Raw genomic sequence first — 72,089 nt, 5'->3', positions numbered from 1 at the left:
TGATGCATAAATATCTCAAACTCGATAACTTTCTGTGTGCCATAAATATTTGAAGCCTTCTTTGTATTTTGCAACTTTTCTTAGAAACTTTGCTTAGGGTTGAGCATCTTCCTCGCAAGGTCTTTTGCATTCTTAAAACTTTAGTCCAAGGAGCCCTCTTAAAATCTGTAATCGACCGAATAATAGCTTGTGCAACTCCTTGTTCATTTTCTGCAAATAAAGAAATAAAGAGAGGAAACAAATATGAAATAAAAATGTAAGAGGGAAGTGAACAATAATATAAATGAAACGTCCATCAAGTTCCATTGGTATTTAAACCATCCCTGGTTGTAAAAAGCAAAGAAGGCTCCAATTGTTTCCTTTGGAGAAACTGGAGGCAATGGTCAAGCAGATCTCTGTAATGAACAAGCTCAAGATATAGCTCTCCAGGTAATGTTTCTTGCTTTTTTTTTTGTGGCCAATGGAACCTAAATAAAACTTCAAGCCTTTTCTTACTAACCTTTTTTCTCATTTTCCTTTTCGGGAATTCGTATACTGACAGGTAATACCTGAGCATCTATCAGTTGAGGAAGTTTTACGAATGAAAAGAGGGATTCCGATTGATAGAAACTTTCAATAGAGGCAAGATTGGCATTGATGAGCTAAGGGCCGGGTTGCATAAGGTTGGTCATTGTAATCCTGATGTAGATCTTCAAATACTTATGGAAGCTGTAAGTTCTACCCAAAGTTTTCCATTATGGTTGTTTTGTCATTTGTATTTGGTGGTGCACCGTGCACGCTTGAAAGTGTGTCACCATTAGTTTATTGATGCTAGCAGCTTCTTAGTGTCTGCAAGTAGTTTTCACTTCGTACAACTGTTCACCCTTTTATGGAGCCAATATTCTTCTTAGATCTAGTTTTATAAAATCTAGTGGGTCAACATGATGTATCTAATGTTTGAACTTGCTCTTGAACATCCATTGATATTCATTGTCATGTCTCATTTTAGAATAATATGTACATTGCAAAGATTATCTAAACTTTTGCCAATTTTGCAAGAAGCTAAAAGTTCATTATTTTAATGTTTTCATCATATGGTGATGTAGACAAAGATGGATATTGACGCCGGACAGGATAGCGATTATCCTGTAGGCTGGTTCCAACAGATGATTCACAAGAGAAATTTCACCCAAAACCAGAGAAAACAAGTCTCTAGGGTTTAATGAAATATTATAAAATCAAATAATGCAAAAATTAGTCTACAAGTCGGACTGTTATAGCCAAAAATCATGTTTATCCGAATTTTACCAAAAATAGCAAAATCCCAAAAATCACTTTAAATTGAAATTCAAAATAAAATAAACAATCTGCAAAAAAAATCCGACTCAAATCAAATTTAAATTGACTTCCTAACTGACAAGTGAAATATTACCATAAATAGTAAAAAATAAATAAAACTAGTGATTCGGAGGGGAAACGGCAGAATTTGAGGCTCCATGTGGACAGCGTGCGAGTCGAAAGGGGCTTTTCGAATTGGGGTCTTATGCGCGATTCCGACACCCATAGCCAAAGTTATGGCCAAACGACTGAAACGCACTCAAAACAGCCCCAATGAGGAACATATCACAATCAACTCTCGCCTTTGCATTGATCTGCTAACTCATGGTATCTCAGCGCCATCAAGGTGCAATATGACAGCTCAGCATCATCTGTCTCGGATCCCCCCATCAGCCACCCCGGGATGGAAAGAACTCGTCCTCGAGTTCGGAGTAGTGTCATCAGAATCCACAAAACAATGACTTAGGTGCTTCACATTAAAGACATCAGAAGTCTTCAAGTGACTGGGAAGGCGCAACCTGTAAGCATTATCATTGATCTTCTGCATGACCTCACAAGGTCCAATCTTTCGATCCTTAAGCTTATTATACTCACCAACAAGAAAACGATCACGAGTTAATACAGCCAAAACAAAATCACCAACATCAAAAAGTACCCGACGACGATGATTATCAACCCGAGTCTTGTACTTTGTATTACTCTCATGAATGGTCTGTTTCACCTGCTCATGGATACCTCGAAAATACTTCACCATCTCATCTGCTTTTGGACTGGAACGTCCTATACGTGGAATAGGGGCTAAGTCCAGCACCCCGGATGGGTTCTGACCATAGACAATCTAAAATGGACTGAAACATGTGGTTCTATTTTTTGATCTGTTGTAGGCAAATTCTGCTTGAGGCAATGCCAAATCTCACTACTTCGGCTTCGTTCCTTCCAAACACCTCAAAAGGTTACCCAAACTCCGGTTTACCACCTCGGTCTGGCCATCCGTCTGGGGGTGGTAGGAGCTACTAAAATTCAATTGCGTTCCCAATTTCGCCCACAAGCTCTTCCAGAAATTACTGATGAACTTTGTATCACGATCTGAAGTGATGGATCAAGGAACACCATGTAAACGCACAATCTCCCTGAAATAAAGATGGCCAATCCGGACCGCATCCATAGTCTTTATACAAGCAACAAAATGGGCCATCTTAGAAAACCTGTCAACCACAACAAAGATAGAATCGAAAGTCCTTTGGGTGCGGGGTAAGCCCAATACAAAATCCATGCTGACATCGAACCAAGGAGCTTCAGGAACAGGTAAGGGAGTGTATAAGCCCGCATTAGTGAGAAATTCCTTAGATCGTTGGCACACATAATGGTCCACATAATGAGCCACGTCACTAGTCAACTTAGGCCAATAAAAGTCATAAGAGATAAGGGCCAAGGTCTTATCTCGACCAAAGTGTCCCTCATTATGAAGTTCACTTATAATTTGTTGCCTGAATGAACAATCTGGAATGCACAACTGTAATCCACAAACCAGATACCCATTATGCAAAACAAAATCATGACGGTGACCCTCAGTTACCTCCTGAAATATCCTTCCAAAGGAAGGATCAGCTGCATATATATCTGTGAACATCTCAAAGCCTGCAACTTTGGTACTCATGGTGGTGATAAGTAAGGTATGACGGCTCAGGGCATCTACGACGCGATTCAAACTCCCTGCTTGGTGCCTCAGCATAAAAGTGAATTCTTGTAGGTATGCCACCCACTTGGCATGACGTCTACTCAGCTTGTGTTGGCCATTGATGTACTTCAAGGCCTCATGATCAGTAAACAGACTAAACTCCTTCTGTACTAGGTATTGACACCAATGATTCAGGGACTGAACTATGGCATAAAACTCCAAATCATAAGTGGAATAATTTTTCTTTGATCCAGATAGCTTCTCACTAAAAAAAGTAACCGAACGACATGCCTGACTCAGAACACCACCAATGCTAATGCCAGATGCATCACAATTTACCTCGAACACTTTGCCAAAATCAAGAAGTGCCAAAACTGGTGCCTCGGTCATCTTCTGCTTGACCAGTTGAAAACTGGCTTCTACCTCCTCAGACCATTGGAAATCACGCCCCTTGAGGCACTCTGTGATAGCGGCAATCAAAGTACTGAAATTTCTAATGAACCGGCGGTAAAAAGATGCCAATCATTGAAACTTCAGATGTCATGTAAGGTCCTTGGTCCGGGCCACTCCAAGACTGCATCTATCTTTGACTGATCTGCATGAACACCATCAATAGACACAACATAACCAAGAAAAGTCACAGAAGTAGTGAAGAAAGAACACTTCTTTTGATTGACAAACAAGCACTCCTTTTTCAGCATCTCAAAAATAGCACGGAGGTCATCGAAGTGTGAAGCCCATGTCGGACTATAAATGAGGATATCATCGAAGTAAACTATAATGAATTTCCCCATAAAAGGCTACAAGACCTTATGCATAAATCTCATGAATGTACTGGGTGCATTGGATAACCCAAAAGGCATGATCATCCACTTATACAACCCTTGTGGCATTTTAAACGCCGTCTTTCACTCATCTCCAGTCCTTATTCTGATTTGGTGGTATCGCTTTTAAGGTCAATTTTTTAGAATACCTTAGAACCGGATAGATGATCTAACATATCATCTAGATGGGAAATTGGAAATCGGTACTTCAGTGTAATTATGTTGATTGCTCGGCTGTCAATACACATACGCCAATAACCATCTTTCTTTGGCACTAGCAGGGCAGGAACTGCATATGGGATCATACTCTCTCGAATATAGCCCCTCTCCAACAACTCTTCAGCCTATCGCTACAACTCTTCAGCCTCCTTGGGACTAAGGCGATATGCTGGTCGATTTGGAAAACTTAACCCAGGAACAAGGTCAATTTGATGTTGAATATCCCTCATAGGCGGTAGCCCAGGAGGAGGATCCTCTGGCATCAAGTTAGAGAATTCTGCTAGCAGTCGCTATACCTCTACTGGTAAATCTGCATCCACATCTACTGCACTATTCTCGTAAGGTAGTAAGGCATAGACCACGCCTCCATGCTCAATCTCATCTAAAAACCTGGACATAGAAAGTAGGTTAGTATTATTGGTTACCGGGGTAGGAGTGAGTTCTTCCCGTCGGGGTGCCAACACAATCTTTTTTCCCTTGATGCTAAGGGAATATGTATTCTTCCGTCCGTCATGAATGATACTTCGATCATAATGCCAAGGTCGACCCAACAATATATGACACGCATCCATAGACACAACATCACACCAGGCATTATCAAAATATTTTCTACCAATTGAAAAAGACACGAGGCATCACCTATCAATTGTTACCTCACTGTCTTTATTTAGCCATGACAACTTGTATGGCTTAGGATGACGGTCTGTCTTCAATTGTAATTTCTAGACAACCTCCTCGGACACTACATTCTCACAATTACCGCTGTCAATGATCATTTTTGCAAACTTTATCTGTAACTGTGCAGGTCGTATGGAAAATATTGGTTCTCAACCAATCATCCTTTGAATCACCCTTGGGAGTCAGTAGACTCTTGCGAACGCCTAAAGTCTCATGACCATCTCCATACAGCATATCATCAATCTCATCGTCGTCATATATGGGCTCGCCAATCTCCTCAGTCTCGTCTTCCGCGTTTTCCTCAATCAACAAATTTTTGCCCTTTTGACTAGCAGGCTTCCTGCAATCAGTCGCCCTATGCCCTTGTTCACCACAATGAAAACATTTAATAGTAGGGTTAGAATTACCCTACGGTGGCTGCTGAGCAGAACGGGAATCCTGAGGGTGAACTAGCTGACTGTTGTGATCGCTCCTGATCATTGGTCTCCTGTTTTGCTGTTTTTCAACAGCAAGTACACGCTGGTAAGCTTCTGAAACACTCCACAATGAATGAAGGTTGAGGGCATTTTGGAAGGGCTGGCGTAAACCCCCCAAATATCGCGCCACCATCTGTTCCTCCGTCTCAGATAAATCGTTTCGGGCGACCAATGGTAAAACTCCTCCGTGTAATCATCGACTGATCGTGCGCCCTGCCTCAACGTATGAAGTTGCTGAAACAAGGTTTACGTATAGCCGAAGGGAATAAAGTGGCCCTTCATCTTCTTCTTCATATTCTCCCAATCAGTGATCTTGGCCTTGCCCTGCCTGTCTCGTGAACGTCGTAACTGCTCCCACCACGCAGATGCTCTACCCTTGAGTTTGATGGCGATCAGTTTCACTTTCACACGATCGGAGACTTCTCTATAATAAAAATAAGATCAACTTCATTAATCCAATCCACGAATCCCTTGGCCTGTAACGTACCAGAAAACTCGAGGAGATCGACCCGAAAACCTTGGTCTCCATGATACTCCTCCCGACCACGGTGCTCCCGGAATAGAGCACGATTGTTATATGGGTTTTAGAAAGTGGAATTAGTATCGTGATCAGAGGCCTCACAATCCTCAAAATCCTGCACCGCCAGGCGCTGGGTTAATTCTGCGACTTGCCTCTGCAAATCCGCAATCATCGCATCCTGAACGCTGTGATCACGATGTTGGGCTTCCTCATTCGAAACCTGCTCACGACGGCCACGACCACGACCTTCAGCCATTGACACTGGTGAAATTTTCCAGGAAGATGTTGAAGCTCTGATGCCAACTGACGCCGGACAGGATAGCGATTATCCTGTAGGCTGGTTCCAACAGATGATTTACAAGAGAAATTTCACTCAAAACCAGAGAAAACAAGTGTCTAGATTTTAACGAAATATTATAAAATCAAACAATGCAAAAATCAATCCACAAGCCGGACTGTTATAGCCAAAAATCATGTTTATCCGAATTTTACAAAAAATAGAAAAATCCTAAAATCACTCTAAATTGAAATTCGAAATAAAATAAACAATATGCAAAAAATCCGGCCCAAATCGAATTTAAATTTACTTCCTAATTGACAAGCGAAATATTACCATAAATAGTAAAAGAATAAATAAAACTAGTGATTCAGAGGGGAAAATGGTAGAATTTGAGGTAAAAAAAAGGCATGTTCCATGTGGACAGCGTGCGCGTCGAAAGGGACTTTTCGAATTGAGGTCTTATGCGCGATTCTGACACCCGTAGCCAAAGTTATGGCCAAAAGATTGAAACGCACTCAAAACGGCCCCAATGAGGAACATATCACAATCAACTCCCACCTTTGCGTTGATCTGCCAACTCATGGTATCTCAGCACCATCAAGGTACAATATGACAGTTCAGTATCATCTATCTCGGATCCCCCTGCATCAGATATCTGGACTACGGAGAGTTTGTTTCTATTTCTGTTGACTTGAGGAATATGGGCAATCATGAGCACCTTAAAAAGGCATTTGAGTACTTTTTCTCTAACAAAATCTCTCATTCAATACTTCTTATATCAAAATAAAAGAAAATTTGTGTTTTGTTATTCTCTAACAAAACCTCATTCAATACTACTTATATCAAATTATTTATAATCAAGCTTAAATTTAATAACATGATATATTTCGTCTGCAAAATTCATAGTTCAGTAGACTCGTTTAAAATATTCAGAAAAAAAAATAAAACATATTTAAACCGAGTTTGCGGGTTGCAAATTGCTCTGTCAATTTGTAAAAATAGTTATGTAGGTAGTACGAAATGACCATCCAGCTCAGTTGGTAGAGCACAAGGTTCTTAACCTTGAGGTCGTGGGATCGAGTCCCACGGAGGGCATTTCATAATTCGGAGGTCTCTTACGGAAGCTGCTCTCAACCTGGTGTTGGGGGTAGCCTACTATCTTACCTCCCCTTTACCCCATACATATGGGAAAAAGGGACATCCATTTAGTTATGTAGGTAGTACAAATTTAGCTTTACCGTGTAAGCTTAATCTATATATTTGTACTAAAATAGGATTTGTTTTCCCTTTTTATTAAAAAAATAAATATAAACATATTTTAAGAAAATTGTTTATCTCGTCTTCAATTAAAAAGTTTACTACTAATAATTCTCAAACTCTTAAAATTATAGAATTTAGAAATAATTCTTCAGCTTCAGTTTTTTTCCTACTAAAAAGTTTCTGAAAGTTTAGAAAGAGATGTTTTAAAATTTCCTCTTTGATTAATAATTTGGTTTTTCCATATTTCATTAATCAAATTATATAATTTTAACTCTAATTCAGGGTTATAATTTTTCTTTTATACTCCTGACGGAGTTTCTTCTCTTTTATTGTCCGACTGTTGTAGTTTGAACAGTTATTCTACCTTTTTAATAATTTTAGCATAGCTTGCTTGATACATTGAGTTTGGATCTTATGATAACTGAAGCTGTTTTGTTGAAGGTGTCATGGAGAATTGTTGTACATCTCGCTTTGGATAAGAAATATAATATCATTGGTTAGGATAATACATTGTCGAAGGTTGTACTGACACTAATTCTTGATTATAATATTATTGTCTAGTAATCGTTTTGTTGGGTTTTTCTTGACATTTCTCTATTCACCTACTATTTCTAGAGTTTTTTTTTTTTTTGCTTTTATCGATTTGGCTTGCTAAGGAAATCATCAATAATATTATTAATTCCCTTAACATATAAAACTTTAAAATTAAAAGTACATAATTCATTATACCATCTTATTCTTATACTCCAACTTTTTTATTGGTAAAAATTGCTTAACTACTTGATTATGAGTTTTTATTATGAATTTCAAAGATGATAAATAAATAAGAAACTTTTGTATTTCATTTTTTATGGATAATAATTTTTTTCAATAATTAAATAATAAATTTCGTTTGGTTTAAATTTACATGATATATATCTACATATTAATTCTTGACCAGCCATTATTTTGACTTTTAAAACACCCCCAATGTTTTTCTAAGACATCTTTTCACTACACCAAAAATGTTATGTAGCGGCGTTTTGAGAGAAAACACTGCTAACTTTAAATATATAGCGACGTTTACAATCCAAACGCCACAAAATGGTAACTTTCACGGCGTTTGTATACAAAACATCGCAACAGAGTAGTACTTTAGTGGCGTTTATATAATAACGCCGCAATTGGGTTCATCTATAGTGGTGTTTCTTCAACAAATGCTATAATAGAGTAGTACTTTAGCGGTGTTTTTATACAAACGCCATAATAGGTTCATCCATAGTGGTGTTTCTTAACAAACGCCATGAAAAAAATAGTACTTTAGTGGCTTTTATATAAACACCGCAATAGGGTTCATCTATAGTGGCATTTGTTCAACAAACGCCACAACAGAATAGTACTTTAGCGGCATTTTTATACAAACGCCGCAATAAGATTAATCTATAGTGGCGTTTTTTCAGAAAATGTCGATAACACGCGTAGTTTAGTGGCGTTTATATAAAAAATGCCGTGATACCTCGATATATAGTGGCATTTGTGTACAAAAACGCTGTTATATTATAAACCCTCCCAACACGGGTTTTAAGAACTCACACACTACAAAGCTTTCTCTTTGTCTCTTCCATTTTAGGGTTTTTGAATGGAAGAAGAGGCTGTCAACTTCAAATATCCTACAAAAATAGCGGAAGTAGCTCAGATTTTCAAAAATTTCAAACCCCCTCTCCCTCTAAGGTAAAGCTTGCTCATTTCCCACCATTTTCTTGCTCATTTCCCTCTTCTTTCTGATCGTGAAAATACCCTAGAACCTAAAGTTTCGATCTTTGTTAGTTGGAACTTCTTTCCTTCTCCTTCTTCTTTAACTAAGTTCGGGATTCAACTCTGTTTCTGTTTGAAGTGAGGGATTTTCGACTTAATATCAACTCTCTCTCTTGTCCCCCTTTTAAACTCAAGTTATCTCTTTTGGGTTTCAATGCATGAATTTGTTAAGGGAAGACTATTTTCTAAGATCATAACTGTAAGGTAGAAGTTGTTCAATCAAGTCATAGTTAAGTTAAGTGTTTATTGTCGATGATGGTTTGGAATATTATTGAAAGCGAAATAAAAGAGAACACAAAGATTCTAGTTATTCCTTTAACGTTGATGATAATGGATAAGTTTAGTCAACTACTAGTCTAGGGGTCTTGGTTATCTGTTTGTTGATTCAGTCATGCTTGTATGTCGATACCTAATGTGCAAGTGCATTTGCTATTGCACATCTACATTCTGCTGTTAAATCTAACATAGTAAAATCATGTCTTAACATCTCTGGTGTTATCGACTCCATGTATATCAAGCAGTGTTTATGCTTAAATTTTGATTCTACATGTTACTTTCTAAAGGGTTTCATAAATTGTAAAATTGTTGGAAAATTAAAGTTTGTTCATACAGAAGAAATGTGCTTTAGCTATAAGTTTATTATAGTTGGTGCACTTCATGGATTCCATTGTCTTTGTAATGGGTTTTATTCTCCAAGAAATAGATGTTAATTAATCCGAGAAATGTCCAGACAACTGGTGCTATTGCCTTTTCTATATGATCTGCCTAACTTCCTCTACTATTTCCTTTAACAAATCATGAAGCCCCTTTTTTATTTTTTATATACACTGTGTGTGTGGTGTGCATTTGCATGAGTGTGTGTGTACATATACTTATTTACTGTTTTGATGAGATTAGTTTAAGGAAATTATCAGGTGAAATTTTTGCATTTGCACTAAATGTTTAAGCCTTCGTTTACTTGCTCTTACATTTCATTCATGTAGATGCTGCTAAAAAGTTCAAGGCCATTCACGCTTGGTGGCAAGATATGACAGAACAAAACTACAAGAGTTCTATAAGACCTGCTGCTTCTGCTTTGAATTGTTCACCAACTCAGAACACAAGCTCTGATATTTTAAGAGGCTAGTGTTGCTGTCAACAATAAGTACGAGTTAAATATCAATTGGCTTTAAATTTTCTCAGTATTATTTAGTTGATTTTTATTCTTAGGCTATTTAATTTTGATATTCGTTGATTGTTTCCACATTCTTGTTTTTGCAAGTTCTCATGGGAATTCTGTTCACTACTGCTGGAAAATTTTTGATTCTACATGTGACTTTCTAAAAGGGTTTCATAAATTGTAAAATTGTTGGAAACTTTAAGAGGACTATTCCTATTTCATGAATTGAAAATTCTAGGAATTGAAGTTGAATTAGTTTCCATTGCCCTCAAAACTGTGGTACTGTACTACTGTTGTTATGTTTTCCTTTCAATTTTAAGTTGCTGTTTTGGCATGTGAAGAGTTATGCTGCTCTCATGTAATAGATTGATTCTACATGTGACTTTCTAAAGGGTTTCATAAAATTATTCGCTCTGTCATTTTTAGTGGGTAATTGGAGTGGTTTTGGTTAGGTTTGTAGAGCGACAGGAAGAGGGGTTTGGGCTAAACAGCATAAAGCAAAAAGGAGGTTATAAACACCGGAGGAAGAGGGAGGTGGATGATTTAATAATGAATTTTTAATTACATTTGGTCGCCTTATTGGCCTACACATTTCATTTTCTTCCATTTTTTTAAAAACCCTGTGGCTGGCAACGTTTCGTTCTGCATTTTTATACACTCCCAGATGAGATTCTCTATTTCGTACCCTTTATACAACAAAAGAACGGGCATCAAAATGAAATCCCATCTCCATCTTGCTTCGTCTTTCTACTTTCCAATACAATGCCTAAATTAATTTTCTTGTTTATGTTTGGATGTTGATAAGTGTCATCCCTTTTATTTATCTTAGGATTGTAGGTTATGTAAGTGTAAGGTTGTAGGAATTATAGAAATGAGATGTCAATCCCTTAAGTTAAGAGATTCTGTAATTATTCTATGTTTTTCAATCCCTTATTTTAAGGGATTACTTCTCCTATGAATAGTATCTTTCCTAACTTAGAGTTTCCTAGTTTAGAGGAATAATTTGTATATAAATATGTAATATGTTCCACTGAATGAAGATATGAATAAAATAACAGAGACTTACTATGTTTTCTACATGGTATCAGGTTAGAGCGATCAATTCGATTTCCACTTCTCTTTAAATCAATTCCTATTCAACTCTATTTTTTATGGCTAATCCGAATCCATCGGCATCCAAAATCACTTCCCAGACCAGCCCCTCTCAATCTGATTTTCAGATTTCAGATTTTCAGATCATCAGAGGAAAAATCGCCTCTGGTGTGAACATTGTAAGAAACCAGGCCATATGATAGATCAATGTTGGAAGCTGCATGAAAAAACAACCGATTGGTAGCCCACACGGTCCAGGTTTCGAAAAGAGGCCCATATTGCCTCTCAAGATGATTCCTCAAGTAGTTTTAGCAAGAAACAGATAGAGGAGCTACAGCATATTTTGAGCAGTATGACAGCCAACCCTGCCAATGTGATTTATACTGTTACTGATGAAAATAATTCATATGCTTCTTTCGTACAATGGATAATAGACTCGGGTGCATCAGATCATATGACAAGAAATATTGATCTCTTGGAGGAATATAGTGAAAGCAGCTTACCAGCTTCTATCAAAATAGCAGATGGCTCTCTCACTACATTCAAAGGGAGTGGTTCTGTTACATTAAACAAAAATCTACTACTTCATAATGTCCTATATGTTCCTAGAATTGTATGCAATCTGCTGTCAGTCAGCAAATTAATTAAAGATTTTGGTTGTAATGTTCTGTTTGGTACTGGTGGTTGCATTTTTCAGGCACAGGGCTCGAAGAGGGTGATTGGCAGTGCTAGGCTGGGCAAAGGATTGTACACCCTTGGAGGTAAAGCATCTCAAAATCATGCCTTATCCAGTGCTCTTAGGAAACCAATTTTATCTTCTGATCTCAATACCAATAAAATTATGTTATGGCATTCTAGATTAGGTCATCCTATTTTTTCTACCTTTCCAAAATGTTATCGAACTTATTTATAAATAAAGATCCATATTTATTTTCCTGTGAAATTTTTCAAATAGCTAAACACACCAGAAAACCATATATTGCAGCCAAATTTGAACCAATAACACCTTTTTCCATCATCCATAGTGACATTTTGGGCCCTTCTCCTGTCAAAAGTAATTCTGGGTATAAGTGGTTTGTGTCTTTTATAGATGATTACTCTAGGATAATATGGGTATTCTTAATGAGAGAAAATTATGAGATTGAGTCTATCTTTAAAAGTTTTTATCAAACAGTTTAAACCCAATTTGACACAAAAATCAAAATTCTAAGGAGTGATAATGGGAGTAGTATTTGGGTATTCTTTAAGGAAAACCACTTACCTCATCAATAGAATACCATGTAAGACTTTAGATTTCAAAATTCCTACTAAGGTTCTATTTCATCTTTTTCCCCATTTTAAACATTTAAACTCAAGTCTTTCTCCTCGAGTGTTTGGGTGTACAACCTTTGTTCATATCCATAACAGAGGGAAAACCTCAACAAAGCGGGTAGCTGAAAGAAAAATAGACCTCTAGAGGTTACTAGGTGTCTTATGTTGCTTCTAATGCTCCTAAGTATCTTTGGGGGGAAGCTCTTCTTACAACCACTTACCTCATCAATAGAATACCATGTAAGACTTTAGATTTCAAAATTCCTACTAAGGTTCTATTTCATCTTTTTCCCCATTTTAAACATTTAAACTCAAGTCTTTCTCCTCGTGTTTGGGTGTACAACCTTTGTTCATATCCATAACAAGGGAAATTAGAGTCTAGTCCATAAGTGTGTGTTTTGGGCTATTCTTCGAGCCAGAAGGGTTACAAGTGTTACTCACCTTCCCCAAAAAGACCTATGTCTCTTTTGATGTTACATTTTTTAAAAACCAACCTTATTTTTCAAGAACATAAATTCAGGGGGGAGTTACAAGGAATTTTAGCCTGTTCAATCCAATATTTCTTAACAGCCTATCCTTTCTTTACCTATTACTGTCTCTCCAAAGCCGACTAGCACTGTCCCAGTTCCTAGTGAGCGTGATGAGAATAACCTAAATAGCTCTGATGAATTACATTCCTCCTTATCTCAACACTCTAGTTCGTGCAAAACACCTTCCACCACTACCAGAAATGCACCTAACAATGACCCTGAAACCATAACTCCCCAACCGAAACAACTCAGTGTTTACTCAAGTAGAGGGAAAACTGTTGCTGAAGAAATTAGTCAACCTAGCATTTTCCAAGAACCAGATTCAGATCATGTTGCAGCTGAAACAGAAGATAATGATGGTTACCAAGAGGCTACTACTGTTGATCTTGATGACTTTCCTATTGCTAATAGGAAGGGGTAAGAAAATACATTGCTCATCCCATAAATAAGTATGTTGCATATGGTAAATTATAGTCTAATTTCAGGGCCTTAACTGCCAGCATTAATAGTGTGAAAATCCCAAGAAATGTGACAGAAGCATTTCAATCTCATGAGTGGAAAAAGGTTGTAGAAGAGGAGATAAAAGTGTTGCAAAAGAATAAGACATGGAGTTTAACAGATTTTCTAGAAGGGAATAGAGCTGTTGGATGCAGGTGGATATTCACAGTCAAGTACCATTCGGATGGGAGTGTAGAAAGATACAAGGCAAGGCTGGTTGCTAAAGGTTTTTCTCAATCCTATGACATCGACTACCATGAGACTTTTGCACCAGTTGTAAAATTGAATACCATCAGAATATTGTTATCAATAGCTGTTAACATGGACTGGAAATTGCATCAGCTGGACATTAAAGAATGCTTTTCTAAATGGGAACCTTGAAGAAGAGGTATACATGGAGGTACCCCCGGATTAGAAGGAAAGGTCACTAAGAAAATTGTGTGCAGGCTCAATAAATCCTTATATGGCTTAAAACAGTCTCCCAAGGCTTGGTTTGATCGATTTGCTAAGGCTATGACACAGAATGGTTTCAAACAAAGCCAAGTGGATCACACATTATTCAGAAAAATTATATCGAGTGGTAAGATAACCCTCTTAATTTTCTATGTAGATGATATGATTATAACTAGTAATGATATAAAAGAAATAGAAAAGCTATAGATGAATCTTGGAAAGGAGTTTGAAACCAAGGATTTAGGGAGTATGAGGTATTTCCTGGGTATGGAAGTTGCAAGGTCCATGGAAAGGCTGGTTATAAACCAGCGTAAGTATGTTTTGGATCTTCTTGTAGAAACCAGGATGCTCGACTACAAACCAGTTGAAACTACAATGGAGCGAGGTTTGAAATTTTGCAAGGAAATGATTGGAAATCCAGTAAACAAGGAAACCTACCAAAGGTTAGTTGGGAAGTTGATCTACATTTCACTGACCGGGCTTGATATTGCATACTCAGTAAGCATTGTTAGCCAACATATGAGTGATCCTTGAGAAGAATATTTGGAAGTTGTTAACAGAATTCTAAGGTTCTTGAAGTTTACCCCAGGAGCTGGACTTATATTTAGAAAAAATCAAGACATAACAGTGAAGGTTTATACGGATGCAAGCTGGGGAGGTGAATTAATTGATAAAAGGTCAGTTAGAGGCTACTGCACCTATGTTTGGGGTAATTTGGTGACTTGGAGAAATAAGAAACAAGCCATTCTCTCTCAAAGTAGTGCTGAGTCAGAGTTTAGAGCAATGGCTCTCGGAATATGTGAAGGAATGTGGATTAAAAGACTACTCACAGAACTAGACTTAGATGACAAGAAGAATTTTGAGATTTTTAGTAACAATCAATCAGCTATGAGTTAGCAAAAAGCACTGTGCAACATGATAGAACGAAAAACATTGAGATAGACATACATTTTATTTACGAGAAAGTCAACAATGGAGTTGCAAAAGTGCAGTACATTCCAACGAAGAAACAGCTGGCAGATATCTTCACCAAAGCCCTTCCACGAGTGACTTTTGATGAGTTGTTATTCAAACTGGGTATATACAACATATATACACCAGTTTGAGGGGAGTGTAGGTTATGTAAGTGTAAGGTTGTAGGAATTATAGAAATGAGATGTCAATCCCTTAAGTTAAGAGATTATGCAATTATTCTCTGTTTTTCAATCCCTTATTTCAAGGGATTACTTTTCCTATGATTAATATCTTTCCTAACTTAGAGTTTTTTAGTTTAGAGGAATAATTTGTATATAAATATGTAATATGTTCTACTGAATGAAAATATGAATACAATAACAGATACTTACTCTGTTTTCTACAATGATATATCTAAAGAATGAATAAATAAATAAAAATAGGTATTTAATTTGTTTTCTTTCATAAATAGTTAACCAAATCTATTATTTGGTCGATTGATTATAGATACTCATATTATTTCACCTTGCATACATTCGTATTTCTATATTAATCTTAAAAATATAATACATGCATCTTTACTTAATTAAAAAAATATCAAGTTCATTTTCCTATTTTTTACTTTTAACCAACTTAAATTTCCTTATAGAAATTTGGGTTTTAAAGGTTAATGAATGCATTAATGTGTGAGCATATCATTACTTATGATGTATTTTTTTGAGAGCATAAATTCATTGAGATAAGATTCTAAACTCAGTGGAAAAACTTTTTTTCAGTTCATTTTATATAAATATATTAGTTTCTGTGACTATTTATGTTATTGATGTTAGAGTATGCCCAAAGACCAATCATATGATGATTGTAATAATACTTTTATTTACCGATATTATTGAATAAAGGCATTGCCGCTATTATTTTCTTTTATATATATGTGTTTAACATAAACTGGAAGATAATAAAGTCCATATAATGACATAATTGTTATTATTAAAAGATCCCTAGTCAAATATTATTATGGGCATGGACAATAATAATACGCTTAAGACTAACATGTTATTGATTGATGACAATGAGTTGTCATTGACATAGAGATGTCAGAATTGATACATGATTATATTGTTAGAGAACAATGTATTGGATTGACCAACCATGAGCATATGTCTTGGATTATTATGTGACAGTCATAACATTGCTCATGGTGATGACTATATGTATGATCCTCAGACTTGAGATCAATACTATCCCAACATATATTGTTGTATGTTTTAATGTAGCTAAACAAGCTCCGTAACTGGTTGCTCTATAAAGACTGTTATTGAATATATCTCAATATATGTAGTGGGTGTGTATGATTAAGATAGGATTTGTCTTTCCTGCATAATAGGAAATATATCACAATCCACTTGATTGAGTAAGACTAGAAATGCACGACCATGCTCGAATAAGTTGATATGAGATATCATAAACTATTCGTTAATTAAAGTCTACTCTAGATATCAAGAAACAATAGATGGGCTATACAAGTGTGATTATTCCAAGACTTGTGCCTATTCTAGATATAAAGGACATAAGGATGTAATACATAAAAGAGTAATCACCAAGATAATATGTCGAATAATATTTTCTTGTAACTTAGGTGACAATGATATATTGCTAGATGTCACTCATTATATGTGATATTAGAATTGTTTGAATAATTACTGCTAACGTTACAAGAACCTACAAGGTCACACCCTAGGATTGAAACAAGCAAATATGTACAATTTGTTGTAAGTTACTAAAATATATATCTAGAGTTAATTAAATATATGTTTTAATAATCCCAAATATTTAATTTCAATTAATTAAATATAGATTTAATTAATTTGAAATAATAAAATCCCCAATATGATTAGGGTAACTTGGATATAAGAGGATTATTAAATTCTAATTAATTAAATATAGATTTAATTAGTTTGAAATAATAAAACCCTAATATGATTAGGGTAACTTGGCTATAAAAGGGTGTGTTTGGTCTAGCAGCCGTTTATGCAACACACAAACCCTTTAGCTATTTTCTCTCAAAATAGTTTTGAGGAAAACAAATATTGCTCTCAATTGGGTGAACTGAATAGAGGCTAAGACGTGATTTCGTGGAGGTTTTCGATTCGAATCGATCTACACCACCGTATTCACTGTTGTTCTTGCTGTTTTCAAGGAACCCATTGTAAGTATTCGCATCTCTTCCTCCCGATTTTGGTTTTTCATACTTTTGGATCGCTGGTGAGACCGTCAAGTTTTGTTTCCGCTGCGCCATGGGGTGCGCCGACGGTCCCAACAATTGATAATTACTAACTCGTTTAGTAGCTCCAGACACTTACATATATAATCAACCTTTGTCTTATTGGGATTTAGAGGTTCTATGAGCCTAATTGTTTTTATTCTTTTACCATTCCCTTGCAGTCTCGGGTGTATTATTTTTTTATGGTTAATTATTCATGTTTCCCATTATATATATTGTGAAAGCACAATTATTGATTATTAGTAAAAAAAATGCAAATACACACACACTACAACAAAACTTAAGAGGACTATTCCTATTTCATGAATTGAAAATTCTAGGAATTGAAGTTGAATTAGTTACCATTGCCCTCAAAAATGTGTACTGCACTATTGTTGTTATGTTTTCCTTTCAATTTTAAGTTGTTGTTTTGGCATGTGAAGAGTTATGCTGATCTCATGTAATAGATCGAGGACACTCGAACTAGTTTACAAAAAGATAGAGTAAGAGAAATTATCATCGGAATGTCCACGTGGCGTATTTGCTCTGACAACAGACCAAATTATCGTTGGGAGGTTTTCAGTATGTTATTGTCGTTGAAGCTCGATGATGACCTGAAAAGAACTCCTATTGCTCCATATCCTTTCATGGTCGATCTCCTACCTCAAGGTAATAATCTCCGAATCTTTCCGCCGCTATATTTTTATTTTGTACTCTCAAATTTCATAGATTGTACTCATGCAGGATGTTCGAAGCTTACTGAGAACGATGATGGAGGAGTGGATAAATACCTGATGATTAAAATCGAATTGGGGAAATCTGTGGTGTTGAAAGAATCTTCAATTGCAAAAGCATTATCTATCCTCGATGAAGACGACGCTGCCTCTACTGTTACTTCAAGTAAAATCTTATCTCTTTTATTTTAATTTTTAAATTTTTGATTCAGTTCCCAAGCCACCTCCAATCAAGTTTCATAATGTAGGTGGAAGATTGTTACTGTTTCAAGTGATGCGCGCAAGGAGTCTTCTTGGTGAACCAGAGCTAGGGGATTTATTTGGTGAAATGGATGAAGAGTTTCTCCATATACAGTTTACACATGCTTAATCAAACAAAGAAAATTGTTTTTTATACTTCCTTTCCCCACGAAGGAGCAATGAAGACTAAATTCTAGTGAACATTAGGTATGTTTAATTGAAAGTGAAAGAACCTAGACAAAATTCTAGAGAACAATGTCAAACTACATTATATATTTAATTTTAATATTTATAAATTTTAATTTATTATGTTGTTAAGTATTTTTTTGCATAACTTGTGTCTTAATTAAAATGTATGGTTGTTGTTAATTAGATAAAGCTACATGATATTAAAAATTTAGGTGATTTAGAGTAGAAATGAAATATGGAAAATCAATTAATCTTAGCTAAAGAAAGTTAATTATCGACGTTTGTATCCAAAAAGGCCGCTATAGATTTGACCTTTTGCGGAGTTTGTCTCCAAAAACACCATTGTAGAACTGGCCTTTTGCGGCATTTGTATCCAAAAACGCCACTATAGATCTAACCTTTTGCAACGTTTGTATAAAAAAATGTCGCTATAGATCTGACCTTTTGCGGCGTTTGTATTAAAAAATGCCACTATATATCTCAACCTTTGCTGTGTTTGTTCCAAAACGCCGCTATAAATATCGACCTTTTGCGGCGATTGTTCCAAAAACGCTGCTATAGATATATCACTTTTGCGGCGTTTTTGAAACAACCGCTGCAAAAGGTCTTAACCTGTTGCTGCGTTTTTTGTTCTCAAATGTCGCTAACGTTAACGGCGCTAGTATGTCCGGCGCTTCTTACGGCATTTTTCCTATCACCGCAAGTGCTTTTATCGGCGCTTAAAAATGCTGCTATAGGACTAAAAAACGTAGTTAAAACTTTGTTTTGTTGTAGTGTTTTCTAGTATTAATTTATCTCAATATTTAGGTAGATAAACTTTAGAATATCTATTATTTCATATTTTAAATTTATAACTATTTCCAAGCCTTATTTAGTCCAGGAAAAATGTACATATTTTTTTAATTTATCATATAACATACATATTTTTTTCAAATAATTTTGGAAACAAATTTCTTCCATAATTAACTATTTCTAAAAATTGTTATAATTGATTTTTATCTTTATTATTCTCATGAAATTATTTTATTTTAATTATAATATGATCATAGAGTTTAACATCATTTGAAGATAATTTTAATCCAAAATATTCTATATCTTTTTTTTCTAACTCTATTTTCCTAGGACTAAACATGATTTCATATTTTATAAATTCTTGTGAAATAATATTTATATGTTTCAGATGTAAATCCCATGTTTCAGAAAATACTAAAACATTATTTATATATACTACAAAAAAAGTTTATACTTACTAAATATTGAGTCCATCCATCTTTGGAAGACTTAGTGATGCATTACATAAACCAAATTCATTTCTTTCTATTTATAATTTCCATTGGGTGCATTAAAAGTTGTCGTTGGTTTTGACTCATCAGTTAGAATGATTTGTTATGATCGTGTCTTACAATTAAACTTACTAAAATATCTAGCTTGTTTAGCTTGGTTAATAGTACATCCTTTCCTGGAATAAAATATCCATCAAATATAATATTTTTGTTTAATATTTTATAATTAATGATCATTCTAGTTTTTCCTCTTTTAATTTCAGTATGGTTTGTAACACCCCCAACCCGTATCCGACCCATATACGAGTCCGAGGTGTCTCATTGACTTTTCAAAACTTATACTTGTATACCAACATGAAAATTTCCACTTTTATTCAATAAAGATTCATATTATTACAAATAAAATATCTTCAAAACTTATCCGAGCGTATATGATTTAAAACATTAACTACATGCCAACTACTTTCAAATAATAGAATACATATGATTCCAAAACTCTTGTATGATCTTATTATAGTAAAGGAGAGTTGACCTATCTTACTCCTCTTCGATGCACAATCTCCTTGAATCCTACGTGTGAAACCATTCACACACTAAGTCTTTGACTTAGTGAGGCATATAAAACGTATAAAGTAACTATAACTCTTAACAATGAATAAATGCTTTATACTAACAAATCATATGACCTCATATACACATTCATGTAATAAATATATATACATACGTATATCATCATATCATATAGTATTGTATATTGTTTCATGTTCATATAATCATTTATATTTACCCCATTATGCCTATATCACATTTCTTGTTATCCTTTGAATCATTCTTTTTTCATAGTTCATAATCATATAATTTTTATACCATAGTCACCTATCTTATCTCTTATTTTCATATGCTTCTATTTATCATATAAACCATAGACTCTTGTTACATTATTCTATATCATATTCTTGTGTACTAATTCTTTATATTCTAGTAGTTCATCTTTCACATAATTTACCACATAAACATATTATCATAACTTATCATAACTTAATTCCTATTATATTCTAATATGACTTCATTTCCTAAATCTTGGTATTGTGTTTTATATCAACTAAGAATTTAACAAGTTTTTGATCACCATTTCGTTGAAACATATAGACTTTCCTATGCAACTTATTTCTGTACATGCTTCCTATTTGATGTACTATTTATTTATCTCCATTATTTTATCTCAATTCTCATTTACTAATATAATTCCATTATACTAGTTCACCTGCAAAGTATATTATCACCGTACGATTATAACTATTCTATTCATATAACACTATAGTCCACTACTTTATTACATTACAAATAATTATGAAGTTCACATTATTTCTCATATAATTACTTGTAACATATCACATAAGTTCATTTTATTATCTTATATTCAAATATATTATACAAACATATTTCCTTATAGATAATTTAACATATGCAACACATGCAACCAACATACTCGTATCCAAATGCGCAACCACATATAACAATCACCTCAAATTATTTATATTATATCTTTATTAGCCTGTGTACACTTGTGAGAACTAAAGATATGTGAGTACATTGAGGTTGTGCACAATGTTGTCGCCACAACACATATAAATGCACCAAAGTACCATGTAGAATTGCACCGAAGTACCGTGTAGAAATACACCGAAGTGCCATATTAAATGTCCATAAGGACCACATAGAAATATCCATAAGAACTATATATATATTCCAAAAGACCAATCATGTGTCCCAAAGGACCTCATAAATATTCCAAAGAACACATATGTTTCCCGAAGGACCACGTAGACCCTCGACTCTTAGCATGTCAACTATACCTCTAGCTCTCATGACAAATAACATAGGCATTAATACTTATATCATTTCACATGTTCATACATTCATATTACACATCTCTCATCCCAAGTCTTATCTCTTGTGATCATGAAATCACATAACTTTGTATCACATAGCTCGTGTCATTTCTTATGAAATCATTTATATAATGTAGCACATATAGGTCATATCTTATTCACATATGTTTTCCATATACTCATATCATATGATTCATATCTTATTCTTATATCATCACAGGTATCATCAATGCTCATTCACATATACATTGCCACACATACTCACATATATCATGTAACATATACTATAACTTATCACACACATATTCATATCCAGCACAGGTTTATATTTATGAATTCATGTATTCTACTATAAGAAATAGACTTGTCACAAGTCTTATTTCCATTGAACATCATATACTAACTAGTATGCACTCACCTGTCAATACCGATCTCTTATCTTTCCCTCGATCGATCTTACTTTCCAAATGTTCGGGAACTTGTTTAGGCTTAGTATTTAATAAATATAATTTCCAAGTCGATTATCAGAAGCCTAAACAATATAATTTGATGCTAATAACTTAAGCTAACTTAATGAGAAAAATTAATATTTTTCTTGTATGAGGGTATCGGTACACTACAGAGGTATCGACACCAAAATTAAATTCGACGTTTGCAGGTATTAATATCTGCCTGAGGGTATTGGTACCTATGGTATCGGTACCCATTCTTTAGGTATCGATACCTCATGAATATGTTCTTCAAAATTGTCTTAGGGTATCGGTACCCCTTACCCGGAATATGCCATTTCACCTGAAAAATCATCAACACTTCACCAAAAATTTCATACTAAAACCCCTTTCATAACACCAAACTCAACAACAACCATTTTAACTATCCTTTAACTTTTTAACACCTTCAAAACTTGAACATCTCATTCCAATTCTTGAAACTAAGAAATTTACTAAGTTTTACATGTAATCCAAACTTAGTTCTAACTCTTATTCACACCTATGACAAGTCAAATTCAACTTCCAAATTCATTTAAACCTTCTTATTCAAAATTTCACTTAAAAACTCTATTTACTTAATCTCTCCTAACATATCCATCTTTGAGTTTTTACTTATCTTTAAACTTCCTTAAGCTTTATTACTATACAAAGAATCAAAACCCATCATAAAATTAGGGAATAATCAACTTATACGAAAATCACCGTGCAACTGAGCTCACCGGAAGAAGAAGAAGAAGCAAGATGAACTATCTTTCCAGACTTTTCTTTTATTTCCTTCATTTTCCACGTGTTATATCCTATATAAAGCAGAAATAAAAATCTTTCTTATAAAATTACCATTACACCCTTCAAATTTTCCATAATTACCATTTAATCCAATACTGAAATATTCCTATTTAAGTCATTGAACTTTTAACTTGTTTCGAAATCGAGCACATAGTTTTCAAAATTTGTAATCTAGTCACTGGCCCTGATTTGGGATGTTACAAATCTCCCCTCCTTTAAGAAAATTTGTCCTCAAATTTTCACTGCATTAATAGATAAAGATATTGTCTACACATATCTTATTCATATTTTCATGTTACCTTCTCAATTTAATCTTTCGTATTATCATTAATAGCATAGCTTTCATCACTTCAATTCTTCAACTACCTTTTTCATTTATACATCCCTATCATGTAACTTATCATATAGATAGTAGCATCAGTTCTTATCACTCAAAATCATAATTACATACAAATCATTCTTTATTTCTCTGACGTCAATTCCTCATAAATCTTTAATTGCCTTGCAATAATAACCAAACTTTTATTTCACCCTTACTTGACTACCTCTAAAACTTCCTTAATACATATAAATCATTCTTTATTTCTCTGACTACGTCTACTTGACCAAGAAACGTAACCTTAAATCTTCATCATAGATGATTAAGACATACACTTTTGCAAAATCAAACATTCTCTCATATCACCCGACGTACCTTTCTTACTTCTAGTCAAACTTATAATCTATACCTCAACATAACCTTTATCAAATCTGATTCTTTATACTTCATCCTCTCATTTCCTTATTCCATTATTTCTATAAGTCAAGATCTCCCTATAGCATGACTAAACCATAACTTTCACCCATGTTCTCATACTCTTCTCATATCACTTATACTTATCTCTGATTACCCCTCTTTATCACATTTTCATGACTTTAACAGTCAACTTTACTTATATAGAACCTCATTCTTTATCATCCCTTGTACTTTTATTTCCTTCAAACATACAAATCCTTATCTTCTTTACTACCTCGCCATTCTATAATCAAAATATACAACTATATCCCAAATTCACTTCATATTTGATTAACTTAACCTGATAGTATCTTTAGATATTTTAACTCCAATATACTTCCCATCATATAACCTTGTTAACTAACGACAATCCTTTCAATCCAGGATGCAAACCCTTATCATATCCTTACTCTTATTTATACCCAGTACGATTCACTTATTTCAAACTCATAAACTCGGGTTTCATTTATCTTATAAACTTGTCACTGATGCACTTATTCTTAAATTCTTCTACAAATTTTAACCACATCGCTTGATCTTTTAACGTTCTTGTGGTAACATTTGACCACTATACTTGGTTAGCTTAACTTATCAAATTCACATCCTTTCTCATACACCATGCAATTTCCTTTGCTCAAACTCAATATTCCAACTTCCTTTGTCTTGTAAAATAATCAGCAATGTACCCATTCTTAACTTCTTCCTAATAATATCTACATCATTTTCATTCAAATTAGTTTAACTACCATTCACTCAACTTATAAAACTGCACTTTTATCCGTACACTTTACAATTCCCTCGTTTCAAATTCATAAGCTCTGACTTCATATATCTGGTAAACTTATCCCCGAATAATTACTCTTGAACTTTTCTAAAATAATAACCACGTCACTGAATCTTCTATTATTCTCATGATAATATCAGTTCACTATACTTCAACTCATCCTCATAGTAACTAAACTATTTCATCTAACTTCTCTACTTCAGAACAGTGAAGACCCTATAACATTATTCTATCATGTTTTCAACTTTCTAAAAATAACCTTTGCTTTTCCAAAGCATTTCCTGAGGTGTCCGCTCTTCATTCTACCTGGCCAGGGCAGGTGAATTGCTACCAGCATCAGGTCTATCACCTTTTGCTTATTTCAAAATTTGCATTACTATACTTTTAACATAATCTTTTAATCCTACTCTATTAACAAGAAAACTCAATCCTTACTCTATCAGATCAGAAAACTTTCACTTCGTGTTGGCATGTACACATTTTAAAACTCCTTTGACTTTGGTTTAAGCCTAGAATCGGCTAAACCTTAGCTATGATACTATTAAATGTAACACCCCTAACCCCTATCCGACCCGATCTGAGGTGCCACATTGACTTTTCAAAACTTATACTTGTATACCAACATGAAAATTTTCCACTTTCATTCAATAAAGGTTCATATTATTACAAATAAAATATCTTCAAAACTGATCAGCACGTATATGATTTAAAACATTAACTACATGCCAACTACTTTCAAATAATAGAATACATATGATTCCAAAACTCTTGTATGATCGGATTATAGTAAAGGAGAGCTAACCTGTCTTGCTCCTCTTCGATCCACAATCTCCTTGAATCCTACGTGTGAAACATTCACACGCTAAGTCTTTGACTTAGTGAGGCATATAAAATGTATAAAGTAACTATAACTCTTAACAATGAATGCATGTTTCATACTATCAAATCATACAACCTCATATACACATTCATGTAATAAATATATACATACACATATATCATCATATCATATAGTATTGTATATTGTTTCCTGTTCATATAATCATTTATATTTACCTTATTCAGTCTATATCACATTTTCTTGATATCCTTTGAATCATTCTTTTTTCATAATTCATAATCATATAATTTATATACCATAGTCACCTATCTTATCTCTTATTTTCATATGCTTCTATTTATCATATAACTCATAGACTCTTGTTACATTATTCTATATCATATTATTGTGTATTAATTCTTTATATTCTAGCAGTTCATCTTTCACAAAATTTACCACATAAACATATTATCATAACTTAATTCCTATGATATTCTCATATGACTTCATTTCCTAAATCTTAGTACTGTGTTTTATATCACTTAAGAATCTAACAAGTTTTAGACACCATTTCGTTGAAACATATAGACTTTCCTATACAACTTATTTATGTACATGTTTCCTATTTGATGTACTATTTATTTATCTCCATTATTTTTATCTCAATTCTCATTTACTAATATAATTCCATTATACTAGTTCACCTACAAAGTATATTCTCACCGTACGCTCATAACTATTCTATTCATATAACACTATAGTCCACCACTTTATTACATATACATATACTTATGAAGTTCACATTATTTCTCATATAATTACTTATAATAAATCATATAAATTCATTTTATTATCTTATATTCAAATATATCATACAAACATATTTCCTTATAGATAATGTAATATATGCAACACATGCAACCAACATACTCATATCCAAATACGCAACCACATATAACAATCACCTCAAATTATTTATATTATATCTTTATTAGCCCATGTATACCTGTCACACCCCAATTTAGGGGCTAAAAATTAAGAAATTATAAAGTATTGATTTTAATTGGTATTTTGGAAGAAATTGGGGATTAAATTATAAAATTGCAAAGTTGACAGACCGTTTTATAAAGTGCAAGAAATTCAGTGGCTAAACTATTAATTTAACCAATTTTCTATATGAGATAATTATAAACTCTCCCCGTTAGTTTTCCAGAGAAATTTTCCAATTTTCCTCCCCTTTCAACCCTCTTTTCAACTCTGATCTACTCACCATTTGGACTTCGTTCGAAGAACCGAAACCACCATCGTGTTCATTGTTGACCGATTAACAGAACCCCTCAAACCTCTTGCCGTGAATCGGCGTCGTTTGTCGTTAATTTTAGTTAGAAGTACCATCAGTTTTAAGTCAATTTTCGTTGGTTTTTCGTCGATTCACGTCGATCCGACCACCCATTTTCGACACCTCCCGCACCATCGTGTTCCTTGCATCGTTCCGATTCCACCAGTGTCCTCCGTATCTCTGTCGCCGCCGGCGCGTGGAGGGGTGAGGAAGTTAAAGTTTTTGGTGTATCAGAATCGAGCTCTCCACCGTTCAAAATTGTGAACCGAGCTTGGTAAGTGTCTCAAAATGCCATAAAATATTTTTTAAAAATTTTTCGGGAATTTTCGGACACCGTAGCACTGTTCACACACGCCACCCCCTGAGAGTGGCCTTCGTCTAGAAGCAGAAAAAATATCGGTTTGACCGGTTCGAACCAGTTTGACCAGTCCAACCCGACTCGTTGACCTGTTGACTAGTGTTGACCGTTGACCGTTGACCGGCATTGACCATCGTCGACTAAAACTTGACTGGCATTGACCGACCATTGAACGACCGTTGACTTTTTCTGAGTACATCTATCCTGACGTTTTTTGGCATCCTGACCGAAAGCCTCGAAATCGTCAGTCAAAACCATTGACTTTGACTTTAACTTTGACCGAAAAGTCAAAATTTTCAAAAAAAAAGTCATATATTATGTTTTTTGACGTTCTGAATCTGAAACCAAAGTCCGTTTCGCCAAATTCAAACCCGATAAGCTATTTTTCACTGATTTATTACCCGATTCGATCCGTTTTTTGCAATTAAGCTCTTTTTTTATGTAATTTCTGTGGATATGTATCTGAGGAATTATTGGAAGTTGATTTCAAGATCGAGGGCGTTGGAATGGAATTTTTATGGTCGATCAGTATGGCACAACAATTGAGGTAATACATTACTTCCTTTCATGCTTTATGAAACACGTTGGTATTGATAAATGCATGAATAGAAATGTTGGGTTTTTGAATAGTTAATTAATTTTTACACTCGATACGAATGCGGTAAAAAGTAGGTAACTGAATATGACTCAGATGAGTATTATAAGAAATTGGAGGACAGTTGGAATTAAATTACAAGTTCTAGGATTAAGTGATAAAGGAATCAACCATGGATATGTAAATTATAATTTATCTCATTAAAGGTACTTGGATGATAAATTATGAGAATACTTCGATTAGGTAAAATTATGAAAATACCCCTATATTGTATAATGACAATAATTATCTCTGGAAAATGATTAATAACTCTGAAAAGTCTTATTGATCTGATAAAAATACAGATGTGCATAAGAAATGCTAATTTGCTTAGAAAATTTGGATAACCGATTTTTAACCCCAATAGTGTTTGTGTAAGATACTAGAAGTCTGTTAAGGAATCATTTCAAGATCAGAGAATGTTCGAGAAAGAAATTAACCATATGATCTCTAAATTATAATTATTTTCGTTAAGAGTTAATAATGAAATTATCTGGTTCACAAATTATGAAAATACCATTGAGAGGTAAAAATAGTTTGTGTTAACCCTAAATGAGAAAGTACTTTGAGGATTCGTACTTAATTCATTAAATTACGGATTTAATGGTTAAGATCCATATTTGTACAGAAAATTCCTGATAACCTATTTGTAACATCTAAGAAGGCAGTTGACCTGAAAATCTCCGAGTTAAGAGTATATACTTGAAGAATAAATTATTGAGGGTGCTCCTTTATAAGAATTGTTAGAAAGGATTGGAATAGATGATAAGTTTAAATTAAGTAATAAGATCAGACAGAAAAAAGTATTTAAATACTCTAAATCTATAAAATGACTAAAATACCCCTGGAATAGAAATGACCCAAGAATATCACCAAGCCCATGAATGAGTGGTTATCCTTAAGATTTGAAATGAATGGAAAATATTGAGCACCAAAATGACCAAAATACCCTTATGGACTAGATTAAGTAGATATTTTGGATTAATTAAGGAATCCAAGTAAATATGGGTGTTGTGCTGCCATTAAAAGTTATAGAACCACTTAAGTGAGCCGGTCAACCTTAATGATATATCAGTACCTGAACGACATAGATATTACTTGAATGTGTGTTCGTCTTCTCAAGTTTGGATCAATGATAATTTTGGAAGTATTCAGCTCAACTCAACTCTAGATCGTATTCAGTACGAAGAATTGGATATTGTTATACAAATCAACCACGAAGACCAAATTAAATTGAACGAAAGTACAATATGTATCTGAAATTCAGAAACGTCTGAATTACTTTGGAAAATTCCAAAGTAACTGGAATAGACTTGACTGCTAAATGAACTAGGTAACCTCAAGGACTGAGGATTAAGTAAGAGATTGGAATAAGCTTGGAAACTCTGATGAACTTACGTGATGTATCATCCCTATGGATTATAAACCACAAATTAAGTACGTCGGCATTTTCTGTATAGTTGAAACATAAAAATGAAGACCATTAGAATATTTGTTCATCTCCTTAAGATTTGTTCAGTGATGACTCAGAAGATGAACTATGGATAAGAATATTTGGTATTAAAGAGTAAATACCCTGGAAGGCTAATGAATTGCCCAATCGACATAGATTGTAAAGGTTCTGAATCTTTGTTCTCCCTTATCAGCTCAAATCACTATGGTCATATCTGAAAACATAAGTAACTCATATGTAAAGGATTTTGAATACCCTTCTAATTTCGTAGAGCTTCTAATAAATGTCGGAATAAGATAAGATCCTGATAAAAACACATTCTGAATAACTGACGATTTCGTCAGTTAACAAACTCTTCTAATAGTGTTTCTAACTTCCGACATTCTATCAGTAAACTGAATATCTATGTTTTTTGCCCGATAAGATTATCCAATATCTCCGAATAATATCTGTAAATACTAGTGTGTTCCCTAATCACATAAATATTTTATCTGATTTCTAACTTGAATTATGTTATGATATATGACCTAAATTATGTTCTGATTTCTGATCTGGATTCTGTTCTGATATCTGATCTAAATTCTGTTTTGATTTTTGATATCTCTGTTTACTGACGGAGAAATGTTTTATTTAGGGGGTTATTGTTGGAGGAAGCATATCTGCAGGTTCCTCGACTTTGTGCTCAGGGCCTTACTGGTTGTACGGTTGGGTGTATGGTTCTGGGAAACCTACACATTATGATGTGTAGGGTTGGAGGGATTATTAGGATTTTTGAAGAAAAAATATGTTTTAAAAATATCCATATCTTTTCACTGGTTTTGCGGGAACACATTAGATAACCTATTTTGATCTCATGAACTCAGTCATCCGAAATATTTCTCTGAATTGAAAGCTCATTGTCTGTTACTACCTGAAATATCAATAGGATCTCCGCTCAGCATAAAAATCTGTAGATTTCGGAACCAATAAGGAAATATATGTTTATATGTATCTTCACGTTCTTCAACATCATCTGGTAGTTCTGTATTACTGAGTTTTTCGAAGCTCACTCTGTTACTCATCCTTTTCAGGTTAAAAGAATTGTACCAGTGCAGTTATCAACTTCAGTAAGGGAGTTCTTTTGGCATTGTTTGCAGAGTATGGTACATGTGATTAGGGGGCATGTAATTGTATTTTGTTTTATATACAAGTCAAAAAATCTGTTTTATTTCTTCATACTGATAAATCAATTTATAAGTTACATGTTTTAATAAAAAAAATTAAATTTTCCGCTATTTTTATAGTGGGTCACTGGGGTGGCCCTAATTTAACACTCCAGATCGGATCGGGTTACACCTATGAGAACTAATGATATGTGAGTACATTGAGGTTGTGCACAATACTATCACCACAGCTTGTATAAATACACTGAAGTACCACGTATAATTGCACCGAAGTGCCGCGTAGAAATGCATCGAAGTGCCAAATAAAATGTCCATAAGGACCACATAGTAATCTCCTTAACAACTATATACATATTCCAAAAGACCAATCATGTTTCCCAAAGGGCCTCATAAATGTTCCGAAGGATACATATATGTCCCGAAGGACCACGTAGACCCTCGACTCTTGGCATGCCAACTATACCTCTAGCTCTCATGACAAATAACATGGGCATTAATACTTATATCATTTCACATGTTCATACATTCATATTACACATCTCTTATCACAGGTCTTATCTCTTGTGATCATGTAAGTTCATAACTTTGTATCACATAGCTTATGTTATTTCTTATGAAATCATTTATATCATGTAGCACATATAGGTCATATATTATTCACATATGTTTTCCATATACTCATATCATATGATTCATATCTTATTCTTATATCATCATAGGTATCATCTATGCTCATTCACATATACATTGCCACACATACTCACATATATCATGTAACATATACTATAACCTATCACACACATATTCATATCCAACACAGGTTTATATTTATGAATTCATTCATTATACTATACGAAATAGACTTGTCACAAGTCTTATTTCCATTAAACATCATATACTAACAAGTATGCACTCACCTGGCCTCACCAATCAATGTCGATCTCTTATCTTTCCCTCAATCGATCTTACTTGCCAATTGTTTCGGAACTTGTTTAGGCTTAGTATCTACATAAATATAATTTCCAAGACGATTATCAGAAGCCTAAACATTATAATTCGATGCTAATAACTTAAGCTAACTTAATGAGAAAAATTCATATTTTCCTTTTAGGAGGGTATCGGTACACTACGGCGGTATCGGTACCCAAATTAAATTCGACGTTTGCAGGTATTGATATCTGCCTGATGGTATCGGTACCCCTCCTTTAGGTATTGATACCTCATGAATATGTTCTTCAAAATTGGTCTTAGGGTATCAGTACCTATTCATAGGGTACCGGTACCCCTTGCCCAGAACAGGCCATTTCACCCGAAAAATCATCAACACTTCACAAAAAATTTCATACTAAAGCCCCTTTCATAACACCAAACTCAACAACAACCATTTTAACTATCCTTTGACTTCTTAACACCTTAAAAACTTGAACATCTCATTCCAATTCTTGAAACTAAGAAATTTACTAAGTTTTCCATGTAATCCAAACTTAGTTCTAACACTTATAGCTTCTTATTCACACCTATGACAAGTCAAATTCAACTTCCAAATTCATTTAAACCTTCCTATTCAAAATTTCACTTATAAACTCTATTTACTTAATCTCTCCTAACATATCCATCTTTGAGTTTTTACTTATCTTTAAACTTCATTAAGCTTTCTTACTATCCAAAGAATCAAAACCCATCATAAAATTAAGGAATAATCGACTTACATGAAACTCACCTTGCAATTGAGCTCACGGGAAGAAGAAGAAAAAACAAGTTGAACTATCTATCCAGACTTTTTTTCTTTTCCTTCCTTTTCCACGTGTTATATCCTATATAAAGGATAAATAAAAATTGTTCTTATGAAATTACCATTATGCCCTTCAAATTTTCCATAATTACCATTTAATCCAATACTGAAATATTCCTATTTAAGTCCTTGAACTTTTAACTTGTTTCAAAATCGAGCACATAGTTTTTAAAATTTGCAATCTAGTCACTGGCCCTGATTTGGGATGTTACAAATCTCCCCTCCTTTAAGAAAATTCGTCCTCGAATTTTCATTGCATTAATAGATAAAGATAATGTCTACACATATCCTATTCATATTCTCATGTTACCTTCTCAATTTAATCTTTCATATTATCATTAATAACTTAACTTTCATCACTTCAATTCTTCAACTACATTTTCCTTTATACATCCCTATCATGTAACTTATCATATAGATAGTAGAATCAGTTCTTATCAATAAAAATCATAAATCAACCAAATTCCTCATAAATCTTTAATTGCCTTGCAATAATAACCAAACTTTTATTTCATCCTTACTTCACTGCCTCTAAAACTTCCTTAATACATATAAATCATTCTTTATTTCTCTGACTACTCCTACTTGACCAAGAAACATAACCTTAAATCTTCATCATATATGATTAAGACATACACTTTGTATAATCAAACATTCTCCCATATCACCCGACGTACCTTTCTTACTTCTAGTCAAACTTATAATCTATACCTCAACATAACCTTTATCACATCTGATGCTTTAAACTTCATCCTCTCTTTTCCTTATTCCATTATTTTCCATAAGTCAAGATCTTCCTATAGCATAACTAAACCATAACTTTCACCCATGTTCTCATAATCTTCTAATATCACTTATATTTATCTCTGATTACCCCCTCTTTATCACATTTTCATGACTTTAACAGTCAACTTTACTTATACAGAACCTCATTCTTTATCATCTCTTGTACTTGTATTTCCTTCAAACATACAAATCCTTATCTTCTTTACTACCTCACCATTCTATGATCAAAATATACAACTATATCCCAAATTCACTTCATATTTGATTAACTTAACCTGGTAGTATCTTTAGATCTTTTAACTCCAATATACTTCCCATCACATAACCTTATTAACTAACGCCAATTCTTTCAATCCAGGATGCAAACCCTTATCATATCCTCACTCTTATTTAAACCAAGTACTATTATCTTGTTTCAAATTCATAAACTCGTGTATCGATACCTATTCATAGGGTATCGGTTCCCCTTGCCCAGAACAGGCCATTTCACCCGAAAAATCATGAACACTTCACCAAATATTCCATACTAAAGCCCCTTTCATACCACCAAACTCAACAACAATCATTTTAACTATCCTTTAACTTCTTAACACCTTAAAAACTTGAACATCTCATTCCAATTCTTGAAACTAAGAAATTTACTAAGTTTTCCATGTAATCCAAACTTTGTTCTATCACTTATAACTTCTTATTCACACCTATGAAAAGTTAAATTCAACTTCCAAATTCATTTAAACCTTCTTATTCAAAATTTCACTTATAAACTATATTTACTTAATCTCTCATAACATATCCATCTTTGAGTTTTTACTTATCTTTAAACTTCCTTAAGCTTTCTTACTATTCAAAGAATCAAAACCCATCATAAAATTAAGGAATGATCAACTTATAGGAAACTCACCTTGCAACTGAGCTTACGGGAAGAAGAAGAAGAAGAAGCAAGCAAGCAAGCTGAACCATCTTTCCAAACTTTTCTTTCTTTTTCTTCCTTCCTTTTCCACGTATGATATCCTATATAAAGGAGAAAAAAATCTTTCTTATGAAATTACCATTATACCCTTAAAATTTTCCATAATTACCATTTAATCCAATACTAAAATATTCTTATTTAAGTCCTTGAACTTTTAACTTGTTTGAAAATCGAGCAAATAGTTTTCAAAATTTGTAATTTAGTCATTGGCCCTGATTTGGGATGTTACATGATTTCTTAGCATAAATGTTGGACTAGAGTATGGACTATTAATTGGCTCTATTAGTCCTTTATCAAGTAGTTCATTTGTTTAAATATCAAAATTCAGCCACCTATTGTTTAGTATAGATCATAGGTTTTACTATTATTATTTTATTGGGATTTTTCAATTTTACACTGCAATATCTAAGACTGTTTTCTCATAATTTTAGTGATTCTTTACTAAAATTATTCTCTAATATTTTAAACATCCAATGATTTGTTTCTAGGTGTTTAATATTTGCTTTTCTTGGTAGAATAGAATGCTTCTCACATATAAATGTATGATTTTCTATTAATGGTATTTCTACATAAGTTTTTTCCATTTAATATTACCATATTTTAAAAAAATGGTAAATGATGATAGATAAAATTATTTCCTAAAAATATGTATGCATTTGTGGAAAGCATAATAGTTTAGGAATTACAAATCTTACATTATTCATGTAGATTGATTGTTTTTAACTTTATATTGAATAATGGTTTCATTACTATCTATTCCTAAAGCACTAATAGGATTTTTAATTACTTTTCATTTTTCTACAGAAATGACATTCTTACGGTAACTATTGGTTGTAGCTCCTATATCTAATAAGGCGTTGAAAGAATATGTATTATATTCTCCAAACTGAAATGTTACCTCAATATATGTATAATATTTTCTTGATTGAAATCTTGAAAAGTAATTATTTCTTTTCCAAGTTTCATTTGTTGTATTATAGATGATGTATATATTTCTTTAATTCTAGTGTTTCTAGAACTTCTATTAGGTTTAGTTAGGAAAACAAGAATATAAACTATTTTCATTCCTATTGGGGTATTAGTATTTTCTTCTTCTTCATTATCTATTTGACTAGAAGATAGTAAAATCATGTTTTGACTATTTACCACTTATGTATTTTTAAAATATAATTTATCTCCTGACACAATTGTGTTTAGAGGTTTAAGAGTACTTGAATTTTCTAATATACAATCTTTAGGTAAAGATAAATCTTTCAAATGTAATAATTTCGACTGGATTTCTAAAGTGAAATTATATGTTTCAAAAACTCAAAAATTTTATTATTGACTTCTTTTATTTCTACTTGAGTTGTATTAGTATATTCATTTATAGAAGCCCAACTGATTGCTAGATCTTTAGCTAAATATTTAATATCAGAATTCTTGATTTGAATTCTTAAACACAAACACTCTTTTATTAAAGGATCAGTTATGAAAATAAAGTAGTTCGATTTAACTTTAAAACCAATGACTCTAGTTTGTAAACGAGATTGAATACCTCCAATAAGTACTTTTATTGAATTTTAAGTATCTTATTTAAATGTACTGCCAAAATCGGTACATCATGTCCTCTTCTAAATAAAGCTCTAATTGTTATATTATTACACCTAAATGTATGTACCTAACCTGGGGTACTTCTTCCTAATTCTTTTAATTTTTTTCTTTTGTAAAAAGGGGAATTTCAGTTAATCCACCTTTTGTATCTTTGCCTGTTGTATTTTCACGAATTTTCTACGTGTCTTTGACTCCATATTTTAAATTTTTATATATTTCTTATTTAGAAATATGGTTTTTATCGATTTTTCTATCATTTCATTAGAGTTCCAAGGAGGAAAAGTATTGACTGAACAAGTGGAAAGTGAGTTGGCTAACGGGCTAGGTAAGAGAAGATTGATAATGTAAAGGGGATATTAGAGGTTAGTGATAGCAGACTGGAAGTTGGATATTTAAATAGCATAAACATCGATCCTGCCAAATTTTGGATTGTGGCATAGTAAATGAAGGTTTGTCGAAAACCAATTATGACCATGGAGCAGAATCTCAATAGGTCATTGGCATTAGCTTGTATGGTTCTTATGGGAGGCTGAAAGATAAAAAACAGATCGTGCTTTAAAGAAACAGAGAAGTCAGGCTCGTGAGATGAAGACATTGTGCATACCAGCTCTATATTAGACTCGGATTTCAACAATCGGAAGAAAGTGATTATGAAGAATGCCCATCAAGCTTGGGATTTTGCAAAGAAGTTTGGTTTTAATGCTGAATGCAACGAACAAGATGTGGTGGCCGGATTCACAATGTTAGAAGGTTGGTAGATTTTAGCTACTTTGTTTTGATGGTGGTTTTGACCAAGAAAGAGTTGTGTTGTAATATTTCTACTTTCTCAAAGATATAGAGGTGGTTGTTAGTCTGGTAATCCACTTATTCCTGGATGGATGCCATAATAGAAAGGTTGGTTTAGGTGAGGATGATAAACTCCATTGTTGTGCAGGTTTGTATGCTAAATGGGCAGGGTTCCAATCCTTTGGCAGCTTATGCAAGTAGACGAGGATAATATTAAGGAAGAAAGTTCAAAGTGACTGAAGCTGCTAAAGATAATTGCATGGATATTATTTGTGTAGTCAGTTATGGTCTATTTTTTTTTTTTTTGAAGTTTGCTCGCAATTAAAATAGTGTTGGAAAAGGTTCTAGAATCTGGAAAAAATTCCACGCTAGGAGTAAAGATGGAATCAGTCTCTCATGTAGTGCTATCATGGGTGATTAATCCAGTTTGAGACCATTGGTGTTTCTGGATGTTGAAAGTCATGTTTTCACATGGCTTTTGTCAAACAAGGAGGCACCACATATTGCATTTGTTAAAGCAATTTTCAATGGGATTTCAGCAGATTTTCGGTGGTGCAAGTTGGCAGGAGAAATTGTTGACAATTTGGAAATGGTAAAATCATAAATTTAGTCATTATACTTTAGGGTATTTACAAGATTAGTCCTTAAGCTTCAACTATAAATACTCTAACCTATTTAGCTTCAAAATCATCACAAATCATTCTAGTTCTCTCTCAAGTGTTTTTGTGAACACCTGTTAATTTTCTCCCTTTATTAAAAGATATGCAACAGTCCGGAGACGTAGGCATAATTGGCTTAACTCCGTTATCAATTCCAGGTATTATCGCATTCTCACTAATCTAGTTATAGGGAAATTACTCGTACTCGTTGATTTCCCAACAAATGGTATCAGAGCTTTTGGTTGTGAATTCTGTCAATTTTCTACGATGATACTATTTATATGAATAGTTAAATTTGGTTAGCGATACGAGTTTGTCGACGGAGGTGTTCTAATACATGGTGGTTCGCAAAAATTGTCAGAAATGATCCAAACGAAGCCAAATTCGAGTGGGAGATGGCTGCAAACAAAGGGAATATGAAAATTGAGAAGTTGGATGGTGCGCTCAAGACCTTCTTGGAAGGACTTTGACTAGGGGTGATTCTCGGGGAAGAGCAAGGTGATGCCCAGAGACTTTCAGAAGCCATAGTTGTAGCCGAAACGCGGACTAAGCTTGCAGATGTCAAGCCAAGTAGCGATGTGTCGTCCAGGCCCATGCCCAGAGATAGTGGCAATGAGTGTAGTGATTGTTGATAACATGGGCAAAACCAAATCGACATCTAGGCATCCTTGTTGAAAAAATAAAAGTCATACTTTCCTGCAAATTTGATTTTCAAATTTGGCAGCTCCAATGTCGTGAATTCGGTGGAATTCGGTGGAAACACATTTTTGTTGATTTTTTGTATGGTAAAATTGCTAAAATTAGTAATTGTACTTTAGAGTATTTACAAGATTAGTCCTTAAGCTTCAACTATAAATACTCTAGCTCATTTAGCTTCAAAATCATTCTAAAGCATTCTAGCTTTCTTCCAATACTAGAGAGAATTTAGAGAGTTTCTTGAGAGTTGTTTTCTCCTTTTTATCAAGAGAGAATTATCATTGTTTTCTCCTTGATAGTTCGAGAGAAGTTGTAATTCTTATCTTCTCATAGTGAAATTCTTTTATCGTCGTCCGTGGTTTTTACCCTATATTATTTAGGGGTTTTCTACGTAAATTTTGTGTCTCTTTTATCTTCATTTTTATTTTCTCAAATTATCAGTTGTGATTTTTCTCTATCTGATAGCCGTCTTCCGCAACAATTGGTATCAGAGCCAGATTAGAGTGTGTAATATCTACTTATTGTCTTTGTGGTTGCCACCAAAAGGTGGATCCTCTAACATAAGAAAGTAAGAAGTTATTACTCATTCTTTGAAGGTTCCAGATAACTATTCATGATAGTGAAAAAAGAAGCTATGGCAACGAAATTTGATATTGAAAAGTTCAATGGGAGAAATTTCTCACTGTGGAAAGGTCACTTGAAGAAGGATTGTTAGAGTCTAAATAAAAAACTCTAATCCACAAGGCAATACTGTAAACACTTCAGATGATGGAGATGCTCTATGATGTGAAGCGTCAACCACCGTGGAAGGCAGAAAAAGATTTGCAGATATATGGCTCATTGATTCGGGAGCAACATATCACATGACCTCAAGAAGAGAATGGTTCTATCATTATGAACCTATCTCAGGAGGATCTGTGTATAGTTGTAATGATCATGCCTTAGAGATCGTTGGCGTGGGAACCATCAAATTGAAGATGTATGATGGAACAATTAAAGTTGTTCGAGATGTGCGGCACGTGAAAGGCATGAGGAAAAATTTATTATCCTACGGATTGTTGGATAATAATGCAAGCAAGATTGAAACAAGGAAAGGAATCATGAAGGTGTTCCGTGGAGCGCTTGTGGTGCTGAAAGGCGAAAAGATAACAGCAAACTTGTACATGCTGAAGGGGGAGACTTTGCTAGAAGCAGAAGCCTCTGTTGCCTTATGTAGTTCAGATTCTGCAATACTATGGCATCAAAAACTTAGACACATGTCAGAATAAGGAATGAAAGTCCTTGTAGAGCAAAATATACTTCCAGGCTTAACAAAGGTATCACTTCCTTTGTGTGAGCATTGCATAACAAGTAAGGAGCACCGGTTGAAATTCAACACATCAAATTATAGAGGCAAAGGTGTTCTAGAATTGGTTCACTCTGACGTATGGCAAGCACCAGTTACATCCCTAGGCGGAGCAAAATACTTTGTCTCATTCATTGATGACTACTCCAGGAGATGTTGGGTGTACCCTATTAAGAAAAAGTCATATGTGTTTTCAACTTTCAAAAACTTCAAAGCGCGGGTGGAACTTGATTCTTGAAATAAGATCAAGTGTTTCAGAACAGATAATGGAGGGGAATACAAAAGTGAAGAATTTGATGACTTTTGCAGAAAAGAAGACATCAAAAGACAGTTCACAATGGCAAACACTCATCGACAAAATGGAGTGGCAGAGCGGATGAACAGAACCAGCTTTACATTCTTACCTTGCAGCATGCTCGTTGTAATGGTGGGGGACTTCCTCTGGCCGAAGATTATAATCATTTTCAAGATTTTCTTTAGCTTTCAACTCGCGTTCCCTCCAGTAATCGTCATATTCTGCGATGTGATCTTGCAGGCTTGGAATTATTGCAACAAAGAACAATAAAAACCTAAGTAAGCTAAAACTATTATTTCTGGGAACAACCATCGTCTTGTTCCCCGGTAATGAAAATGGTTTTCAAGGTCCAATCCACAGGACTTTGATCAGAAACAAGCCGAGCCAACAAATTTAGCTCAATCTTGGTCTGCTTAGAGGAGCAGATCACGATGATATATGGTAGAATGATTGATCAAAAATAGCAAGAGACCTTTTCTTAAACTTGGCTACGACTCTACGAGTGTTTCTAGCGGCAAGAAAGTAGGGAAACCTGTGGCCTCTGGGATTATTTTTTTAATTTTCTAGAGTTTCCTTGAATTTCTTCCTTCTTATTCATTTTCAACTTACCTGCCAATGCTAGATTCTATGAAGCTCCCCACAACTGACATCTCAAATAATATTTCTGAATTTGCTTTTAGTTTACATGAAATGTTTCTGTGATTTGGTTGTCACTTTTGATGCTTAGAGAACCTTGATTTCGTATGTTGTCAATTCAATTGTAGCTTTTACATGCACATACATTCTGCTCTACGTAGCATTTTTCTGAATTACCAATGTTGTTGAAGCTTTTCGTATTTTGCTTCCTCCAATAAACGTAGGAACATGTCATGCTTTGAATAAATTTGCATGTTCTCGTGACGTAAATTATTACAAATAATTTGAGGTATATGCACAAACAAGTAGAAGAAAATTCCTATACATATCACGCAAGAATCTGATGTTGGTGCATATTATCATAAGACCATTTTCCTTTTACATATTTTCGTGCAAGAATCATGAAAATGTATAAAAGGAAAATGGTTTATGATAATATGTGATGGCAACATGACTTTCACGCAAAACCTAACACTTGTTTCCAAGCTGAAGCTACAATGAATCAAGCCTAATAAATTTTTTTAAGTTATTTAAATTTACGAGTATTATTTTTTTCATTCAATTCTTATTTAAATTATTTTTTAGTTGAATTAAATTTAATCAAACATATTTTTTTGAATTTTTATTCAATTTTAGATATAATTATTTGTGATATCAATTTACAATTTAAACGATTTTTCAACCATATATATATATATATATATTATATTTCTCATGTGTACGTGAAACTTATAATGTTATTTAATAAATTAAATAGTATCTAAGGTATACAATATATTTATAACATTAATTTTTTTAAAACCAATTATAAAGATAAAGTATTGATGTGAGTATCGGAGGAGTCAAAAAATTAATAATAAATAATATATAAAGAGTTAAATATTAAAGAAAACAAAAATAAATATTAAATTAAAAAGAGAAAAAATATTGTCAAATAAAAATTAAAATTACGAATATTTTCTACATTGGTAGAAGAACATGTGGTTTGAATTCAATCAATAAAACTTAAAACAAGGAAGAAATTAGAAAAAAATAAAGAAAGAGAGACAAAATCACAAAACAATCAAATTATTTAGTTAAAGAAAAAAAATATAATTTTAATATTAAGTTTTTTAATTATTCAAAATTTATAAATTCAAATTTAAATTAAACCCAATTTTTTTAATAAATTTAAATAATTCAAACTGTTTAAAATTGAAAAGAATATTTTTTTAAATCAAATCAATTTTTGTTCACCTTCATGAAGTTTAGATGCATATATCAATTTACTAAACACGAACAAGATTACTTTACTAAAAGGACCAAAATATAATCTTCCACTTAGTGCAGGACTTCTGTAGTACTTTTACCCGCTTTCTTGTAAGACGTTGAGAAGAGAAATCTTTAAGCTTCAGTAGTCATAACATAGCTGGGGATAGAGAGAAATTGAAGGGGGAAAATCCAAGAAGGTAAAGAATGCTGCAACTTCAATTCTTATCTTCTCCTCCAGTCTCTGCCCAAACTTTAAATTTCAATACTATCTCCAACCCCAAACTTTCCTCTTCTTTCTCTTCTCTCAAGTCCCTTCAAAATCACGCCTTTAAATTTAATACCCTGTCTTTTACCTCCAAACCCTCCAAGTTTTCTCTCAAATGCCGTCAATCTGAATTCTTCGACAAGAAACAGAAGTTTAATAACTCTTCGTCTACTTCACCTCCTCCATTCTCAGGTTTTAAGAAAACAATGTGTTTAAAGCGTTTTTAGTGGTTTTCCCCCCAAGTGTTTAAAGTGTTTTATTTCACCGCAGGGTCCCTGCCTAGGTATTACGTGGGTCATTCGATTTACAAAGGGAAAGCTGCTCTTACTGTGGAACCTAGGGCCCCTGAGTTTGTGCCTTTAGATGTATGCTTCATTCGAAGTTTCTCTTTCTTAGGTTATTTTAAAATTTTTGTCACTGTAGTTATAGTTGGAAATGGTGTTCCTTTGTTTTGTACAGTCAGGGGCATTTAAAATATCCAGGGGTGGGTTTGTACTGCTACAGTTTGCACCTGCAGCTGGTGTTAGACAATATGATTGGGGCAGGAAGCAGGTGATCTTTCGCTAAATTAGCTTTCAGTTTAATTGTTTTTGATAAATTAACTTGGACATTTTAGATAACGGTGTTTCCAATCTCTGGAGAAATGCATGGTTCACATGCTAGGATGGAGCAAATGGTTTTTTTGTCCCAAATCTTGTTTATAACACTTTAAAGATTTGAATGTCTGGAAAATCATGATTTTGGTTTCCACATTCAGATGTATACTGTAAATCAAATGCCAAATCCTTGTGGTAAATACATACAAGAGAAATGATATGCAACCATTGATGATTTACTTCTCTCCAGGTGTTCTCGTTATCCGTTACAGAAATTGGAACTTTGATTAGCCTCGGCACGAAGGAATCATGTGAATTTTTTCATGACCCTTTTAAAGGGAAAAGGTACAATCCTCCTCCTCCCCTCCCCCCACCTGCAAACACCCCTCTCTATATTGAATGCTAAAGTTGGTAATTGAACTGTTCCTGACTGTTGGTGCATGCTCTTGCGCGTATTGTTTTGTCCAGTTGGAAAGTAGGGGGAATGTTGGTGTATGAATTGGAACTGAGTTGGTTTTAACCAATCTGTCATGTGTTAGTTAGGCTGTTGAGTGTTAGTTAAAGATGGTTATGAGCAGTTAAGCTTCTTGGGTTGTTCTAGTTAATTGTATAAATACATCTCTTCATGATTGAGAGAAAAACATGATGAAGAAAATGAAGTTTTCCTTTCTCCCTTGATCTTGTTTCTTTTACGTTGTTTATCGTTCTTCAGAACGACATTATAACATGGTATCAGTCGCCAAATCCTGGAGTCTTTTCTTCGCTGCTCGCTGCTTACTGTGTTTCGCCTCTCTTCACGATGCCTGAAGTCAGTTCCTTCGCCGTGACAGTTAGGTGCTGAAGGTGGCTGTGCGTCTTGAAGGTCAGGTACAAAGATCATTCTTGTTTCTTGATTAGTGTGTTTGCTCAACTGTTTTTCATGGCGTCCTCTCCGGTTAGTTTGAGTGTTCAACATATTCCTAAGCATGACATTATTAAATTGTCTGAAAGCACTTACCTCTTGTGGAAGCATCAAGTGATGTTGATCATTGATGGATACGGTCTGTTGAGATATATGTCTACTGACATTTCTGCTCCTAGTGAGTTTGTCACGAATGATTCAGGGCAAGAAGAAGAGAACCCAGCTTTTGTGGTATATAGGCAGCAAGACAAACTCTTGGCATCTTGGCTCCTAACCACTGTGAGTACAGAAGTTCTTCCTCATCTCACTGGTCTCACGACAACTCTTGCTATTTGGAGTGCTATCTCACGTCTCTTTGGTGCAAGGTCTAGTGCAAAGATATCAACCCTCAGACATAGCCTTCACTCGCAAAGGAAGGCTGGCTCAACAGTAAATGAATATCTGGCAAAAGTTAAGTCTATTTGTGACATGTTATATGCAGCAGGAAGCTTAGTGACTGAACAAGAACATGTCAGTGTTCTTTTGGCTGGTTTGTCCATGGAATTTGAGTCTGTAATCGCTATAGCCTCTCGTGATTCTTTGTCATTGGATGTCCTAACTGAGATGCTTCTTGACTGTGAAGCTCGACAGAAGCTTTTCTTGTATGAAAGTGCTTCAGTTAATATGGCAGTTAGTTCTAGTGATAAAGATGAGTTGAAGTCAACTAGTAGTTTTGAACCTCAGTCACAGCCGAATTCACAAAGATTGCAACAAAGTGACAATTCTCGAGAAAGAGGTCATGGTCGTTTCAATGGTTCTAATTGACCTCAATGTCAACTATGTGGAAAGTTTGGCCACACAGTACAGAAGTGTTATCATAGGTTTGATCGAGATTATTCTGGAATGCCTGATTCTACTGCATCGACCACTGAAGGATGGAGACAGTCGCGTGCTTTCTCGGGTGATAAACAACAATCTGCTGTTAGCATGCAAGCTTATAATCACTTGGTGAATCCTGGTTTTACCCAGACTCCTATGTTCCTCTGTCATCCAGGTGTTAACTCAGTCTCTCCTGGCATACAATCGTTTGGTTCAGTGCCATACTATCAAAATGGGTACTTATTCACTCCTCAGGTTGCGTGTCCAGTGTCAGTGCCCCATATGAATGTAGCCTCGAGTGATTCATTGTTTGGCTCTACTGCTGGAAAGAACCCTTTTGGTTCCTCGGTCTCATCTTCACCAGCTGTCTTTGTTTCCACAATACCTTCAGTTAGTGCCTCGACCAACCCAATTGGTGCTGTCTGGTACCCAGATACAGGAGCTACACATCACGTTACCAATGATTTGTCTGTCTTCAACTCTGGTACGGTTTATACAGGTAATAACACTCTACTCATGGGTAATGGCGAAGGTGTTAAGATCGCACATGTAGGACAGTCTTGTCTGGCCAGTAACTCGAAGTCTTTGTTTCTACAAAATATGCTTCATGTGCCAAACATAAAGAAGAATCTTCTATCTGTTTCTCAATTTACTCGTGACAATAAGGTTTTTATCGAGTTTCACCCTTTTGACTGCTTTGTGAAGGACATACAGACTCAGGAGATTCTGTTGAAAGGGAGGCTCACGCATGATGGGTTGTATCAGTTGCTGCCATGCACTGTGAAGGACTCGAGCTGGCAGTTGAACAATGTGTCTAAAGCATCGAATTCAATAGACTTGTGGCACAAACGCCTCGGCCACTCCTCGATGGCTTCTGTTCGAGCAGTAATGAAGACTTGTAATATCAGCTTTAGTGAAAATAAGTTGTCTCATGTATGTACAGCATGTTTACAAAGCAAGGCTCATAAATTGCCGTTTTGTAATTCCGTTACTGAATACAAGGAACCGTTTCAGTTAATTGTTTCAGATGTTTGGGGTCCAGCACCTGTTGTTTCTACTGATGGTTATTTGTATTATGTATCGTTCATAGACGTGCACAGTAGGCACACTTGGGTCTATCTACTAAAAAGGAAATCTGAAGTTATGCAATGCTTCTTAAATTTCTACAAGATGGTAGAGGTCCAGTTTGGTTTCAAAATCAAATCTGTTCAGACTGATGGAGGAGGAGCGTATCAAGCTCTCAAAGGCTGGTTCCTTGCTAATGGTGTACAACAACGGATTTCCTGCCCAAGTATGTCTGAACAAAATGGGAAAGCCAAAAGGAAACACAGGCATATCGTTGAAATGGGATTAGCACTGCTAGCTGAGGCTGAACTTCCCTTAAATTTCTGGAGTCATGCGTTTGTCTCGGCGGTTTATTTAATAAATCGCTTACCAACTGAAGTCTTAGGTGGCAAGTCTCCTTTTGAAATTCTCTATAAGCAGACTCCTGATTATTCCATGCTAAGGATTTTTGGGTGTGTCTGCTTTCCTTTTCTAAGGCCATTCAACCAGCATAAGTTGGACTTCAGGTCCAAGCGGTGCACGTTCCTTGGTTATAGTCCTCTACATAAAGGATACAAATGTTTAGATGATAATGGGAGAGTCTTCATTTCCAGACATGTTGTGTTTGATGAAGGAGTCTTCCCTTATGCTGATAAGAAAGGAGGAGGTCGATCAGATTCTGGCATTGTTACCTCGACTGTTACCTCGACTAATTTTCTGCCTGTAGTTCAGTCTTCTGAAGAGTTACACAGTGTTCAACCTAGAAGGTGTGTGGAGGTTGTGCCTGATCCAGTGCATAGCCATAATTGTGACTCTGACTTGCGCCTGCCTGGCACGTCGCATGCAACCGATACTGATAATGAGTTGTGTGTTCCAACCACTTTGAATGATGATAATGATGCGGTTATAAATGAGTCAATTCCTAGTGCTGTCACATGTGCAGAATCTCAGGCTGAGGTTGAACAGTCCAATGCTCACCCCATGGTGACTCGAAGCAAAAATGGGATTAGGAAGCCCAATGTTTTTCAGGTGGCTTGCTTAGATAGAGAACCGAGGACTATTCGAGAAGCCATGAGGAGTCCTGAGTGGAGAGCTGCTGCTCAAACGGAATTTGATGCACTGGTGAAGAACAACACCTGGACTCTTGTTCCTCTCCCGAGTGGAAGGAAAGCAGTGAACTGAAAGTGGATCTTTAATGTCAAACGAAATGCTGATGGATCCATAGCGAGGTACAAAGCTCGACTTGTAGCTAAGGGTTTTTTGCAACAGCCAGGTATCGATTATCATGAAGTCTTCAGTCCTGTGGTCAAGCCAGTAACAGTTCGGGTTGTGATTTCACTTGCACTGGCTAAGGGGTGGCAGTTAAGGCAAGTCGATATAAACAGCGCCTTCCTCAATGGAGTTCTAACTGAGGAGGTATATATGGCACAACCACCTGGCTATGAAGAAGGTGATGGAAGCTTGGTTTGCAAGCTTAACAAAGCCATTTATGGGCTAAAGCAGGCGCCTCGAGCGTGGTTTGAGAGGTTAAAGCAGTTTTTAGTGACTCAGAACTTTGTGTTAGCAAAATCTAATGCTTCACTGTTTGTTAGGGAAACTACTAACAACATCATGTATCTACAAGTGTATGTAGATGATATCATCATCACGGGTAGCTGTGAGGAAGAAGTGCAAGGTATGATTGACGATCTTAATAAGCAGTCTGCGCTAAAGGATCTTGGGGTATTGAGTTTTTTTCTGGGAATTGAAGTGTGTCGAGAAGCTGATGAGATTATCTTGAGTCAACAGAAGTATATACGTGATTTGTTGTTTAAAAGTGGGCTGGAAGATGCTAAGGGTCTTCCTACTCCAATGGTCACTAATTGCAAGCTGGAGGTTGACACTGGAATACCAATTGAAGATGCAACTCATTATAGAAGTATTGTCGGTGCTTTGCAGTACATCGTTGTCACGCGACCAGACATTGCCTTTGCTGTGAATAAGGTCTGTCAGTTCATGCAAGCACCGTGTGATGATCATCTTCAGGCAGTGAAACGGATATTGAGATATTTGCAAGCTACTGCTGATTTTGGTCTTCGCTTTTCAGCTCCATCACGGTTGTCTTTAACAGGTTTTGCCGATGCGAACTGGGGGTCAGATGCAGATAGACGATCGACCCCCGGTTATTGTATCTATTTTGGTGACAATTTGGTTTCCTGGAGCTCTCGTAAACAGCAGGTAGTCGCACGGTCTACGGCAGAGGCTGAGTATCGCAGTGTTGTCGGTTCATGGGAAACCTGTCTTGTGGTGTGATAATTCCAGTGCCGTAGCTGTCTGTGCAAATCCAATCTTGCATTCCAAGTTCAAACATGTTGAACTTGACCTGTTTTTTGTTAGGGAAATGGTAGTTGTTGGCAAGCTATCTGTTCAGGAGGTACCTGCTTTTGAACAGGTTGCTGATGTTCTAACCAAGCCGTTGTCTGCTCCAGCGTTCCTTAAACATAGGCAACGATTGCTTATCTCACAAATTCAAGGCAAATTTGTGGCCTCAACGGTTGAGGAGTGTAATGAGTGAGCTTTTGGTGTTCTTAGTGATGTGAGAGTTTGTTGTAGGGGGAATGTTGGTGCATGCTCTTGCGCGTATTGTTTTGTCCAGTTGGAAAGTAGGGGGAATGTTGGTGTATGAATTGGAACTGAGTTGGTTTTAACCAATCTGTCATGTGTTAGTTAGGCTGTTGAGTGTTAGTTAAAGATGGTTATGAGCAGTTAAGCTTCTTGGGTTGTTCTAGTTAATTGTATAAAATACATCTCTTCATGATTGAGAGAAAAACATGATGAAGAAAATGAAGTTTTCCTTTCTCCCTTGATCTTGTTTCTTTTACGTTGTTTATCGTTCTTCAGAACGACATTATAACACTGACAACTGCTTAAATATTTTGTATCCCCTGTCCATATCAGCTTTGCGATTTCTCATATGTTCATGTGCTACATGAAAAGTAGATGCTTATCGAGGATCAATGATACCATAAGACAAGCCATGGATATTATTTTTCCAATAGAAAAATTTTCTGCAATAGGGGGAGCAATGTTCCTATATGAAGGATACCATGTTTGTCTGTGGACCATTGCCTTAAGTAAGTTGAAGTCTAGAAATTCTTCTAATGCATTATTTCTATTAATCGTGGAAAGGAATAAACTTTTTGGTGGAAGAAGCTACTACCATAGTTGTTGGTAACTGTTAATAATATGCCTGTAAAGATTGAGTTACTTTCTGTACTTATCGACATCAAATTCAGTTTAGATTATTTTTGTAGTGAAATATATTTTTGCAGTGGGCTGTCATGTGTAAATGTTGCAGAAAAGGCACGTTTGCTCTTAATTGAGATGAATTCTAATGACATTGTATTAACTTTCAGTGATGAGGGGAAGGTTAGGAAGGTCTTGAAGGTGGAGCCACTCCCTGATGGGTCTGGTCACTTTTTTAACCTTGGTAATGCTCACTTCACATGAATCCTTTCCAGGAATTAAAGTTCTTTAATACATCACATGTAGATCCTTTCCAGTTTTAGGTTTGATGCATTTATCACTCTAGCCTTGGGATATGTCTCATTGTACTGTAATGTCAATGATGTGCTAGAGGAATTTGTGTCCATGCTGTTGTTGGTGGATCAAACCCACTTTGATATATCTTCTAACCGGAACTCACTGAATGGGAAAGATTAACATATATTTACGCATACCAACACCCTTTTTTCCCTCTTTTTCCATTTCATGCTCTTTGTGATTATAATCAATCTGTGACAGATTGAGGCCTAACATTTTAATGGCTTTTGTTGAAGGTGTTCAAAACAAACTTCTAAACATGGACGAAAGCATTTATATTCCTGTCACGCAAGCAGAGTTCACTGTCCTCAAATCAGCATTCAGCGTATGATACACTTCTCTCTATTTTTCATCTTTCTTAATTTTTTATCAATGGTGTTAGGATGTATGATGACATACTTTTAATTCATAAGATGTATAGCTGCGAGTAAATGCTATCTTGGATCGAATCTTCTTTTTTCTCGGGCAAATTTTGTTCAACAAATACTACTTGCACGGCAGCATACATAAATTCTTAAGGGTTGACATGTTTGAATGAGAACTGTTTGGAAATGGCATCCCACACCCCAAACTTGGCTTTCCCCTTAATATTTCTTTTACAAGTGAATAAGTTGTTAGTGTCATGACTGTTTTCTAACTTGCTTTGAACAACATATTTTTTTCTCTGCAGTATATTTTGCCATATCTTTTAGGATGGCATGCCTTCGCGAATTCAACGAAACTGGATGAATCAAGTCGTGTGAATAATGTCAATCCTAGATACGGAGGAGACTACGAATGGAGTAGTTAGTTGGAAAATTTGTCATAGGATGACCTTTCTAATTTACCTAGTGTTTTCCCAAAATGTTCTAAACTGTATCTAGCTTCGAGTTGGATTGTGCTTTAAATTGTTGCTAGCGATTCAACTTAGTTTCGAGTGATTGTTAATTTATATCTTAAATTATGTTTCCTTCCAATGGAGCCAAGTTAAAGTTCATGGTGAAGGTTGGATATGCCTCCCACCTCACATCATAATCAATGGAATCAATGTCGGACGTGTTCATTGCAAACTAGTATTACAATGCTGACGAACATTTTCAAGAAATACATGCTGCAAATTACATTTTATACTCTAAGATAATCAAACTAGCTGAAGAAATGTCGCAAACTGAAATGTAGGCTTTACCCACAAAATTTATATTCTCAGATTAGTTATTTTGCCCATAGCAGAAAGAAGTTGATTATATTGTTCATAGGCATATCAGCATATGTAATATCTCTTAATTGCCACACAGCAAAATGTTGACTGTGAACAGGATGCCATCAGTTCCTAGCTGAAATGCTTCTGCAAAATATCAAAATCCCAGTAATCAGAACGCATCAAATGTCCATAGGTTCTTAAGATCTCATGCATCACTTTCCTTATTGAAGCTTATACCTAGGGGTGCACAAAAAATTCGAATATCCGAATATCCGAAAAAAATATCCGAAACCGGTTTTGGGAAAAACCGGTTTTTTTTTAACCGGATCGGATTTTTTTAAACCGGTTATTTTAATCGGTTTGGAGAAAAAAACCCAGACCGGTTTTTTAACCGGATAAAAAACCGATTTGAAAAAAACCGGTTAAAAAACCGTTTTTTATCCGAAAAAAAAACCCGGTCTGGGTTTAAAAAACTAGCCGTTAATATAGCCGTTTGTGACCGTTTTTGACCGTTTTTTTCTTTAAAAAATTACTATTTTACCATCCTAAACATGTATAAATAGGTTGGGGATGTATTTGGTTGATTACAACTTTCTCAAATCTTATTACACAACACTTAAACATCTCTCAAATCTTAGTTTTGTAATTTTTTATTCATCATGAGTAACACTGCTGAATCTTCCGTCGGGGGAAACCTTGAAGTCGTGAGAGTGATCGAACACACTCGAAACAAAGATATTTGGGATCACTACGATTTATGTGAGATGTCAAATGGCTCGAGGAGGGCGCGTTGTAAACTTTGTCTAAAGTTTCTTGCATCGGAAGGAAACACAACGTTGAAGAACCATTTGACAAAATCATGCAAGGCACTTCGCTCAAGATCGGATCCTAGTCAATCGAATCTTACACCGCAAGGTGGTGTTTTTGTTTACGACAACGATAAATTACGAGAAGCATTTACAAAGTTCGTTATTACAAAAGCATTGCCGTTCGACCACTTTGATGATGAAGATTTCACGACAACAATTCAACAACTAATGCAACCACGTTATACTCAAGTAAGTCGTACTACCCTTAGAAGAGATGCTATAAAAATGTGGCGTACGGCGAGGGAAAAAATGATTTTAGGATTCCAAGAACACCGTTATGGTGTGTCGCTTACATGTGACGTTTGGAGTTCCCCTCATAATACCGGAAATTCTTTTTTAGCCGTTACGTCACATTGGTTAGATCAAGATAATTGGCAAATGATGAAAAGAACAATCGCGTTTGAATTATTCGGTGAGCCGCATACCGGTGCTAATTTATTTACACTTTTAAAACGGGTAATTTGTCTTTATAAATTAGAAAATAAAGTTTTTTCTATATCCTTTGATAATGCATCGAATAATACAAACGCGGTTCCAAGATTGAAAATATTACTTTCACCGATTTTAGACGGTGCGTTTTTTCATACCCGTTGCGTTGCACACATAATTAATTTATCCGTGCAAGCCGGTTTGGAGGTTATTGAGCCAATTAGATTAGAATTTAAAACAATGATAAAATCGATTCTTTGTAACAACAACAAAAGACTAAATGATTATAAACGATTTTGTAAGTCTGTTAATAAAAAGCTTTGGGTCCTAATTTGGATTGTCCAACTCGTTGGAACTCAACTTGGATGATGATGCATACTGCCTTAAGGCAAAGGGAAACATTGCAAACATTTCACGATCGGCTTTTCGAGAGGGGTCATGTCACAGACATTTATCCGGATTCGAGTTGGGAAACTATAGCCAAAATAACTGATTTGCTTGAGGTTTTTAAAAATGCAACAACTTTTTTATCCGGTGTTTATTACCCTACTAGCCCGTTGGTTCTTAATCAAATATTTTTGTTGGCTACCCGACTAAATGACTTTGAATTTGAAACCGAAGTTTTTCAAGAAATTGGCTTTGCAATGAAGGAAAAACTTTTAAAATATTTTAAGGAGATTCCCCCCATTTTTACTTGTGCCGCCGCTTTAAACCCAACGTTAAATGTTGGTGGGGTTGAAACACTAATTGAACAAATTGCGTTTGCTTTTAATCTAACCGATGATGAACCCAACTTTGTCCAAAACCAAATAAATTATTTTAACAAATGTTTTCGAGACATGTTTGCAATTTATTTAACTAAATACGGATCAAGTAGTGTAATACACGATCAAATGAGAATGAATGCGGAATCATCTAGTAGACGTCCAAGTAACATAAATTTGAATCTTTTTAACACTCTTGTAAATTCTCAATCCAAACGATCACGTACTACCACCCCAAGTAGCGAGTTGGGAAATTACATGTCATGCGATTTTCTATCAAAAATGACATTTGAAGAGTTTGAAAGTTTGGATATTTTGGCTTGGTGGAAAGAAAAGGAAGCACAATTTCCGATTCTAGCCGCCATGGCCCGTGATTTACTAACCGTCCAAGCTTCTACGGTAGCTTCGGAATCCGCTTTTTCTGTTAGTGGCAGGGTTATATCACAACGGAGATCAAGACTAAGTCCCGAGTCGGTGGAAGTATGCATTTGTTTAAAGGATTATTTGGATGGAGCGGCTCGTAAGCAACATATCACCACCCTAGAAGATGCAATTGATGCCGATTTGGAAGCAAACTTACACATTGAAGAAGTCGAACTTGGAATATCCCCTCCAAACGAAGAAGGCGAAGATGATGAAGAAGAGATGGAAATGTAGTTTATTTTTTAACTTTATTTCAATTATCGTAAACTTTGTTTCAATTATCGAACTTGAAGTTTTTAAGTATTTGAATTTATCGAACTTGGAAGTTTTTAAGTATTTGAATTTATCAAACTTGGAAGTATTTAAGTATTTCAATTATGTTGAGTTAATTAAGTATTTCAATTAAGTATTTGAATTTATCGAACTTGAGGTTTGATGCTTTCTCTTTGATTCTCTCTTGATTCTAGTTGCTTGATGTTTCTTGTCTTTGATCAATGACTTCTAAGCTTGCTTAAATACACCTTGAATCACTTCTGAACGTTAGTGATAATTAATGAAGATAATATAGCCGTTTAAGTGTGAAAACATTTAATAAAAATGCTTAGAGCGTGGGGGAATCGGTACCCTCTCATAGGGAATCGGTTCCCTAAGTGTAAAATTCAAATATTTCGACCGTTGAATAGGGGGGAATCGGTACCCCTATGGGGGAATTGGTTCCCTCCGAGCATTCTGGAAATCTCGGAGCCAAACCATTCAGTGAGGAATCGGTACCCCCTTGGGGGGGAATCGGTTCCCTATGAGCAATCTGGAATATTAAAATCGGTTTTTTTATAACCGGTTTTTTAAAAAAACCGGTTTTTTTAAAACCGAAACCGGTTACACCGGTTAGGATATCCGGCCCTCCAAACCGGTTAGAAACCGAACCGGTTATTTTATAAACCGGTTTTTTTTCTATAGGAAAAAACCGGATCGGATAAAAACCGATCCGGATCGGATTGAAATCCGAATTATGTGCAACCCTACTTATACCTAAAAAACAAAGTAAAAATGACAATCGGATTTACATAAAAACATTGTTCCACAAACAAGTTCTGGACTTGGCACGCTAAGTTAAACTTTAGATGAGCTCATTATGCAAAACTTAACACTATGTTAGAATAAACAATTATAACAAAGAGAGATCAGGTAAATGATACATTTTTATTTGAAATTTGTTAGGAAAAGAGACTTTTCCTAGCTTTCCTCCAAGTTGGGGTAAATAAGAAATAGTCTGTTTCAAGGGAAACCAAGGGACATTCAACTCCTTTTACTTTCCCTTACTTAAATAATAAAAATGTTATTCAAACAAGGGGAAGATGCTCACTTCTCCTTTCCCTTATTTATTCGAGCATAGGGTAAAGGTTTCAAAAAATTATGAATCAAACATCTGCAGACTTCTCGGCTCTTCATCCAAATTATCAATATCGTCTCTTCCTGAATACTTCTTACTTACGGATAAAATATATGCAATGTCTTTCAGACCCTGAAATAAACAAGTCAAGATTAATATTAGGCATTACAATCAATTAAATAAATGAAAATTTACAGCTCAATGAACACATGATTTGTGGACCCATTGAACTTTAGGCTACCAAATACAAATAATATTGATACCTCGGTAGATGCACACTTTATTTTACCAAAACAGATCTTTCTTTAAGTCTTTTACCACAACAAGATTGAAGTATAACGCATTGATGCATGTGTATTGGCCTAGAGAAAACACAATTTTGAACTCCATAAACACAAAAAGATACCTTTGGAGTTGGTGTTCCTGATGTAAGCAAAGCACGAGATTTACCGGAAAGTTTAAATTGCTCCTACAAGAAAATGTAAAATCAGACTAAAATATTACACTCATAAAATAATCGTTCCCTTTTAGTGCAGCAACACAGATCACATAATCTTTTTTAGAGACTAGCAGGGATTTAAGACCAGATTTTGAAAGAAATGATCCACTACGGAAAACCAAACGGATATGACAATGACAAACTTCACCCCCTCCCTTGTTTTTTCCCCTTCCCCTTTTAAATTTGATCTAGTTTTTGAACCGAAGATTGTAAACTCAAAGGTAAAAACAGAACATTCATCTTTCCCCTAGTACCAACCTGCAGAGCTTCAGGCATGTTCGCTTTCTTGCCACCAACCATATCACAAAGGCACCACACGCCAGCATTGGCAAGATCCTACCACAAGAAGACTGTATAGGTAAATCATTTTGAATAAACCAATAAAGATGCAAGCAAAGACAAGAGAAAAAGGAAACACACTGAGATGTAAAGAAAAACTAAATACCATATTCCTTCTCAGGGCAAAGCAGAAATCCGAATCCAAATATTCAAAAAATATCATTAACAGTTACAACCACATTTTCCTACCATAATTACATATTTGACTTCGTATTCTAAAGTGCAAGAAATGGAAAAAATCTATATACCTGTTTATATTCCAATGAACCAATTTTGCCATCCTGCAAGTGAGCAAATTTGAAGAGACAAAAAAAATGAAGCGGAACAGTTCAGATACATGTATATGAATAGATAGAAATTTACCTGTTAAAATTAGTATAATTACACATGTAATCTTCAATACTTACATATTTTATCAATTTAGTCTTAATTTTAAGTTAATTTAATAAATTTAATCCTCCAATCAGAACATGAAATGTGTCATCGTATACATAAAGTTTTTTTCTAACTGTTAATTTGTTTAATTTAATATTTTTTCCTCTAATTAGAAGGTGAAATTATTATAATATTAAAATTAATAATAAATTATTTATAATAAATAATATTAATTATTATATTCAATAATTATAATTAATCGTTTTAAAAAATTACCAATAAAAAATAATTTATATAATATTAACCAAATATCATAAAATAATTTTTAAATACTAATATTTAAAAAATATAATTTATTTAGGTGTACATACATTGAGATTATAGAAAATACAATTACATTTAAATATTAGAAACAAAAACATTCATTGAAATAGAATATTAATTACATAAGAGTTAACGATAATGCGATGATAACAGAGCTGTACATTTTTTTCTATTGTGCCCGATGTTTCTGCAATGCCCACATCTTTTTTGTTCTGTTGACTTCTCCCAAATATCCATATCACAATGTATTCTAGTGGATTTTGGACGACTTGAGTCCCTGAATAGCAACGGATCTGGTACAATTGTAAGCCAAGTGTGAATCTCATCTGGGTCTATTTCGTTACCTGTGGACGGAAACTCAAATTCATATACCTTGAATACTTGTGAAAGTTGGTATACGGGATCAAAATAATTTTTCTAGTCCAAATGCGAATGTGAGCAAGCAGCAATGACATGAGAGCAATGATATTTGAGTGCTTGAAAGAAACCACAATCACACAACCTTTCTCGCAGATTAACTCTGAAAGAGTTAGCTTCAATCCCTTGCAGTGGATGTGGCATTTCGGTTACACAAAACAATTCACGGGTGCGAGAAAAATTTGTAACAAACATCTCATTTGATGCAGCCACTTTTTTCAGTAAATTAGCTAGTAGTCTTGGGTGGTAAATATGGTCGTTTTGTATCCAAGTAAGAGCTTGTCCACCGAGCTTTGCAAAGAGTTGACCCAAACGAAAATAAGCCGTTTTGACCAACGTTGTACTAGTAAATGACGCGTCCCATTTAAAGTTAAATTGATTGCTTCAGCCAAGTTGGTTGTCATATGACCATAACGATACCCCCGTCATACGCATTTGTCCACATTTCTTTGCTGATGTCCATAATGTACTCGCACCCCTTCTTATTTTTTTCCAAACAGCTCTTGTAGCATAGACTCAAACCTTTGAGGTAAGAGTTTGTAACCTAAGCCATTAGGAATATGTATTAGTTAATATGAAGCAAAAATAAGTAATACGAAAATGATTGAAAAATTGGAAAAAAAGTAACGTACCCATGGGCATGACTAACTGGCGTTCATCGTTCTTCTTGTATTTTTCATAATAGTTTGCAGCAATATGACGGACACAATATCGATGCTGAACATGTGGAGGTTTCCACATTGGACCCAAAGAGTCCATTGTTGCTTTTATCCCAGCTCCTCGGTCTGAAATAATGCATACTTGTTCCCTTGTGACAACATGTAAACGTAAATTTTTAAGGAAAAAAGCCCAAGACTCAGTGTCTTCTCCTTGAACGAGGGCAAACGCAATAGGAAGAATATTGTGGTTACCATCTTGGACCACAACTAATAATAAAACTTGCTTGTATTTCCCATACAAGAAAGTACCATCAATTTGGACAACTGGTTTACAGTACTTTACTGCATTAATACACTGAGGGTAAGTTCAAAAGACACGGTAGAATTGGCAGCGATCGAGAACCACTTAATCATTCACGTAATGATGTTGAGTTTCGAACTCAACAATTGTCTCGGGATTAAGTCTCTGCATAACATGAAACCAACTGGGCAACTCGTTGTAAGAGGAATCCCATTATGTTTGAGGGGACTTGGCAAAGCAGTGAAAGCGCATTCCCAGGGTGGGGGGCGCCTTCCATTATTTTGTTAGAGAATATGTTATCATTGCCCTATTATGTCACTCATGTCCCCCGGGGGCACTATTTATGAATGCCCTATTATATTTGAGGGGACACAACAAAGTAGTGAAAGCGCGTTTCCCGGGGCGCGCCTTCGATTGTTATATCAGAGAATATGTTATCATTGCCCTATTATTCGAGTCATGTCCCCCGGAGATGCAGCAAAGTGGTGAAATCGGGTAAATTATAACCTAAATTTAAGTTCTTTCAGGAAGTTCAGCAAGTTAAGGATAAAATCATACATATTTAAGTTCATAACTTAAATTAAAATGTTATGTGAAGTTTGAATAAATTGGATAAAATGTTATGGATAAATTGAATAAATGTGAAGTGATAAGTTGGTTGTGACATTGAAATTATATGGAATGAGCATCGAAATTTATTTTCTGTTGTGAGCCTTTTTTATTGGGATTATAACACGTGGGTTTTAATGTAAATTTTTAATGTATATGTTAAGGATAAAATCATACATATGGATAAATTTAATTTCAATTTAAGTATTGTGAACTATAATTGGAATATAACTTTTAATTTTGAATACAATTTTAAATTTCAATTGGAATATTAAGTTGAATTTAATGTTAAATTTCGAATACTATAATTTGTATTTTAATGTTAAATTTCGAATACTATAATTTGTATTTTAAAAACATTTAACAAACATTTAATGTTAAATTTGAATAAAAAATAACATTAAAATATTATTGTAACAACCATTGAACATTTAAATAACATAACAAAATTACATAAATTTCTGAAATATAAATATTTAAATAACATTAGAATACAACTGAATCATCGATGTCGTCTTCTCGAATAAGATCCACATGTCGGTTGTTGTCTATTTCACTGAGGATTTCTTCGTGGAACTTGTTCTTCAGTCTCCTTATCTTCACTATCATCATCAGCAGCATTTTTTTCATTTGGCATAGATGACGCTGAAGGGCCTGTATAAAATAACGACCCTGGAAGAGTGTTACTAACAATCCCACCGCTCATAAAGAATTGAGAAAACTATGAAAACATTGGCATCGATGTCTGTGATCCAGATGGAGATTGAGGTGTTTATGGAGAAGCACCACCAGCCAAATAAGATGCATATGAACCATATGTTGGATCATTAAACATAGCCATATATGCACCTCCATATGGTATCATAAAACCCTGCGGGCTAGGCATGTAACCTAGCGGGCTAGGAATGTAAGCTGGCAGGCTAGGAATGTAACCCTGAGGAGATGTTATATGAACTGGAGGGCTGGGCATGTACTCCAGTGGCATCATAATCGATGGATAGGGATGTTGTGGTGGGATTGATACAGAACCGGTAGTGCCTTCTCTCCGTCCACGAGTCGGGGGACGATGATATTGAGACGGTGGACGTCTCTCTCAGCGCCTAGGAATGCTAACCCCTCGTGCTTCTGCCGAAAGTAGAAACGACTTTCCATTTTCATTAAACCAATCCATATAGTTATCCGTAACCATATGATCAGTTTCAGCGTAAAATTGTCGAGGGGCCAACTGTGCATACTGGTTCTTCTAAAGCGCAATCCAATCTCTGTGTCTCACCACCCATTTGACCTCTTTCTTTCCTCGTCTATCTATATTATGCATGTCGTCTAAATTCCTAGGTGCTCCAGGAATATATTGCGTACAAAAAAACTGATGGAGCACGCGATCAACTGGATGCCACTCAACAATAGCATAACATGTAAGAGGTACAACTGACATCCAAACATTTAATGACCCACTCAGGTGGGGTGGGATACAAGCCTTTACTTCATCGCTCACATAAGATATCCACTGAAACTGAAATATAAATATACAATTCAAATAAATATAATATTCTAATTATATCTAGCATTTTAAATTAAAATATTCATATTTAAATAGATTTCGAAACATACCTCAGACCCAGCTTTTGTATCAATAAGTAAACGGATTTCCTCTAGTCCAGTAGGTATATCTCTATGGTTCTTTCTTTTCATCGACCACCTATGAAATATAATATAAACTAAATATCACCCTATTTAATTAAAAATATTTAAATCAAAATTTAGTTCGAAAATTACCTCAATAATAAGGGGAATACGATGGTTCATTGACGATTGGGCATAAGAAAGGCATGCAGAACCACGCCCATGATTGCAGAAGCAAGAGATATCCACCGATAGCAGTTTTTTTATAATTTGTTGCACGACACATTTCTCTAAAGAGAAATGCCAAAACTGTAGCACCCCAACTATCTTCCAACTTTATCAAAATCAATCAGATGACGCAATCACATATAATGCACATGGTTGCGAGATTTTTCGGGCATCAATATTCCTCTAATGATTCGTAGAATATAAGCCCGAGCACATGCTTTTACTTCATCATCTGAAGCATTTTCATTCAAAACTTCAAAATTAGCTTTCAACCATGATAAAGCTATTCTACCTCCATTAAACTCTGGTGGAGCAGCTTCAAGATACTCCATGCACAATGACTGCCAATCACCATCCGCCATACCACACATAATATTTCCATGTACAGTAAGCCCCAGATACATAGAGACATCCTCCAATGTAATTGTAGCCTCTCATATGGAAGATGAAATGTGTGTCTCGGGTCTCCACCTCTCAATCAATGTAGAAATTAAGACAGGTTCGAGTTTACAACCACCAATAATTGTTGCAATATACCCAAACCCGGCAGAAGATAAATATGGCAAAATACGTTGCGGTGTCGGTATACGCGGGTTTTTAATGAATGTCTCTAAAATATGATCATTATCCTAAAAAAATATGCATTATAAAAATTTATAATTAATATAAATTCATGATAAATTTAAATTAAAAATAATAATAAATATTAACATAAAATATAAAAAAATATTATCATATCACTAAAATGTCTGGAGATATGGTTTGCATCCAATCGCAGTAGCATTTCACTTTCTATTATAACTGTAGACAAAAAAATATAATTAGCACAAATAATAATTAAGTAATAAATTTAAATAAATAATAATTATATAAATATTATTTTAATAAAAAATAATATTATTATTATAATTATATTAATATAAATATAAAAACTATTTAAAAAATACTAACTTAAAAATAAATTTCTTACCGCTAGTAAGAAATTTAAAACTAAAATAATTGGAGAATTTGAGTTATATAAGAGAGGAGAATATGATTTTGGTGTGAAGAATGAGGGAGGGTTGAAGGGGTTTATATAGGGGAGGAGGAGAGGGTAGTTGAGGAAAAAACGGATGGGTATTTATGACAATTAATGAAAGGTGCGTCCCCGGGGATGCGCCTTACCCCCGTGGCATCTGACTCAGCAAAACCCCGTAAAAGTACGTCCCCAGGGATGCGCCTTACACGCGTGGCATCCTACTCAGCAAAAACCCAGGTAAAACGAGTCCCTAGGGATGCGTCTTTGTGCCACCTCAGTCGACAGGGTGTTACTTCGAGAAATATTGGTCAAACGGTGCTAAATCATACATATTACGTTCAAATAGTGTCAGTTATGTCAAATCACCCAAATATGACACTAATTAAAAGGCAACTTTCCATTAACATGGATCACAATTACTTTGACAGGCCAAATCCTATTTTAATGAAATAAAGGAACTTCAAGGCAAGTAATACATTTTGGTTGCAGAAAACTGCACCAGTGAAGCATTTAAGCCGAAACCATGCTAAGAAAAAGCATTGAAGAGAGCATAAACTTACAGACAGAGCATCTGAGACAGAATCCAGATGTTTCGTTAAGTTCTCCACAGCCATCGCCATATTGCGTTTCGTGACCCAGAAAAGATCAGAGAATGAAATTCCCTAGTAATTAGGGGGAAAGAAGTGTGCAAAGTAGTCAAATTACAAATCATACATCAGAACTGAAGAGAAATAGAGCTAATTGTAGACAAAGTTAATATCAATATGCAAACTAGTCAAATTACAACTCATACATCATAAATGATAAAATCGCCATATTATTTGAAAGACTTTAATTACGGATGTAAAATCGGGTAATCGTTCAGGTTTCAGTTTAATCCTATCAGGTCGGGTAAAATCAGATTCAGGTCAAGTCATGTAAATTTGATGCTTCAACTCGGACCAGGTCGGGTCCAGGTCAAATCAAGTCGGGTCATTTTCAGGTTGATTTGATACCAGGTACAGTTCGGGTTTAGGTCGGGTTACTTTGAGTTCGGATCGATGTCAGTTCAGGTCCGGAGCAGTTAAAAAACAGGTTAATTCAGGTTCAGATGGACTTCAGGCAGATCTAGTTCAGATCAGGTCACATCATTGGTAGATAAAATTCAGGTCGGATCTCTATCAAATACGGATTGAGTTCAAATCGGGTTAATTTTTATTTTTGGATTAATTATTTTTATCTTTCACTAACATTGAATTGCAATTTATAATTGTATATGATTTAGAGTAAATTACTAAGAATATAAATAATCATGGTTCAATTTTATGAATAATACAAATTTAAGAATTAAATTGAACGAATATGAAATTAAAAATTAAAATTTAAATAAATTAAATAACACTCATTGATGAGGGATCAAATAGAAATAATTATAAATTGTGAGGTTGAAATTAATAAAACAAAGTACTAAATTATATCCATTTAAAAAATTATGGGCCAATTAAAAATATAAATAAGTAATAAGTATGGGTCAATTTCAGATGCAAATATAATTTGGAGGACTAAATTGAACAAATATGAAATTACAAATAAAAATTTAAATAAATTAAACAACACAAAGGAATCAAATTGAAATAATTTTAAATTGTGAGATTTAAATTAATACAAAAAAGTACTAAACTATACCCATATAAAAAGTTATTGGCCAATTAAAAAATATAAATAAGTAATAAGTATGGGTCAATTTCAGATGCATATATAATTTTAAGGACTAAATTGAATAAATATGAAATTACAAATTAAAATTTAAATAAATTAAACAACACACATTGATGAGGGATCAAATTGAAATAATTTTAAATTGTGAGGTTTAAATTAATACAAAAAGTACTAAATTATATTTATTTAAAAAGTTATGGGCCAATTAAAAAATAGAAATAAGTAATAAGTATAGGTCAATTTCAGATGCAAATATAATTTTAAGAACTAAATTGAACAAATATGAAATTACAAATTAAAATTTAAATAAATTAAACAACAAACAGGGATCAAATATAATGATTACAAAATGTGAAAAAATACTGTAAAATGGACTAAATTGCATTCATTTCAAAAGTTGAGAAAAAAATTGAAACAACTATAATATATATATATAATATAAACTATATAATTTATATATAAAGTATATGTATTATATATATAAACTATATAGTTTATATTTATATTATTATATACTATATAAAAACTATATATTATATATATATATTATGTATAAACTATATATACCATGTATAAACTACAATACTATATAGTTTATATATGAACTATTGAATTATATAGAAACTAAATAGTTTATTAATATAAATTATATAGTTTATATAAAAATTATATATGAATTATATATAAACTATACAATTTATATTTGTATATTATGTATAATTATAAATAATATATATTGTATAAATTATATAGTTTATTAATATAAACTATATAGTTTATATATATATATATTATGGTTTAAGGTTTAGGGTTAATTTATGGAATTATATATAAATTATATAGTTTATAGATAGTAGTATTTAAACTATATATAAACAATATAAACTAACTTATACTATATGTAAACTATATATACTATATAGTTTACATATGAACTATATGTATAAACTATATAAACTATGTACACTATATAGTTTACGTATGACCTATATATATAGTTTATTAGTGAACTATATAAACTATTTATATAGTATACACTATATATATAAATTATAGTTTATATTTATATACTACGTACTATAGTTTATATTTATATACTATATATATTTATATACTATATTTTATACTATTTATATAAACTATAGTTTATATAGAGCTGGGTATATGGGTTAAGGCCCGCAGGCTACCCGTTTAACCCGCGACCCGTGCGGGCTTCGGGCCTCAAAAATTGAAGATCGTTTAAATTGTGGGCTTTTTAGCCCGGACCGTTAAACCCGCGGGTTTAATGGGTATAACCGCGGGCTACCCGTTAAACCCGCTAAAGCCCGCTTAATTTAAAATTTATAAAATTTTAGAGAAAATAAACTTAAAGAATTTTATAGAAAAAGAAAATAAATTACCTATAAATATGATTATATTTATAACTATTGTAGTTCTTAAATTTATTAGGGCGTTTGTCATAATTTTACCGTTGCTTGATATTTTTTTCATTTAAATATACATCATTATCATTTTGGTATTTAAAGATTTTTTTATTTAATTTTGACCTTTATTTTTTTCGTGAAGTATGTTATCCATTTTATTCTTTAATTATAAAAAGTCACGTGATATTCTAATAATATATCACATGACACGTAATATTTGGATTAAAAGTAAGAAAGAAAAGTAAAAGAAAAAATTGAAAACATACTTTTCAACTTTTAAAGACTTTTACAAAAATAAATATATTTTAACAAATTAATTACTTATATTTTATCAATTTTAGTATAATTGTATCTTTCAAATTTACTCTTATACTGTAAGTATTTTATTTTATATTTTCATATTATGTTTTAGTATTTCTCTAAAGTATCCATAAAATACAATTATTAGGAACACTTGACAACTTTCTTGTTAGATTTGTATAATGTTTAACTTTGTTGAATTTTTATGTTTGAATTTATGCTTTCAGACACTTCTGTATCTTCATATTATAGCCTTGAATAATCGTGTTTTATAAAAGTATAATGTGATTATTGTTTTATTTGTTTTTCAATTTGGTGATATAAGTGAATATTGTTTTTTTAATTTAAGTTTAAGTAATTATATCATTATATATATATATATATATATATTAATGATTAAAATATTAAAAAAATATTATTTTATAATCATTTCCGGCTATTTAAAATAAAATTTAAATATTATTTATTATTTTGACGGTGTTACATTCCTTTTCAAGTTGCTCGATCATTTTTAAAGGTGTAGTAAGTTAAAACATTATTTTTTATTGCATTCAAAGCATTTAAAATTATTTTTATTAAACGGGCCGCGGGTAAGCTCGTTTAGCCCACGGGTTAAATGGACGGGCCGCGGGCCTTAAAATTCAAAACCTTTTATGAATGCGAGCTTTTTAGCCCGCTCCGTTTAAGCCCGCGCCGTCAAAACTCGCGAGCTAAACGGGCGGGTAGCCCGTATACCCACCTCTAAGTTTATATTTATATACTATTTATATGAATTATAGTTTTCATATGAACTATATATATATAGTTTATAGAAACATTATGCAAAAACTATATAAAGTAATAAATTATATAGTTTATAAAAACCCTAAACCCTAAACAATATGCATAAATAATAGTTAATATATGCAACCTATAGTATATGTATACATGTAAAATATATATGTAGCTTATAGTACATGTATGTATGAACTATGTATAATATATATAAACTATAAATATAACCTATAGTATATGTATATATACAATCTATTTATATGTTATATAAACTATATATGTAACCTATAATTTATAAACAATAGTTTATATTAGTGTACTATATAGTTTATACTTTATAACCTATAGTATATAATTTATAAACTATAGTTTATATTAATGTACTATATAGTTTGTATTAATGTTAATTATCTTAACTATAATTTATATTAATATAATATATAGTTTATAAACTATACTATATTAATATTAATTATATTAACTATAGTTTATAAACTATACTATATAATTTATAACATATAGTTTATATTAATATTAATTTTATAGACTATATTTTATATTAATATTAATTACAAATTATAAACTATATTATATTAATATAAGTTAATATTAGTATTAATTATAATATATAATTATTTTAATATTAATTATAAATTATTTATTAATATAAATTTTATAGGGATGAAATTGAAAAAAGTAGCCACCGCCTCTTCCCGGCCAAACCCTCCCTCCTTTATTTTCGGTCTCTCTTCTTCCCCGCTCAGCATCCAAAATCTCTCACTTTTTCTCTCGTTTTCCCTCTTTCATTGTTGTTTCCGTTTGTCGAACCCTTTATGTTCTCCTTATCTCTTTGTTAATTTTGGCTATAGTTTTCCCCTTAATTCATCGATCCGTGAAGTTCTAAGACGATACTCGTTTGGTTGTGGCTCCAAGTCGTTTTTTACGAAGTTATTTTTGGGGCTTTGTTTTTTTCAGTGTTTAATTTCTTTCGAGGTTAGTTTCAGTACCCATCTGTATCTGAAAAGTTCTTTTTTTTTTCTCGTTGTATTCACAATTACTCTTTAGATTGTTTATTAGATTTTTTTTGTGCTTGACTTGCTCAAGTTTATGAATAACTGTGTGTGCAGTACTGTGTTTCGGGGCATCCTATTTTGTTGCAATAATATTGATATGTTCTAACCTCTCAGCCTGTTATTCTCAAGCTTGCTATACGTTTTAACTGAACTGTTTTTTTTAATAATTTGTAAGTAACTGGATGATTTTCTCATCTAAGATAGACGTTTAATTAGTGTAACTTGCCTGAGTCCATAGGTTGATTTCGTTAATTTCTTGAACTCGTTTCTTTGATTGGATCGGTAATCTTTTCACATGATTGATTATGATTTGTTGAAACACGGGTTCCACTTAAAGGGCGGAAATTTCAAAGCTAGTAATTTTTGTCACATTCAATGAAATATTTGATATTTTTTGCAATTGTTATGTTTATTTTTTAAGGATGTAATTTTGTTTATGTAGCTGTTATTTTTGTACAACATTTACAACCCTTAATACATGTATATGTTTGTTATGTAGATTGTCTAATTATCACTCAATATATATTTATTGCAAGGCCTAATATGAGGCCTGATAAACCTCTTTTATTTTACTTGTATATGTTCGTTATGTTTTAACTAGAAACCAAGAATCTCAAAAAACGTTTTAATGACATTATAATTTTACATGTGCAGGATCATTGATCTTTTAAGGAACCCTCAAGGTTGTTCGAGAGCATGGTTGTTGTTGGACTTCATCCTAGTTGTGATGTTCAGGCTCTTCAAAGGCAATATGTCACCAGACAGTTTGAAGGTTATGGGAAGTTGCGAAGTGCTTTAAGTTGTCAGAATAATTCTCGTGTCGAGCCTTGCCTCGAACCCCAGGTGGGTGTTCTTCATAAACAAGTATTTTCTTAAAGGCCTCTCATGTTGAGGAGGGGGATTGCAATGGATCATGTCTTTGGATATTGATTTTATTCTCTATCTCCAGGTCTTATTTGTTTATCCACCAGAAAAGCAGCTACCGATTAAATACAAAGATCTTCTTTCATTTTGCTTCCCTGGAGGTGTAGAGGTTGGCTAATTGTTCTTCTTCCATTTATTGTTTGCAGTGCATATTAGTGTGAAATGTTCATGCTAAAAAGATTAACTCATGTTTTCTTGTGAATGCTCGGTTGAGCAAGTTTGTCAATTTAATTTCTGTTTCTTTTCCCTGAAAATATATATTGCACTATAGATACAAATTTAAGTTGTTTTTTCCAGGGTTTTAAAAAACGGTCCGTGACCGTGATTTCGGCGGCGATTTAGTGGTTTCGCCGCCGTCCGAGTTACCCACGGCCGTAATAGCGTCCGCGACAGCCGTAATAGCGCCCGCGACGGCCGCAATCACGGTAAATCCGAAATAACCGAAAACGCGACCGCGACCGCGATTTGAAACCCTGGGTTTTTCTAAAATCTGTCTGTGCTATATCAGGTTCATGCCGTTGAGAGAACTCCTTCAATGAGTGAGCTGAATGAAATTCTTCTTTCACAGGTATTTTTGCTAAAATGTGACGTTAATATATATTACGTTCTCTTGTCCTAATTTGGAGTACATGAAGATTTCTACATCGAGTAGGGCTGTCAATAGGATCACAGGGTATATTTTCTATTCTTTCCCCTTATCATTGTAATTTATCATTAGATCTTTAAAATAGTATGTCTAGTTGTTCAATTAATAAACTTTGTTACTACTGTTGTTATTGTTTGATTGTTGGTGCTCGGAAATGGTTTAGATATGTAGCTCATTGATTGAAACTGACCGGCATTTTGACCGCTAAAGTAATTGGAAGGTTTGAGTGACTGAAAGGTTGAAGTTAAGGTGAAATGCATAGACATATCTAGTTGATCGGTCCTGGTTAACTTTTTCCTTACCTTTAATTTGAGATGTTATTGTAAAGATGAAAATTTTGTAAAGTTGTGTATACCCTCTTTTGGATTTATTGGTCTAGAACTCCATGTTGTCATAAAAGCGCAAAGTATTTTATTTCCTGTTGTATAAATGGCAGAGTAAGTGTTTCTGATTTACTTTGATTAATGTTTTATTTATAGAGATGAATTGGGTGGAATTCTCAGGTGGAATTCAATTTGCCACGGCTCAACTACCTCTTCTTGAACTTATGGATTGTGGGATGTCAATATGCGCTCCTGATTCTCAGAATCCACCTTCTGATCAAAATTCTGACAGTGAAGTTCCAAATGTATTGAATAATAAACTGCACCTTATGTACCAGAAGCTTATCATCAAACACAGCCGACTAAAGAAACTCAACTTGTGGGGTCGTTCTGGCTTAGATGTGAGCTCTTTTAGTCCTTAATCTCGAGTATGTTTCTAGTTGCTTCTTAATATCCTATGTGGTTCTTATTTGTTGAATCTCAATGCAGGCTTTATGTTTGATTGTAAGGGTTTGGTAAAGTCAGAAATGTTTGGCACTGTTGGCCATCGAATTCCCTTTGACTTTACCACTGATTGTATGCTTTCTTAATGCAGGAAACTTGCTGAATTGATGCAATGATGCTTGTTGAATTGGTACATTGATGCTTGTCGGTTGCTGTTGTCTATTACTCACTGATGCCTTGTAAATTATTGTTGTTGGTCTAACTTAAATCAATTTTTGAACCTTATAAATTCTTATTTAAATAGTTACTCATGTGGAATTATGTTGGTGGCTTTTTGGCTTTTAATGCTAGAAAGTTGCCCACAATTAAACATGTTGGCAGCATTTAGTTATAAAGGCTCGATGATGATATTTCTGGTAGTATAGTTAGGCTTTTAGCATTGTAAAACCTTAGCTATAAGATCTGAGAGCATTTATTCCAACATAAATTTATTTTGTTTAATTGATTTTATTTTAATTTTAGTGTTTTCAAGTGTAATAAAATTAATTTCATTTATAAATTTTTTGTTTTAGTATTTGTAATGTTATTCAAGTTTTAAATCTTTAATAAGTTTATCATTTCAACTAATATATTTTTATTTTAAAATTTCAAGTTAAGTTATACTTAAATTATTAATCAATTTTCATATTAAAAGTAAATTAAATTTATGAATATTTTAACTCAATTTATATAATTTAATAAAATTGTGTTCAATAAGACAATATTTAAATTTAATTTAGTGATTATAGATAAAATAATAATATAAGAATTATAAATAATATAAAGAATTGGAATTAATATAAAAAATCAAATTTATAATATACAAATTATAATTAATATAAAAACTAAATTTTAAAAAGTAATCATATTAATTTAATTATCATAAGTTTATTATAAATTTAAAATAACATAATTATATTAATTGTAACTTATTACTTATAAGTCAGGACAATATCATATCACTTTAACAATATATCGGATCATTTACAGGTTGAGTCAATTACAGATCAGCTTTATAATAGGTTTATAACAGGTTGAAAAAAGGTCGGGTAATACCAGTTATTTACCAGGTCAATCTCGGGTTCGTGTTCATATCAGTCGGATGCAGTTCGGGTTTGGGTATCATATTTTCAGTTCAATTCGGGTTTAGGTCGTTCTTAGGTCAGGTGCAGGTCAGGTTCAGATCCACAATTTCCAGGTCTAACTTGGGTTTAGGTCAACACTAGTTCCGACTCGAGTCGGTTTCAGATCACCACAGCGCAAGTCAAAAACAGTTTGACTCGAGTTGGTTTCAGTCAGTTTTACAGACCGAGTCAACTTTTTACACCTCTAACTTTAATGATGGGGCTGCAAAAAAACATAAGGGCCAAGTCCGACATTGGAGACTTTATTTTGTATAGCACAATAGAATTAAGAGTACGTTTGTTTCATGTAAAACATTTTTCGAAAAACGTTTTATTCATTGTCCAGTGTTTGGCTGAAGGAAAATTGGTTGGTCAACGTAAAACATTTTCCTGGTCAACAATATTTTCTTTCTTTTTCTGGAAAATGACTTACGGTCTGATTTTCTGTAAGTAAATTTTTGAACTTTTCACTTCAAATAATAAATACTCAAAATAATTTTATTTTATGAATTTAATATTAATAAAATATTTTAATATCATTTTAATCAAAATATTAATTAGTAAAGAATTTAAAATATATTTATTAATATTTCTGATAATATACTATTATATTTTTAATATTATATATAATCAATTATATATAATAATATAGATATTATATTTTTATTTTAATAATATAATAAATTATTAATAAAATTATATTATTTATTAATTTCATAAAATAATATTATTAAATTATTAATAATGAATAATATTATATATATATATTAATTAATATAATAATTTTAATAAATATATTTAAAATATAATTAATATTTTTAAAATATAATATAACAATATTACTTTAATAAATAATTAATATAATTTATAATATTTTTATTGCAATAAAATATACCAATATTAATACTTTTATTAATAAAATTATAAAAACAATATTTTAATAATAAATAAATTATTTTAATATTTTAAAAATAATAATATTAAGTTTTATGATAAATAACTTTATTTATTGTATTTAATATTTGTAATAAATATTTTTTTTTAAAAATTTATCAACTAGTGAAAAAATGGTTTAAACAATATATTCTAAACATCGTAAAACGTTTTTCAAAAAATGTAATTTATTTTAAAAAAAATATTTTTCGAAAAACATTTTCAATGAAACAAACGGATCCTAAATGGTTGAGCATGAAGATGGCCCTTTGGTTCATGAGAAGATATTGGTTCCTTTTGAGCAATTTTGGGTTGTAGGTGGAAACTCAACAACTGCACAGTGATCAGCCGAGGAGAGCAGAATTGGAAACCTTGTGCTCTCTGTTACACTAAGTTCGTGACATGGATGGATCTGATTAGTTTCCTGGCTGAAAATTTTTGCTGCACGGTTTTAGGGAAGGCAATTGCGGTAACAAACTATGGATCGATATCGATCACTGTGGGTTCATTTGTATTAAATTATGAATAGTCAGCTTTAAAAGCGTATAAGTTTGATTATATTTTTAGTTTTGGTATTTTTTGCAAAATGTTAGCTCCATAAGAGTTAATGCACGATTCCCTGTCTGTCAATGAGTTGTCAAGTTGTTTTCTTCTCTAGTTGGTTATCCATTATCGAATTCATTGCAAAAGAAGAAAAGGCAAAGTCGTGAGCTCCAAATTTGTGGAAAAAATGAAGCAAGTTTTGGTGAAGGCACTAGCAAGCATCTGGTCCTACAATTAAACATATATCTTTGCAGATGTTGTAAGTCTACAAATAGTTGTTATGCCAAGCTGCCTTGTCTTAACTCAGAAACTCTCCTCTTTCTATAACTCAGATTCAGCCTTGGGTTGGGAACTGGTACTTTGGGTTGGGAACTTGTACTTTTGTTTTGTATGGTTCATCATCACTTTTAAATATTCCTTCCCATACTCCCAGGTTTTGCCTTTTTTATCAGGTCATTTTCTGTCAGCTCAATGGCTATGGTTACATTTACATCAAACCTGTCACGAACATCAGACTTCTTGAAAAACAATGGCGAAGATGGAGAAATTGGAGTGTTCGGAGCTGAAAAATACTTTCAATGGAGCAATAGATGTTGATGCTGGTGGTCCAATAACAACCAAAAAAGATTCAAACAAGTTGGAATGCACGAAACATCAAGTGATGAAGCCATTGGCACATCAGGCAGCTCCAAGTATGCGTTCAGAATCAAGCTGGAATAGCCAAAATCCATTACTTGATAACACTGTTATCCAAAAACCTCGGCCAAAACCCAGTAAGCCTGTAAATGCAAAGTCTTTCTTTACTTCTCTTGCCGCCTGTAACTGCAACTGCTTCGATAGAAACTCCATTGATATCGAAGTGGGTGAAATCAGTTTCAAAAGACCCAACGGTGAGTTATTACTTCAAGGAAAGCAAAATAAGACAACAGCCGCTATAAAGGAAGACCTTTTCACATTCCGCACCATGGATTCAACCGTGGCTGTTCGGCCTATAAAGGAAGACCTTTTCACATGTCGATGAAATCGGAAGGAAATCGTTGGAGGTATTCGGCTTTCCCGTAATCGGGATTGGGAGGCGAAACAAGTCCTTTAATCTCGAGAGGAGGCGTAAAATGTTATCATGGGATCATGCAATTCCCAAGGTAGGAGAAACTGAGAATAACAATAATTCTAAAGGTAATTGTAATGATAAGGAAAGTGATGCGAGTTCGGATTTGTTCAAGATCGAAAGCTTAACAGGGAAACCGAATCGTTGTTACGTACCGGGCGGGGCCAGTATAGAGTGGAGTGTGGTCACTGCAAGTGCGGCTGACTACGATGAACGAAGGCCGCCCACAAGTTTATCGAGTCCGATAAAAACATTTCCAACCGCCACCGACTTAAAGACGAAAATCAACGTCCAGAGGCCACGTTCTAGTGGTCTATTGGGGTGTAATAGCTCGAAAGCAGTAAAGATAGATGGTGATGCGCATAAAACGAATCAGAAGGCAGGTTTAGACCCAAGAATGAGGCATGAGTCGGACTCGTACATGCCCGTGACGAGACTTGGAGCCGACAGTAAACTCGTTGATGCGGGTGTTTTTGAACGTAGGCTGATACTCGCCACACGCTCCCTTCCCGTTCCTCCTTCACATTCACCACCAGAAGCGTCTTCTCTGTTGTATATTCAGTAGGTTGGAATTACGTACTAGGAGCTAGAGTTTATCTTAGTTTATGTAAAATTTTGTTCTACTTGTCACGAGACAAAGATTACTAGTTTTATATTTCATAAATGATCTCTGAGTTAAATTTGGGAATTAAACTTGATATGTTTAAACTTAAATTTATTCTACTTTGATTTATTATAAACTAATTCAACCTCAAGTATAGAACCAAATAAGACTAGTATAGAACAAAAGAAATGATTTCACTGACCTTGTGCCCCAAACAGGCCATGTGCTTAAGGAAATTGGAAGGGCAAAGTTAGATAATGCAACACTTCACCACTATGGAACAACATAGTTATGAAAGTAACATATTTTGTGGGAATGTAAATGATGTTTGGTTAGATGTCTATTTGCACTGAAACTGAATATAATTCAATTGGACCATTAAAAAC

General features: G+C 33.9%; 2 protein-coding genes, 1 long non-coding RNA gene and 1 pseudogene across 4 annotated transcripts; 3 read left to right on the top strand and 1 right to left on the bottom strand.

The window, feature by feature from the left end:
* The first annotated feature begins 41,215 nt into the window (after positions 1 to 41,215).
* LOC120175298 (single-stranded DNA-binding protein WHY1, chloroplastic-like) lies at positions 41,216 to 49,120 on the top strand. The gene is made up of 7 exons (XM_039181958.1): positions 41,216 to 41,510; positions 41,589 to 41,683; positions 41,778 to 41,870; positions 42,165 to 42,259; positions 48,113 to 48,186; positions 48,536 to 48,624; positions 48,970 to 49,120. The coding sequence occupies exons 1-7, from the start codon at positions 41,258 to 41,260 to the stop codon at positions 49,087 to 49,089; spliced, it is 819 nt and encodes a 272-aa protein (XP_039037889.1). The 5' UTR covers positions 41,216 to 41,257; the 3' UTR covers positions 49,090 to 49,120.
* A 4,314-nt stretch (positions 49,121 to 53,434) lies between these two features.
* On the bottom strand, positions 53,435 to 54,498 carry LOC120175310. 2 transcript variants are annotated; one of them, XR_005521244.1, is made up of 4 exons: positions 54,441 to 54,498; positions 54,112 to 54,189; positions 53,761 to 53,823; positions 53,435 to 53,486 (listed from the first exon to the last, which is right to left on the bottom strand). It is a non-coding gene; the product is annotated as an uncharacterized LOC120175310 (long non-coding RNA). The 2 variants fall into 2 exon arrangements; XR_005521243.1 differs by lacking the exon at positions 54,441 to 54,498 and having other exon boundaries at positions 54,112 to 54,418.
* Positions 54,499 to 65,692: 11,194 nt separating this feature from the next.
* LOC120175150 lies at positions 65,693 to 66,793 on the top strand. The gene is made up of 4 exons (XM_039181848.1): positions 65,693 to 65,858; positions 65,965 to 66,048; positions 66,448 to 66,507; positions 66,749 to 66,793. Exons 1-4 carry the CDS (start codon positions 65,712 to 65,714, stop codon positions 66,791 to 66,793), a joined length of 336 nt encoding a protein of 111 aa, XP_039037779.1. The 5' UTR covers positions 65,693 to 65,711.
* A 3,637-nt stretch (positions 66,794 to 70,430) lies between these two features.
* On the top strand, positions 70,431 to 71,664 carry LOC120175287 (annotated as a pseudogene).
* Positions 71,665 to 72,089: the final 425 nt, after the last annotated feature.

The sequence above is a fragment of the Hibiscus syriacus genome, unplaced genomic scaffold (assembly GCF_006381635.1).
Source record: "Hibiscus syriacus cultivar Baekdansim isolate YM2019G1 unplaced genomic scaffold, ASM638163v2 tig00003151_pilon, whole genome shotgun sequence".
In the NCBI taxonomy this organism is placed as follows: domain Eukaryota; kingdom Viridiplantae; phylum Streptophyta; class Magnoliopsida; order Malvales; family Malvaceae; genus Hibiscus; species Hibiscus syriacus.
Note: the sequence above shows the minus strand (reverse complement) of the source record. Positions and strands in the feature narration are given on the sequence as shown.

Bases quoted from the DNA above. Each gene is read 5' to 3' on its own strand.
- LOC120175298 (XM_039181958.1), top strand. From the start codon at position 41,258: ATGCTGCAACTTCAATTCTTATCTTCTCCTCCAGTCTCTGCCCAAACT. The intron at 42,260-48,112 runs GTACAATCCTCC...ATTAACTTTCAG, and splicing joins GACCCTTTTAAAGGGAAAAG to TGATGAGGGGAAGGTTAGGA. The intron at 48,187-48,535 runs GTAATGCTCACT...CTTTTGTTGAAG, and splicing joins TGGTCACTTTTTTAACCTTG to GTGTTCAAAACAAACTTCTA.
- LOC120175150 (XM_039181848.1), top strand. From the start codon at position 65,712: ATGGTTGTTGTTGGACTTCATCCTAGTTGTGATGTTCAGGCTCTTCAA. The intron at 66,049-66,447 runs GTTGGCTAATTG...GTGCTATATCAG, and splicing joins GCTTCCCTGGAGGTGTAGAG to GTTCATGCCGTTGAGAGAAC. The intron at 66,508-66,748 runs GTATTTTTGCTA...GAAATGGTTTAG, and splicing joins ATGAAATTCTTCTTTCACAG to ATATGTAGCTCATTGATTGA.